At 45.0% G+C, this 72089-nt stretch overlaps 1 protein-coding gene, 1 long non-coding RNA gene and 5 pseudogenes across 4 annotated transcripts; 1 reads left to right on the forward strand and 6 right to left on the reverse strand.

Annotated features, from left to right (window-relative positions):
* Positions 1 to 30306: 30306 nt before the first annotated feature.
* LOC136459444 (cytochrome P450 81Q32-like) lies at positions 30307 to 32183 on the reverse strand (annotated as a pseudogene).
* A 2256-nt stretch (positions 32184 to 34439) lies between these two features.
* On the forward strand, positions 34440 to 38832 carry LOC136456856 (pentatricopeptide repeat-containing protein At3g09060-like). 3 transcript variants are annotated; one of them, XM_066456847.1, is made up of 3 exons: positions 34440 to 36814; positions 37409 to 37468; positions 38199 to 38331. In XM_066456847.1, the coding sequence occupies exon 1, from the start codon at positions 34596 to 34598 to the stop codon at positions 36702 to 36704; it is 2109 nt and encodes a 702-aa protein (XP_066312944.1). In that variant the 5' UTR covers positions 34440 to 34595; the 3' UTR covers positions 36705 to 36814; positions 37409 to 37468; positions 38199 to 38331. The 3 variants fall into 3 exon arrangements, with proteins under 3 accessions (XP_066312944.1, XP_066312945.1, XP_066312943.1); XM_066456848.1 differs by lacking the exons at positions 37409 to 37468; positions 38199 to 38331 and adding an exon at positions 38745 to 38832; XM_066456846.1 differs by lacking the exon at positions 37409 to 37468 and having other exon boundaries at positions 38199 to 38333.
* Positions 37961 to 39030, reverse strand: LOC136456861 (uncharacterized; annotated as a pseudogene).
* A 2198-nt stretch (positions 39031 to 41228) lies between these two features.
* LOC136456860 (uncharacterized) lies at positions 41229 to 42298 on the reverse strand (annotated as a pseudogene).
* Positions 42299 to 44496: 2198 nt separating this feature from the next.
* On the reverse strand, positions 44497 to 45566 carry LOC136456858 (uncharacterized; annotated as a pseudogene).
* A 1646-nt stretch (positions 45567 to 47212) lies between these two features.
* LOC136456857 (uncharacterized) lies at positions 47213 to 48837 on the reverse strand (annotated as a pseudogene).
* A 3714-nt stretch (positions 48838 to 52551) lies between these two features.
* Positions 52552 to 53246, reverse strand: LOC136459445 (uncharacterized). Its single transcript, XR_010760202.1, has 3 exons — positions 53109 to 53246; positions 52861 to 52949; positions 52552 to 52750 (listed from the first exon to the last, which is right to left on the reverse strand). It is a non-coding gene; the product is annotated as an uncharacterized lncRNA (long non-coding RNA).
* Positions 53247 to 72089: the final 18843 nt, after the last annotated feature.

Genomic DNA, 72089 nt, shown 5'->3' on the forward strand with positions numbered 1-72089 from the left:
GGGAAGTAGACGGAACTCTGTCGTCTTCAGGTGCTTATAGTGGTCCCTCATCACTCTACGAAGTGCCTTGTGCGAGATAACTCGCAGTCCCTCCTTGACGGTATCCTCTATAGTCAACTCGGTGGAAGCTGGGACAGAAGGTAAGGTAGTGCTAGCTGGGAACTCGACTGAGGTGACAATCGGTCCTTCGATTCCTCCTTCCTGAGCTGGCTTCTCGGTGTAGGTGACCTTGACAATCTCGTCGGGGACACCTAACATGACGAGAACTCGACAGAGGGTCTGTGCAAAACCCCCAAGCTCATGTAAGTCGAAGGTAAGCTTGGCGTGGTCTAGAGGTAGCGGTCCTAGAGGCGGCCAGTCGACATTAGTTGCCATCTGCATGTTTTAAGGAACAGGTGTTAGCAGGTCATTAATAGATAAGCCTTGCATAAAAGTAAATGCAAGGTCGGTATATAACTAAAAGAAGGGCTGTTCACGTCCTATTCTATCGTCCATTTCTAAGGGTTTCGTCCTATGGTCAAGTATGGCTCTAATACCAACTGAAACAACCCCAATTTCTGCGAAGGGAAATCCACAGAGTTGAAGTGTAATAAGACCATGGTAGATCATATTACCCAAATTCTAGTCGAATATCACATCCATACAACGATAATATCATAGTACAAATAGTGCAGAATTATATAAATTATTACAACGCCGCATTGGCGGAATCAAAAGTAGCATTCATTCAGAATAGCTTGAAGATAAGATCGCCAAACTCGAGCGCAGGCACGAACCCCTCAACTGTCAAACTCCTCAGAGTTATACTCCTTAGCAGAACCTATATGCCAAAATTTATCAGTACGATTTGTACTGGCCACTCCCAACCCTATGAGCATTGCTTTATGGAAATTGGATGCAAGTTGGATATAGTCAAAAGGAACCTATAAGGCTAGGGTTTCCTATGTATTTTAGCATATCAAGTATATAACAGTATAGTCAAGTTTTAACACCATTCCCACACATATTCCACCCATTCCCATTCCAGAGACAGGTTTCGATCCTAGGATTGATATACCACCATCTCCATCAACACCATACCATCGCTCGGTCGACAGGCCAACTCTCTCTCTCGGCACTGCCTCAAGGCCCGTAGCCCCTGGCTATGACCGACACTCTCTCACGTGGGAAGAAAGAGAAGGACTCATCTCTCTATCTAGTTTAAGCAAAACCTAGGAAAGGTCCATAGCCGACAAGTCGGCACATGTATCGATTGATCAACTATACACTCTGCAGAGGTTTTACATAACCACAAGATCTGCCTTCCTCGCTGTCCGTCGTCAACTAGGCTGATTCTGGCCGCTTGCTATTCTAGGATAATGCCACTCTACCATTCAGCCCTGGTACACCCTAAGTCTAGTCTGGGGTGGCTGAAACTGTGAGTCATGAGCCGGGTCCACAAGGTCTCCATGAAGTCTCGGAAGGGCGTGGGGGAAATCCTCCGCGCCCGTACCTCCTTACACTGTCTACTATCAACCTAGCAGTAGTGGCAATATCCTACCAAGTAGTCTGGCCGTCCCGCACCATATAGGGCGAGTGGTACGTAAGGCTTCCCAGTGAATCTGAGTACTAGTAAGTCCTTAAGGATGACCAAGCCAGAATGTCTTCATCAGGGTTTTCATTTACTGTGCCACCATAGCACCTCCATCCCGAGCTCCTCCCATCACAGGTTCACACCCAGGACCACCTCATATACCATTTACCCACCATAGTTATCCATTCCAGGGGTGCCCAGGTAGCACCACATGGCAAGACTTGCCCTAGGCTCATCGTATACTCCAACTTGGTCGACACAACCCTCACCCTCCACGCACCCAAGTCACATACACAGCACTCTCCCCATGGTCCAGAATACACCATGCATTAATGTAGTATAAGCGTAGTATAAGTACAAGCAAATAAAATATAGCAGTAAGCGTGTGTCTAACCTAATAGCAAGGTATGTAGGGGTAAGGTTGCGTCAAGGTAAAGGCCATCAAGAAAGCATACTACCATGCAAGTCCTATCATAGTATGATTATAACAGTAAAGTAAAACAATAGCAGTTCTACATTAGCCATGCGTAATAGGTGCTATGAGATTTGGGTGGGATGTGGCACCTTTAGTGTAGTCGTCTCCATTCTCCTCACGATACTCATGATCCTCGTCTGTCTGGTTCTCCTCCGAGTCTGCAAACGATCGCATTATAGTCACATTAGCGACGTCTATAGAATAGCACAAAGAAGCAATGAAATTTCAAAAGAGCCAAATGCACTCAAACATGGGTTCATTGCGTAGAGCTAGATTTTAGATGAATTTTGGTCCTGGTTTCATATTTTTCTGAGGTCATATGAATTAGTTATGAATTTCTGAAGTTTAAATCATTTCTGAAAATGGAAAAGGGCTGAATTAATCCTAGGCTGACACGTGTCACGTTGTGGCTGGTCCACGTGGCATGCTGACGTTAGCATGATGTCTTCGTCATGGTTCTGGTATTGACAGGTGGGGCCCAGCTGACGTCAGCATGACGTCATCAACGTCGTCAATTCTAACAGGTGGGGCTAGAGGCTATTAGGTCACTGACAGGTGGGTCCGGTCAAAGTCAATAGCGGGTCAATGGTCAATGGTCATCGGTCAGGGTCACTGACATGTGGGGCCTGGCTGCTGATGTCAGCAGATGATGTCATCGTGACGTCAGCATGACGTCACCCTGGCTGTGTGGGCTTCTGACATGTGGGTCCTGTGTGTCGTCAGCATGATGTCAGCGCCTGACGTGTGGGTCCAGAGTGTCCGTGTCACTGACATGTGGGGCCAGGTCTCAAATGGGCTTCGGGTTGGGCCGGGCTGGGCCAGACACGTGGCATGTTGTGACGCAGCCACGTCACGGCCATGGGCCTCCACTGGGCCATGGTCCACGGCTCACGGTCCACGATGGACAGATGCGCTGGTCTATGGTGGACCGTGTCTTCTTCCGGTGAGCCGCGTCCACCCCTCTCCTCTCTTTCTATGGTTCACGTGCACCGGGTTCATGCACGGGTGGCCAGCGAGGGGGTGTTCCCCTGTTTCTCCTGCGGCGGTGCTCCTGCCGGCGGCGAGCTTGCTAGTAAGCCTCCATGGTGGTGTTGGTGTCCAATTGGGGAGGGGAAAGGCTTCCCTAGGCTATGGTGACTACGATGGTGGGGTCTAAGTGGCGGCCGGGGCTCACTAAGGCGCTGGCCATGGCGAACGGTGGCTCGGCAGTGCTCGCCGGTGGCGAGGTCACATTTGCAAGCTCTTCGGTGGCTCGAGTGGGCAGATAGGGGCTTTAGCGGATTCGTGGGTGCACTGTGAAGGCGTCTAGGGCTCAAGGCGGGGCTTCGGCTTCAAGGTGGCCGTTAAGGGCTCCCCGGCGGCCACGGCGATCATGAAGACGACGGTGAGGCGTGTGGGTGCGCTATGGGGCTTTGGTGGGGTGGTCACGGGTGTGCGCGTGGGTGCATGTGTTCCCATGGACCGGAGACAGCCCTGGCCTTCGCGCTCCTGGGGTGGAGCGCCATGGCTGACAAGGTGATGTCCGGCGGTGGCAAGGGGGAGACCGGGAGGCTCACCGTTGGTGGTGTGGAAGATTGGATGGTGACGCGGTGGAGAGTTGCTGCCGTGCAGCTCTAGAAGCCATGCAGTGCCGCGTTGCCCACGTCAGTGATGAAGACGACGACATCGTCTTCGGCTCCGACGACCTCCTCCCCCGTAGCGGCTTCGGCGCTTCCCCCTCTCCTTCCCCTTTCTCCCTCCTCTCTTGGTTCGGGTGCGCAGTGGATGGCCAGCAAGTGGTGGTGGGCAATGGGACGAACGCTAGGGCAACCGAGGCCGTGGCTTTATAGCCAGAGCTCCGAGCTCCAAAGGCGGACGGCTGGGGATTGCGCTGAACGCATCGAGCGGCATTGCGGGCCGTGGGTGGTTGGCACAGAGTTTGTGTGGGCGCGGCACCAAGGGGGGGGGGCAAGGCCATGGCCCGGGCGTGACCCCCTGGCCCACCCTACCATCGCTGTCGGCCTCCGGTCGGCTGGCGGTTGAGCATGGCGTGGAGAAGATGAACAGGGGAAGGCTGATGGGTGGGGTCCGTTGGCAGCGACTGCGGGTGAAGAGAAAGGGGCGCGCGAGTGAGCAGCGCGCGGCTGACGTGCGGGGCCAAGTGGCAGCGACAGCTGGCGGGGCTGACGGGCGCGTGGGCGTGAGCGGCATCCTGGGCCGGTTTGCTGGGCTGGCCGTGTGAGCTAGGCTGGGCGGCTGCCGCGTGCGCAAGCTGGGCCGAGCAGGCCTGAGCCAGCCTGCGAGGCCTTCTTCTTCCTTTTCTTTTTCTGTTTTCTTTTTATTTTCCTTCTTATTCATTTGAATTCAAATTTGGTTTTTGGAATTTTTGAGTTCAAGGCTGGTGTAACTCATCCATTGGATTATTAGATGTGTGGTCCACAACACTTTTATTTATATATATATTAGGAACTTTATTTACTATTTTGTATACAATTATTCTTGGTCTTGACTAATAATTACTTTAAGGTTTATTTCTTTAAAGGTGTTGTTAGACATTACATAAAACAAATGAAAATCCAAATCTCTATTTAAGTTGACAATGTATGCTATGTTTCATTAGTCAGTATTTAAATAATCATGATAACAAATGGCATGCCATGCTCATGAAATTGTCTAGTTGGGTTACTTCTAATGCAACACTTAGGGTTGGCTCCTACAATGTCACTCATCATCACATGGGGTTTTTTAAGAAAATTTTTGTAGTTGTGATTTTTGGTGTGTGGATTTTTGGGTTGTTACAGATAGGGCGAGCGAACAAACTGGCCGAAGAGCTGAACGGTGAGTACTCCCTGATCGGGGTTACTGCTGAAGTAATTTCCTTGCTTGATGGAACTTTGTTATGCTTGCAGACTACCGTCGAAGGGTCAAGGCATAGTTCGATGTGCTGAAGCAGGATGCCCGAACCCAGAGGGACAAGTTTGATGTCATAGTTGCTAGCATCAAACCAGTGCTCGACTGTGTCGACCCAGAGGAGGTTTCTCAGCCCGACGGTAGGCCACCACGCCCGAACATCATCATCGAAAGGTGCAAGATGACGTGGGAGAGCTTCAACCGCGATACCGTTGTTTCCACCACTACCCACGCCCTTACTATGGTTCGGTGCCACTATCCAGCCACTGACCTTCAGGCAATAGGGGCTAGATTCGCCGAAGGGCTGGGCGAGGCAGAGATTCAGCAGCTAGAGGATGAGGTGGAGGATGCGGCGAAAGAGCTGGCCGGCGACATCGACCTGTTTGGTGAGATAGATGGCAATGGTGAAGCTCGGTGATCTGCTCAGAGGGTAACATCTGGTTGGTGTAGTTAGAACGCATGAAAAGCAAAAAACACCTATGTATATGATAAATGTTATAAGGTGCATGTGTATGTAGTTAGCTTATATTTCGACAAAAAATCTTCATAGTTTTAACCATAATGCAATTATACATAGTACAAGTATCATCCAATCAGTTGGTTCCCTACTGACCCCCATGGCCTCGGCTAGCCCATAGTCCAAAATGTCGAGTGCAGAGCCTGTGCACGTGTAAGAGGAATAGGCGTGACCAAGGAACCGTAGCCGACCACCCATAACACAGAGTGCAGAGCCCGTGGCATGTGTAGGGAGGGATCGGAGACTAGGTCTTCTCCATAGAGAACAGAGCGGAATGTGTGCTGCTCAGCGGTTATCAAAATAACTTGGAGATATAGATAGTATAAGTGGTGTTCGAGCAATTAGTTCTGTGCTGAGCTCTCGGCCTTGGCCAGCCCATAGTCCATAACATCGAGTGTGGAGCCGTGGATGTGTAGGAGGAATAGGTATGACCAAGGAACCATAGCTGACCACCCATAACTTAGAGCGCGGAGCCCGTGGCACGTGTAGGGAGAGATCGGAGACTAGGTCTTCTCCGAAGAGAACAGAAAAGAAAGTATGCTGCTCGCTAATCGGTGAAAAATCTTGGAGATTTGGAGCAAAGTGTTCAGCGATTTGGAGAAAACGTGTGGCAAAATACGTTGGCAATTTGGAGAAGACATGTTCGGCGATTTGGAGAAAACTTATTCGGCGATTTTTGGCGAAAATGTGCCAGCGATTTGGAGAAATCGTTCGGTGATTTGGAGAAAACCGTTCGGCGATAACGTTGGAGATTTGGAGAAATGTGGTCGTCGTAGTTATGGCGATTTCGTATCGGAGTTCGCTATGGAGCAGCATGGAGCTCGACGACCATAAGAGGAGATTAAACCATAATGGAGAAAAAGTGGAGAAAATTTATGGAGACCAAAACTTTGTTCATCATAAAGTGGAGAGTACATATCTGGGGCGTTTTAAGGATAGAAACGTATGAGGTGCTCGATGTGCCACGAGTTGGGAACATGGATTCCTTCTATGTCACATAGGTGATAAGACCCTGGTCGGGTGACCTCTTTGACAACGTAAGGCCCTTCCCAAGGGGAGGAGAGCTTGTGCATCCCTTTGGTTTTTTGTTTTCTGCGGAGAATGAGGTCGCCGACAACAAATGAACGACCTTTGACATTGTAGTTGTAGTACCTCCACAAGCCTTCTAGATATTTGGCTATGTGGATGCAGGTGATTAGGTGTTCTTCCTTGGCCCTATCGACATCCTCTGTCCGAACAGCTACGGCCTACCCTTCATCATAGTTTTCCACCCTAGGTGCTTGGAAGGCAATGTCCGCTGGTAGTATGGCTTCTGAGTCGTAGACCAAGAAGTATGGAGACACACTGGTGCTATGACTAGCTTGAGTATGCAGTCCCTAGACTATAGCTGGTAGCTCCTTGATCCATCTGTCCGAGTGTTTTTCTTCTTTCTGATATAGTCTCTTTTTGAGGGCATCAGGGATCATGATGTTCGCCCGTTCGACCTGACCATTGGCTCTAGGATGAGCAACAGAGACGTATTTGATGGAGATGCAATGGTCTTCATAGAAGTCCCAAAAGTGATGGCTAGTAAACGTAGTTCTGAGGTCGATGATGATGCTGTTCGGGAGACTGAATCTGTGGATGAAATCTTCGAAGAGCTCGACTGCTTTCTTTGTAGTATCCGAGACGAGCGGTTTATACTCAATCCACTTGGATAACTTATCAATGGTGATGTATATGTACTGGAAGCCACCTGGCGCTGGCTTAAAAGGGCCAATTATGTCTAGTCCCCAGCATGCAAAGGGCCAGAAAGCTGGAATGGTCTGCGGCTCTTATGCCGGCACGTGTATTTGCTTGGCAAAAAATTGGCATCCTTCACAACGTCAGACAAGGTCTTCTGCATTAGAGATGGCCATGGGCTAATAAAAACCAGCTCAGAAAGCTTTGTCAATCAGTGTTCTTGAAGCCGCGTGGTTGCTGCAGGAACCCGAGTGAATTTTGAGAAGTAACTTCACTCCATCTTCTTAGGTGATGCATTTTTGCAGAATCCCTTCCTTGACACTTTTCCTCATCAAGTTGCCGTCCACCAGCACGTAATGTTTGCTTCAATGGATTAGGCATTCGGTTTCAGTCTTTTCAGCATGTACATCAGTGCTAGTGAGGTACTTGATGAATTGTTCCCTCCAATCGGCGGCTGGCAAAGGTACCGCCAGTACTAGCTGCTCAGCGGGGGGAACTTCCTTATCTTCTTTAATGGATGGCTCCATGAGATCTTGAATGAAGACCCCCGGTGGGATCACGACGCGAGAAGAGCCCAACTTGGATAAATGGTCGGTGAGCTAATTCTGGTCACGTACCACGTGGTGGTACTTGATGTCATAGAATTATCCTTCAAGCTTCCTAATTTCGGCGCAATATGCATCCATCTTCTCGCTGGAGCGAGACTAGTCTTTGTTAAGCTAGTTGATGACTAGCGTGGAGTCCTCGTATACCATGAGGCATTTCATGCCAAGCTCAATGGCTATACGGAGTCCATGGAGACATGCTTCATATTTGGCAGTGTTGTTGGAGGCTAGAAAGTGTATGCGAAGAACGTATCGAAGCTTATCCTTGGTCAGCGTAATGAACAAAATGCCCGTACCAGCACCATTGATGTTAAGGACGCCGTCAAAGTACATCACCTAGTGCTTGGGGCAGGTGGCAGCGATGGGCTCTTGGATCTCGGTCCACTCAGCGACGAAATCAGCAAGTGCCTAAGACTTGATCATAGGCTTGCTTATAAATTCAATGGAGTAAGTGCCGAGCTCGATAGCCCACTTGATGACACGGCCATTGGCCTCTTTGTTACAGAGGATGTCCCCCAGAGGGAACTCGGTGACCACGACGATCCTATAATACTCGAAGTAGTGGCGGAGCTTACGTAATGTAATCAGGATGGCGTATAGCAACTTTTGGACCTAAGGATAATGAGTTTTGGGCTCGTTAAGGACCTTGTTGATGAAGTATACTGAACATTGCACCTTATAGGCATGCTCGGCCTCCTCGCGTTCGACCACGATGGCTGTGCTGACGACACAAGAAGTAGCGGCGATGTAGATCTGGAGAGTTTCGTCTGGCTATGGTGCCATCATGATCAGAGGCTTTGTTAGAAACAACTTGAGCTGCTCGAAAGCCCTATCTGCCTCCTTCGATCAGGAAAAATGCTCGGAGGCCTTGAGGAGTTTGAAGAACGGTAGCCCTTTTTCACCGAGGCGCGATATGAAGTGGCTTAAAGCAGCCATGCAGCCTATAAGCTTCTATATATCCTTGGTGCATGTTGGCCATTTCATGTTGGTGATGGCGGAGACCTTGTTAGGGTTGGGTTCAATGCCACGAGCGCTGACGATGTAGCCCAGCAGTATTCCGGATGGAACTCTAAAGATGCGCTTTGAAGGGTTCAACTTCCATTGGTACTTTTTTAGGTTGGCAAATGTTTCTTCGAGGTCGACAATAAGATTGTTGGTGGTCCTGGACTTGACGACCACATCGTTAATGTAAGCTTCGACGTTGCGGCCGATCTGTTGATCAAGGCACATCTGAATGATCCTTTGATAGGTCGCCCCGGTGTTCTCGAGTCCGAAGGACATGGTGTTGTAGCAGTATGCACCGAAGGGCGTGATGAACAACGTCTTGATCGGATCTACTTCCTTGAGAGATATCTGGTGATAGCCGAAGTAATAGTCAAGGAAAGAGAGCAGTTCACAACCGATGGTGGAGAATACAACCTCGTCTATTCGAGGCAAACCGAAGAGGTCTTTAGGGAAGTGTTTGTTAAGATCAGTATAATCAATGCACATTCTCCATTCTCTATTCTTTTTTCAAATGAGAATAGGGTTTGCCAACCACTTAGGATGATACACTTCTTTTATAAATCCAGCAGCTAAGAGCCATTTTATTTCTACCCTAATAGCCTCCTTCTTGTCTGGCGCGAATCGTTGGAGTTTCTACTTGATCGGTTTGGCGGTCGGTGAGACATTCAAGGAGTGCTCGATCATCTCGCGTGGTACCCTCAGCATGTCTATAGGTTTCCAAGCAAACACGTCGGCCTTGGCACATAGGAAGGAGACGAGTGCGCTTTCCTATTTGGGGTCAAGGTGAGCCCTAATCTTCATGTTCTTGGAGGGGTCATCGAGGCCGAGGCCAACCTCCTTTATTTCCTTGGACTTAGCGGAGGCACGGGTAGGCTCTAGCTCTAGGATCTTCATGTCATCGGTGGGCAACATCTTAGCTTCGGTGACCACACTGGCTAGCTAGATGGAGAGGTCAGTGGCTTTGGCGAGAGTGAGACTCTCTGTGTCGTAGGCATAGGCGATGGAGAGGTTGACCCATAGGGCTAGAACTCCTATAGGCAAAGGCATCTTCAGCACCAGATACATATAGTGTGGTACAACCATGAACTTGGCCAGAGCTGGCCGACCAAGTATGGCGTGATTGGCGGTGTTGAAGACGGCTTGGAGATATCACCCTACATAGAAGCCAACGCGGTAGTTGCTTGCCGTGCCGAACTGTACTGGTAGGGTGATATCTCCAAGCAGTTTGGAGGCCCTACCAGGTACCACCCCCAAAAGGAGGAGTCGGAGGGTGTGAGATCTGATAACCCGAGGCCTAGCTCCTTTAGGCCCTGTTTGGTTGAGCTGTGGCTGTGGGAAAAAGCTGCTGTGGGCTGTGAGCTGTGGAAAAGCTACTGTGGGCTGTAAGCTGTAGAAAAGCTGAAAGCTGTTTGGTTAAACAAGTATAAAATATACCTTTTATCTTTATCTCTCTTGAAACAACTATGAAAGAGCTTTTTATTCCACCAATTTCGAAAAGCAGAAAGCCAAAAGCCAAAAGCAGGGTCAAACCAGCTTTCAAAAATGAACTACGGAAAAGCAGCTGCTTCTGAAAAAGCACCCTCCAAAAACAGCCCCTTTGGTTGGGCTTTTGGCTTTTAGGACCAAAAGCCAAAGCCAAAAGCCCAACCAAACAGGGCCTTAGGGCTCCGGCGAAGAGGAGATTTAGAGCGCTCCCACCGTCAATGAGCACCTTTCTGAAAAGCACCTTCTGGATGGTTGCATCGAGGACGAGGGGGAAACGCCCTATGTAGGGGATGTCCGCCCACTGGTCAGCCCTGCTGAAGATGATGGGTACCACGGACCATGGGCGATCATTGGGGTTGGCGGTGGTAACTTCCATAGCGATAGAGAACACCCGCCGTGCGGCGAGCTTCTGTTCTCTTCTACTTTTGGTGGAGGTGAGGCCCTCAAAGATGGTGGAGACCACTTTGTTGTGGTCCTAGAAGGCATTGTTGTTGCCCCCAGGCGGTCGGCGGCCTCCGGCTCTGTCGTTTGCATCGTCTTCCAGCTTTTTATCCTAAAACTCCTTAGCCAAGCTGAGGCAGTTCTTCATCTTGTGCTTGGCATTCTTGTGAAGAGAACACGGGTCATCGAGGATCTTTTGGTACTGCTCATCGTAGTTGCACTTGGCATGAGGTTGACTGATGGCGGCGAGGATGTGGTCTGGCCGATGGCGGCGATTTTGGCCAGACTTGGGTCCTTCTACTCAATCGCGACCGCTGTCACAATGATAACTGCGATCGTCGAAGCGGCGGTCGTTGTGGCATTGGTCATCAGGGCAGTCATCGTAGCGATGAGGTGGGTAATGAGTGCCCGCAAATTCATTGAAGCACACCTTAGCTTCCTCAGTGTCGGTGTATTAGTTGGTAGTAGTGATCATCTCACCAATGCCTATGGGCGGCTTGCGGTTGAACTTGGAGCGAAGCTCGCGGTGGTAGAGTCCTTGGGTGAAGGCGGTGATGACCTTAGTTTCCGTGATGTTGGGAATATAATTCCTCATCTCAAAAAAGCATCGGATGTAGCTATGGAGGAGCTCGGACGGCTTCTAGTTGATGCGGTTGAGATCATGCTTGGTGTCCAGCCGAGTACACGTAGCCATTTAATTGTCGGTGAAGACTTTTTTAGCTCTTCCTAGGATCCGATGGAGTCCAGGGCAGGGCTAGTAAACCAGCTCATGGCGGGTGGCGTGAGCATGATGGGGAGATAGTTTGCCATGACACTAGTGTCTCCTCCAGCAGCGCGGACAACAGTGGCGTAATCCTATAGCCACTGTGTTGGATTCATCCTTCCCTCGTAGGGCTCGACCCCATTGATTTTGAAACCACGGGGCCACTGAAGTGTTCGGAACGCCCTCATAAATGCTGGGGGCCCTTCAGGGTTGTGGTCGGCGTCGGCAGCAGTGTTGTTGGCATTGATCGGCTCGAGAGCTAAGTCTGGGTTTCTGTACTCCTACTCATACTCCTGGAGGCGGCGTACTTCGTCTTCATGGCAACCGAAGCGATGTTGCTCGATATGCCGTTGTGCATCCTGGAGGTTGCTAAGGTGCACTCGAGCATCCTGTTCGACCTCCTGGTCATTTTGGTGATGGTGTTCGGCACGGTGGCCCTTAGCTCCCCCCTAGAGAGGCCGTGATTGGTTGGCGAAATGGCTTTGACTAGGGCAGCGATTGGATCTTGGCATAGCTGATCGATGAATCATGCTCGTAGAGCATGAAGGTCTTTGATCCTCGTGGATCTCATTAACCTAAAAGTGTGCCACTTTAAGCATGGTGACAACCTTGGCGAGCTTAGGCGTCTACGGGAGGAGGGCGATCTCGTTGGCGGCCACTGCCAGATTGGCGCTTGGGGTCTTGAAGATGTCGTGGCTGTCAACATGGAGAAATTCTTTGTCAAGGTCGCGGTGGAGTGGGAGTGGCCTTCCTTATGAGTCGAGCCGATTATTTCGAGCAGCCTAGGCCCTCACAATGGCTGCCTTGTTTTCTTGGTGCTACGCATGGTTGATGTTCTGGTTCCCACAAGCGACACGTACCTCAGTTTCACTGTTCCGAGGAGGGTTGTCGACGCTGATGTTGAAGATTGCGCCACCCTGGAAGGGTGGGACAAGGAGTTGCTCGGTGAAGGTTTCGGCGAGGGTCTCCGTAGAGCCCTAAGACTCAAAGCCTAGGTTTTCCTCTAGGATGGTCTGGAGGGACACCCCGAGGCACCGACCTATGTGTAACATGTTGACTACTAGTAGAGGCTAGACGATGAGCTGGTCGGCGAGTAGATGGGCGTCTTCCACCTGGTTGGTGAATTTTCCCCTTAGGGCATCTTGGTAAGTAGCGCCGACATTGATGAGCCCAAAGGGCATAGCCGCAACTCCTGGAGTTTTCTGAGCAGCCTCCGATAGATTTGGATCAGAGGGTGGTCGGCGCTGAACCAAAGTGTCTAGGGCCAATTCGGCGATGGAGAGGCAATCAGCAAGCTTCAGACCGACCTGATCGAGGGACTCAACTAGATCGTCGTTGTTGATCTGCCTCCTCTGGTAGCGAGGAAGTGGGCAGCAAGTTGCTAATGAAGGCAACCTCGAAGGTTGTTCTGAGATCGCAGGTGTAGGGATGATCGGTGCAGAAATGATCTGCGCTAGCTCGAGGAGCTCTCTAACTCCATCAGCGTTGATGATCTAGGAGATCAATCTGTCCATGAAGATCTAGCTGGGCTGTAGGAGGGACGAAGAGCCTATGGAAAAACCATCTTGTTCGATAAGGAAACAACATGTAGTCCCCTATCGACACACCAACTATCGACAGAATATCATCGGCAGTCCTCCGAGGGGTTTTCCATGAAGGTAGATTGATCGGCAGAGGAGCGTGAGATCAAGAACAAAAAGGCAACAGAGACACACGAGTTAGAGAGGTTCAAGTCATCAATATGACATAATATCCTACTCCTATGGTCTGTTGGTTTGTATTAGCTATCGTATGATATTGCATGCATTTGGAGGGGGTCCCTGCCCGCCTTATATAGTTCGGGGAGTAGGGTTACAAGTCGGTTAGATCTAAAAGATAACCAGAAAGTAATAACTGATTACAGAAATCTTGGGATCATACATATCCTAACAGATCTCGTAGTATCTTCAGGATATCGTCCAGATGTCTTGTGGAAGCCATAGACCAGAGTCATGCCCCACAGGTCATACCCCCACATCAATCTTACACATATATCCTCAATTACTTAGCCAAGATAGCCAACACTTCACTCTTACCCTTGCTGTCTTGCCTAGTACTGTTGTGACTTAAGTGACCATTGAGGCTAGGGGTACTTATACCATTCCCCTTCCTCTCCAACATCTCTTCTCTTTCCTACTCATTCAGCTCATCCAAGAACAAAAGAGTGTCCTCTCTCTCATTCATTGGTGACCTCGAGATCCCAAGCATTCTCCCTTGATTTCCCCATCAATCCTTGCAGGAAAAATGTCCCAAACACAATTAGAGAGCAGATCCTTTGACCCTCCAACTCAAAAGAGCACTTGATTCATGTTTTGGCCAATGGTTGTGTTTATTACTCATGGAGCTTTGCTCCTAGCCGGCTAGAGCATCATCCGTGGAGCTTGCCAACTTGTGTGGCAGCCCCGGGTGGTTTGTAACCACCTCTTGAAGCTAGTAAACTCACCCCTCATCTCAAGAGTTGAGTCTCTTAACTTGAGAACGAGGAAGGGTTGCAAAGCCCTAAGCCTTAGTGGCTAACCTCAATAGCATGGATGTAGGCAAGCCTTGGTGGCGAGCTGAACCACGGGTTAAATCATCGTATCACCTTGTGCTTGATTTAGATCATTTGCATTTCATATTATTGTTGAGGTGATTTCTAGGGTTTGTGGTCGATCTACTTATATATTGTGTTCCTACCACTTCTAGCTCTCGATCTATGAATCTCATACCTACACGAAGCTAAGAAATTTCTCCGATTCAAGTTTACATTCACTGATTTTGAACTATGACTCAAAGTTGTCTGCAGGTGCGGTAGTGCCGCTGCTTTGGGCCGACATTGCCGCAAGGTTAGAGCAGCAGTGCCACAGGTTGAATTTGATGAAAGTTTGAGTGTTTGTTTTGACAGGCCTATTCACCGCCCTCTAGGCTAACCAGAGCTCCTACAATTACTTCTCCCCCTTTGTCATTAATGAGCACAGAGGTTCAATTTTAGAAAGGTTAAGATTGTCAATGTCAATCAAGGGGTGAGGATCATTTTCCCAAATTTGATCCAATCTAGAACACTTGCCAAAGATATTTAACTCAGTTTGATCTAAGGACAAGCTTCTTCACACCTCATTTCAAGGGTTATCTTGACCATGTTGAGTTAAACACTTATAGCTCATTTTCTAGATCAAACACTAGGTTCACAAGCCCACAAACATATCATATGCTACCACTAGATCAAGTCAAGCATAGAAACAATAGTGGTACCATACAAGCATCAAATTCATTTGATTTTTATGAATGAGCCTATTGAATGTGAGGAATGACTAGATGCACTAGACATGCTCTTAGCAAAGTATGTATGTATGCCAATTAACTTTTACCTTGGTTGCTCGAAGGAGAGGCATGTCATATAAGTGGCGGTGCATCAACACATATTTGAGAAATCTAATATGTTCAACTCATTCCTTAGCTTACAAAACCTCTTCTCATATAGTGGCTTGGTGAATATGTCGGCAAGTTGATCTTTGGTGCCCACTCTTTCAATGCAAATATCCCCTTTTTGTTGATGATCTCTTATGAAATGGTGGCAGACATCAATGTGCTTTGTTCTTGCTTGTTGAACCAGATTGTTGGTTGGCTTGATTGCACTCTCATTGTCACATAGCAATGGCATTTTCTTGAACTTGATTTCAAAGTCATTCAATGTGGCCTTCATCCAAAGAATTTGTACACAACAACTATCGGCAAATATGTATTCGACTTCGGCGGTTGATAATACAATACTATTTTGCTTCTTTGATGACCATGAAACAAGTGATCTTCCCAACAATTGACAAGTGTCCGAAGTGCTTTTCCTTTCAACCTTGCATCCCGCCTAGTCAGAGTCCGAATATCCAACAATCTCAAACTTTGCTCCTTTGGGATACCACAAACCAACATTTTGTGTATGCTTCAAATACCTCCATCCCTTAAAAAAGTAAGTTATCAATGACTATTGTAGCAAATACGTACTCCATCCCTTAAAAAGTTTGTTTTGGACATGATTTAGGATACCGAGGAGTGATTAATTAGGAGGTATTTTCCCTGACTACCCTTATTAAACAGGGTTGCGGATTCTCCCAAACAACAAACATTTTGCATCTGGAGTGGTTAGCGTACCGTGGCCCAAGGCAGGAGGTGTAGTCGGGCGCTAGCGCGGCTCTGGTGTTAATGTCTGTGTTAATGACCGCGTTGTAACCGAAGAGGCCGAGGCAAACTCGTCTAATTCATCGATAAAGAGGCCAAAACAAACTTTTTTTAGGGATGGTGGGAGTACTTGACTACTCCCTTTGTCCCAAAATAGATGACGTTTTAGGTTTGGGCACATGAATTAAGGAGATGTAAAAAGATGTTGTGCACAGAGAATAAGATGGAGAGAGATAGAGAGATGTGGAGTATTGGGAAAAGAAAAAAAGGTGTATTGAGAGAAGAGAAATATGCATTGGGAAGTGAGAGTGTAAGTATTTTGAGACAAAGTTTGAATCATATAACGCCTTCTACTTTGGGACAAAGGGAGTATAAGTTATTATAGGCTATAAGTGTCGAGCGACATCTTTTACTCTGAATTCTTCGATCTCTCCGTTTAGATTTATAAGTCATTATGATTTTTAGATATTTTTTAATGCATCTAAATATAGGCTATGTCTAGCCACATAATAAAAGTTTTAGAAAAAATAGAGCGACTTATAATTAGGAATGAAGTGAGTATTTGTTAATAAAAGTTTTTTATTATATGATACTCTCTATTCTAAATTATAAGTTATTTATAGCTTTTCTAAATACATAGTTTTTATTAGTCAGGCTACGTTTTCTACTCTGATCCCTCTATTTAAGTTATAAGTCATTCTAATAACTTTTTCAACGTATTGTTTTTGTAATGCACCTAGATATAGGCTATGTCTAGATACTTAATAAAAGTTCTAGAAAAGCCAGAACGGCATATAATTTGAAATGGAGTGAATATTTGTCAGTAAAAGTTTTTTTATATGGTGCTCTCTCTGTTTTAAATTATAAGTTATTCTAACTTTTCTAAATACATAGCTTTTGCTATGTATCTAGACATACGCTATATCTACATACATAGCTTTTACTGTGTATCTAAAAAGGTCTAGGAACATATGAAGTACTACTTTTTACCAATGTCCCACATTATCTTTCATATTACTCCTCGCATCCACTTGCTATCTGGATCCATCAATGCATAGGCTCATGTGCCCAGCTTATTGCTTGCATGAGAGTTAAACTTTGCTCTCTCCCCACCTATTTTCACCTCCAAGTTAGTAAAAAATGATGACTAGCTTAGTTCTAAGATCATTATTGTACTTGCTTTAAGTGTTGATGCATAAGGGCTGTCCCAATGTTAAAAACTACGTATAGTTTCTATACTTATTAATTTCCATAGACACTACATATAGAAACCATGGTTCCAGTGGATAGTTTCTACAGAACAACTTTTTATCCAATCACACACACTCTCTCTCTCCATTCTCTACCAATCACATCCCTTCATGTCTTGGTTCTCATGTAGACATGGTTTCTAACTTAGATCTAGTTTCTATGATTTTTGCTCTCTCTCTTCAATAACTACCTTGCCACATCAGTAAAACGCTTAGATGGCAATACAATTAATGTCCATAGAAACTATAGTGGTTTCTGCATTAGGAGTACCCTACAACCGTAGCGAGCTAAATCGTGGGCTGGAGGTCATTCAATTCCCCTCTGATTCTCTTTTCTTGGACTACTGAGGCAACAAATTGGCCTTAGAGCATTGACCATATTTGGGTGTGCCATGTCAATTGATATCTTGCGTCATTTATCCTACATGTTTTGATGCTAAAATTTTCAGGGAGATTATATGTGGACCTAGGAACAGCTAGTAGGAGAGGCTCATTATCATCATTCTACTTTTATCCCCTTCTTTTAGCCTTCCATAGCTCCAAATTCGTAAGGGTGGTATAAGTGGGGGTTTCATCTCACAATTTCAAAGACTCCTTTGTGTTGGAAACAGTATAGAAAAGTTTCATCCTTATGAAACTCATTTTACTCAATGAAACTTTTATCACATCTCTATTCACACTACTATACTACACCATCTTATTTAATACTCATGAAACTCTCATTAAGAGGGTTTACAAGAGACCCCACACTTTAAACAGTGGTAGGTGAAGTTTAAGCCCCGACCTTACTGGTGTTGTAGATTCATCCACGAGGAACCTTCAATTTTAGTTAGCGCTCCAAACATGAAATATGGAATTTAATTTTGCTGTAGTTAGATTAAGACTTAAGATTCAATTTTAAAATATGACTAAAAACACTCTAGGCAAATACTCTTTTCTAGTTCCATATTTTTTAATCATTTTACACAAGTTAAGTCAAACTTTTAAATCTTTGATTACTGATAACTTTTAAGTTTGGAATGAAGAAATTAAGACATTATTATATTTTGGTGGAGTAATTTTAATAAAGTTACATTTTTACATTTTTATATATTGTAATTAAAATAGTCAAAAGTCAAAACCATGTGTTCAAGTCTTAGCCTCTTTTCATAACAACTAACAAACGTGCCCGTGCGTTGCAACAAAATCCAATCCATACATATAAGAATCGAACTCTGTATCATCGTTAGACATGACTTGTTCTATCTTGTATGAGCATAGGTCTTGAGCCTGGGTCATATACAAGATATGGAGGATGCGACCCAATACGTATAAGAATTGGACTCTGTATCCATCGTTGTAAAAAAGCAGATGGAAGAAACTCTCCACTGCCCATGTAGTTAGGGGGAGATGGACGAAAAAATAGGATAAAATTTAATGGTGCCAATTTAATATGACAAGTATTAATACTTTTATATAAATTTGGTCAAACTTAACATACTTTAATATAACACTATTCTATAATTGTATCCTGTATAAGTTGTCTCATGTAATCCTAAAATTTAGCTCATGACTCATGACGTAGTTACTTGCCAAACAACCATTTCTTTCTAGGGAAAATTGTCTGGTGGACATCCAAAGTGATGGTCGTTTGCTGGTGGACACCTAGTTTTGAGTAGTTTGCTAGAAGACACTCTAGTTCGTTGAAATTATGCCACATGACACCATGGCCCTGTTTCAGCCAGTTGAGGGGAGAGAAAATTTATTTTGGACATCCGGTGTCCCTGAGCCACACTTGGGTCCGCCCCCAACCTGGTCTGGTTGGACCCCAACGGAGGGGATGGTGACGTGGGAGGGGTAGGTAGCACGAGAGCCCACTGTTGGAGGGTAAGGCATGGGATTCGCCAGCCATGGCTCTGTCGGCCATGGGCGCGAGGGCAGCCTCAATGTCATCCTAGAGCAGGTCTCGCATCGGCCACCCATGATGCAGCTGCACGCTATTGGTGACCTTGCACTCATGATGCCCGTGGCTAGTTTGCCCTCTGCCTCCTCCATGACATGAGCTAGTCGACGTGACTCTAGGTGAGGGCGCCCCGCTGCCTCTAGCAGGCCGCACCTGTGCACCGGTGGGTGAGGCCCGGCTGCCTCCATGGTGCCTCACCGGAATGCCTATGAGTGAGGGTGCCCCATTGCCTTCATCACGCCCGGTCGGAGGAGCTATGGGCAAGGCTGTTGCGCCGCCTCCACTATGCCCGGTGGAGCTCACCACCGTGGCCGACGGAGCCACGGTTGGAGGAGCCGTAGCTAGCAGAGCCTGCGCGCGCAATAAGCTGGACAACATCATCTACTCCGGTGATGAGATCCACTTTGGCTCTGACTACACCTTCCCGGCTTCCACCCCCACCTCCTTTGCCTCCAAGTAGTTAGGCACCCCTACCTGCTCTCTGCCACCATCTTCCTCGTGCAGCACCATGACATCAAGCACACTGGCTTCATCCAGGCCACGTGCCTCTGCCGTATCCCACATGTCTCCCTCCCTGACCACAAGACCTTCCTCGACTTCCTCTGCTTCGGCCACAACTCGCTCCCCTCCACCGACCAGCTACTCCCCTTTGCCTTCTAGCCATAGGAGCCCTACCTCCACCTGCCCTCATCGCCACCTGAGGACCCCATGGTCGCTGAGGAGGCCACCATGGGGAAGCAAATCCACACGCTCAAGCGGCCCTTCAAGGACCTATTTACACCAAAATTTGGGAAGAAGAAGGTGGAAACTCAAAGCTTCCAAGATTGTGTCAGTCAAGGAATCGATTGTATAAGGATTGATATTAGCTGATTCAGATGCGACACTGGAATCGGCTCTCTTCGAATGATGTCAGCAGATAACAACAATAAGCTACGGTTGGCGTCGGGAAATACATATCAGACTCAACAAAAGGGAAAGATTAGGGTCCAAGTTATCTTAAGTTAGGAATATTTTCTTTTATACCAAAGATTGTAATGAGTCGTACTTGAGTAAGATTCATTTTTATGCTCCGGGTATAAATATTGGACCCCGACTATTGTAAAGGACATCTAATCAATCAATACAAGTTACTTTTTTTGGCTCCGTGCCAACCCTTAGGAGTAGGAGTAGAGTAGATTTTAGCGAGTTCTTCAACAAGTAGGGTTGTATCGGTCCTAACATCAATTAGATCAAAAGAAACTGGAATAGTTGATCTCAAGATGCAAATATCGGCTGATGAATATAGAGGTTAGAAGGCGTCGTGATCAATAAAAGAGCCGATATGAGTAGGGAGAGACGTTAAAGGACGGGGCGACAAGGCCACGTGTTACATCTCGAATTTTGTTGAATAAATGGCAGTGGCAGAGAGAAAAGGATTATCAGTGTTGGTTAGAAGAGCAAGAATACCAGCGTCAATAGGAAAAAGAGAGGCATGAAAGAAAGCAAGCTGAATCATATTAGAATTGTCCTTTCTTTAGACATTGCTGGAACGAAGGTTTGAAATTATCTACTAGAAATAATTGCCCAGAGTGCAGTGAGCAATATTGGGAGTTTAGGCAATCTCAAGCCAACCGTCAGTCTATCCATGCTCAAGATGGGTATCATCATAATATGGATCAGCGCTTAAAAAATCAAAGTGTTCATGAGCGGCTTGGGAAGCGAGTTGTTGATTAAAACTGGGCTGATTATAGAGAAGAAGATAATAAAGAAGAATATGTTTGGCAGAAAGGGCAATGGTGTCTAGGAGGTTTAACAAGAAGCTAGAAAAAGAAGGGTGCAACGCCTGAGGAACAAAGAGCTAGAACAGGCTCAGGCATCTGGTAGACCTCAAGTGTGGCGTGCTAAACAAACAGTCGATAGGGGTCAACCATCGTCTAATATTCAAATGGCTTTTCTATTGCCATTGAAATTTAGAGCTCCAGCAAACCAAGAAGTCTATTCAGATTTTGATGAATCAGAGTCTGAGGAAATAGTTGCCAAGTTAACCGTGATACAGTAGGCTATATTCGATAAGTCAATCAAACATTAGCACTTAAAGGCTTTATATGTAAAAGGTTTTGTTGATGGAAAGCCGATGAGCAAGATGTTGGTAGATGGAGGTGCTTCTATCAATCTTATGTCTTATACTACTTTTCACAAGCTTGGCAACGGACCAGGAGATTTGATTAAAACTGATATGATGCTTAAGGATTTTTGGGGTAATGCATCTAAGACCAGGGGGGCAATGAACGTTGAATTGTCAATCGGAAGTAAGACTTTGCTCACCACATTCTTCGTCATTGATATAAAAGGTTCATACAATCTACTCCTTGGTCATGACTAGATTCATGCAAATTATTGCGTGCCATCAACCATGCATTAATGTTTGATTTAGTGGCATGGAGATGATGTTGACCTGGTTCGCTCTGATGAATCTATGAGTATCGCAATAGTCGATCCAGTATAACAGGAGCTAGAAGAGTTTGAGTGTTTTTCTAGCAAGCTATGGGAAGGAGGCTTCATTAAAGTCAATGATGAAAGCTAATAGCCGATCCAAGCAATCAGCTCTGAGAGTTTATTTTAATGGATAATCCAATATATGGCACATGTGGTAAGTTGGGGCATGGCTTCCGGTGGACTATGGGAGATAAACATTACTCCTGGAGATAGGCTTAGGCCGATGTATGTGAGCGCTAAGTCCAATCCTGAGTACAAGCCAGAGTTGATAGATTTATTAAAGTAAATTTGAAGATTACTCTGCTTAATGAGATGCTTGGCCTGGATTGGTCGATTGTTTAATCTTTGGTCTAAAAAGTTATGGTGCAACCTGTCAATAAGCAATCGATGGAAAATGTTTGAAGGAATATTATCCTAGCATTTAGATCAACACTTGATAGTCGATTTGTTTAGTCATTGGCTCTAATAGCCGTTACCAGAAGGGTATTGCCTCTAGTTCAAAATCAACCCTAAAGGGGAGAAAAGTCGATACGAGATGTATTGCCTATAGAGCAAAAACAAATGCAAGAAAAAAATCAAGACACTATAGAAAGTACATAGATACGATCATAGGAAGACAGGATATTTCATTCATTGATTAGTTTGCCCTAAATACAAACTAATCGATGACATTGTTTACCACAGCCTGAGCGGATGTGATGTCCACGATGGCCTCCGCTGCATCAACGAACTCTGCGATCAAATCCTCATGCTCCTCGGGGCCATCACCCATCGGGAAGCCAGTCTTCATGGTGTGGAGCTTATGCTCGGTCAGGACCTGTGCCGTGGCCAGCGCCACCGATGCGCCATGACAGACGCCATGAAGGGTGATCTCCTAGATGTGGGCTAGGACGTCATGGAGGTGGGCATTGATGAGGGGACCCCGGGCTTTGACAGCATCCATAGCCACATTCGCCACTAGTTGGAGGGACTCCAACTGCACCGTCAGGGCTGGCGATCACAGAAATAGGAGAGCTATCAAGATAAAGATAGTGGAAATCAGAGTAAGGATGTTCTAGAATCCATCTTACTCGCCACCATGGCATCGGACTTGGCCAGCCACGCCCGAGCAGCGCTGGCCTCTTCCTTGGTGGCATGAAGAGTGGCTTGAGAGACCCCGAGGCGGATCTCAAGCTGATCGTTTTCCTGAGTTGCCTCGGAATAACGGTCCTAGGTTGCCCTCCACTCTCGAAGGAAGCATCGGGCGTCATCGCCATTGTAAGAATCAAAAGAGTTCGATGACGAGTTCGACGCAGAAGATGCAGCATCAGAGGGCTCACCGGCCCTGGGAAGAGGATGGAGGCTGTCATTCAAGGTGAACCTATGAGCAAGTTAGAAGATTTCATCGCCATGAGCCAAAAATATCAACCTCACCTCATACAACGAAGGCGCTAGCTCACCGACATGTCCTCCTCCGCCGCACGTTTGCCTCGGTTGTCCTCACCAGCCATGAAGTTTGGTTGGATCTACAAGAAGGGGAGGAAAACCGCTATAGAGTTTACAAGGGCGGAGAAGTGCAAAGGAATAGGAGCAGTTGTGAGTATAGATGTGTTCAAGGCCAAAGCCATTGGCTGGTATTTGCAGCCATGAAGCGAGGAGGTGGATGTCTCGGGACCAACAAAAGGCAATCATAATTAATAGGACGCAAAGCGCCACCGCACTAATGTCGAAGAGAATGCGGCTGAGGAACAGAAGGTTGAAGGGGTTTCTTGATAAAAGTTGTGTTTTTAGAGTTAATCGGATGAAGGTTAGAAGTTTAAAATCGGCTATTTTCAAATCGACTCTTTAGCTAAAACAAAAAGTACAATAAAACAACAGAAGATATGGTTATCATTGATTCTACACAAGATACATATTGACATACAGATTGCAAGTCTAGAATATCATGGATTGCTTTCAATGCTTCTAGCTGGATAGCATCGACTTCTATGATTAGTTGCTTGTCTTCTTTAGCTGATCTAGAAATATCTTCAAGGCTATTGCGGATGGCCCTGCCTTCTTTAACCTTGGCCAGCAGTTCTTGTTTCTTCAGCTTAATGGTATCAGGTATTTTAGCCAGATTGGACTTGTGGCGATCAATGGCAGCCTTCACATTCTCTAGTTTCTTCTCAAGTTCTGCACGCCTAACTTCTAGTTGAGTCAGCTCTAGATTGATCCTAAGAGAATAGTTCTTCAAATCATCGATCAACTATCTTAGCTCTTTGGCCTCTTGCCTGTTGGAGCTCTTCTTGGCCAGTAAGGCTTCACGGTTAGATAGTCTCCTCTGAGCCTTTTTCACCTTTGAGGCTTGATCTTCAATAATAGATAAAGGTGACAAGACATTGATAATATTTGGAGATGAACTATCTTTAATGGCCAAGAAAACTCTTTGCATTGAATCTGCATCTTGGACCAAATCGGCTATGTTTTTCTCAAGCATTGGCAATATATCCCTTAGCCGATTCCTGGTCTCTTCTGATAGAACTCCTTTAGAAGAGATGGCTGACGAGCTGATTTCATCTTCATCAAAGTACTCTTCAAGGTTGAAAGAATAGCTTGGGGCTGGAAGATTAAGTGCCTGTATATATAAGAAAATCTCGATTAGGAGGATTGAATCAATCTATAATAAAATAAATGATGAAGTAAGTATGGTACATTCTCTAAAATGGCTTCTATCTGAGAAGAAGGAATGACTGATGACGCACCAATCATATCTGGTTGAATCGGCTCTAAACTCTCAACATTGGTGTTTGCAAGCATCAAGGAAGATTTTTAGTTCATGAATGTTGTAGAGGGATAAAATAAATGATCTTTCTTACCATAAGTTGTGTGCTAGACTAGAGAATCGATAGTTTGAGTGTTAACAATAGCAGGATCATTTTCAATAGAGAGATTGTTAGACTCCTGCTCTTGCATGGGTGTTTCCTCAGAAAGTATCTGGCATGATAAGAAGTTAGATGAAGGATGAAAATTGAATAAAATTAAAAGTTTTGAGGAAAATACTTCGACAGCATCAGGGGGTAAAATGGAAAGACTCACATCTTCTGCTGTCTTGGAAACATCGGTTGTTTCAGCCAAAGTTGGCTCCTCTTGGGGAACGACTGATGAAGGTTTAGTTGATGCCAAATCAAATGCCTAGGACAACAGTCTCGCACCCAGAGTCGATTGGGATGCAATTATTGATAGCTGTGAAGAAAGAGGATTAGAAGTTGAATATCATTTTGAGGAAAAGATAAATAGTTTACTTGGGTAGCCAATGGTCTCGTTCTATGAAGTCTTTTCCTAGTAATAGTTTTCTAAGATGTCCCTTGAGCTGTCTTGCATTTTGAGGATTGATACATTATGATTGTAGGGGCAGCTTGAGTCTTCATCAGCTTCTTCAGTGGAGGTGTAGCTGATCCTATTCTTGAAACTGAGCATGGTGGTTGATAATCTATAGGATGCCCCTTCCTCTCCAAGCTTGGGGGATCGAATTCGGTGTCCTAAAAAGGTCTATTAGAACAGTTGGCATGGGAACTCATCAAGTAATTTTTCTGAAAAAGGAATCATAAGTTACCTCACTGTCAGAAGCAAACTCTCCATCTAGAGCTATGCATCTAGGATGGACTGGCCCACATAAGAGGTAGGAGCGCCATTCTTGCCACCAGGAGTCAAAAAGATTAGAAGAGAAGTTGACTTTTGTCCAGTCATGCAAATAAAGAGAAGGAAGATCTGATCCTAGTTGGAAAACTCTGGAGACTTTCATTACTTCACTAATACCCTCTCTTAGCCTCAGTATATCCTTGAGGAACAGTTGAGAAGGTAGTTGACCAAGATCAAACTAACGAGCTACAAAAGAAGGGTTGTAAAACTTATACATTGGAAGGTTGCCTGGAAGGAAGAAACTTGTAGACATCTTGCCACAGCCATGACAAAACTCGGCTGGAAGAACACAGGGCTTGATGAAAGAATTGAAGATTACAGCCACTGTTTCGTCTGAATAGCCTGATTCAAATCGAAATTTGAATGGGAAGATCAACTTATTGTTCTCATCCTCATCATTGGGTAGCTAAGTCAGGGTATCTGCATCAAACCCTTTATAAAACTTTTTGAAAAGATGGCCAACATCGACAACAATTATTATGGCCGATGTAGCTTCACCATAAACTCATGCACTGACGGGTTTTTCCTTCTTCGCCTCTATATTCCTCATCAAAGTTGGAGGAAGCAAAGCTCAGGTTTCTGAGATCAGGCCTTATAATCTTGTGCATATACAGGTTTAGCCACAATAGTTGACGAGGCAGTTGACCAAGATCAAACTAACGAGCTACAAAAGAAGGGTCATAAAACTCATAGGTTGGAAGGTTGCCTGAAGGAAGGAACCTATAGACATCTTGCCACGGCCATGACGAAACTCGGCTGGAAGAACACATGGCTTGATGAAAGAATTGAAGATTGCAGCAGCTGTTTCGTCTGAACAGCCTAATTCAAATCGAAATTTGAATGGAAAGATCAGCTCATTGTTCTCATCCTCATTATAGGGTAGCTAAGTCAGGGTATCTACATCAAACCCTCTATAAAACTTTTTGAAAAGATGGCCAACATCGACAATAATTATTATGGCCGATGTAGCTTCACTATAACTCATGCACTGATGGGTTCTTCCTTCTTTGCCTCTATATTCCTCATCAAAGTTGGAGGAAGGAAAGCTCAGATTTATGAGATCAGGCCTTACAATCTTGTGCATATACATGTTTAGTCATAACCGGATATAAATATTAGACCCCGGCTATTATAAAGGACATCTAATCAATCAATACAAGTTACTTTTTCTAGCTCCATGCCAACCCTTAGGAGTAGGAGTAGAGTAGATTCTAGAGAGTTCTTTAACAAGCAGGGCTGCATCGGTCTAGCTAACCTTTGGCTTCTCTGTAAGTACTATCGTGGCTTATACTTCTGTGTTATACGACTACATTGGTTAAGTTCGATCTCCACTGTGAGCTCTAGTATAAGCTAGTTATCAACTCTTATCTAGTTCAAATACGGCTGCATCGATCAGGTCGACCTCCGCTACTCGAATTAGATTAAGGTCAAGTTATCGGCTCTGTCTAAGGGTGGCATCCTTCGGATAGATTAATTAAGTTACCGATCTTGCTGATGTTCTTATTGCTATTAGTTTGCAGCAACATCAATCTGCCTGGTCGAGATCGATCTAGATTGGCCTCATATCCTTTTAACCCCTCGTTTATCTTGTTATATTGCAATGATCCTTACTTTAGGCGACGGGTTATGTTTTATCAGTTGTTCTATTTCGATCTTGATCCTGCATAGTATGTGGTTAGGGCATATCTGATCTTAAGGAGGTTTACTAGCTAGTTGAATCTGGTCTATAGCTCACTATCACGGCTGTATTGATCCGGTCAACCCCCACTGATGGCCCTGTAGATTAGAGGATGCTAGTTAGTAGATTTGTTCTCGATTAGATGTGACCTTAACTGTTTACTATGCCTACATCGGCTAGATAGCTGATCGCCTATGCTCTAACGCCTACAGTGTGTCTCCATGAGTCTGTTAAACATGAATAGATCTATTTACTTTAAAGGTTTGATTTGTTTTCTTTACCACGACTGCATCGATCCGGTCGAACCCTATTGTTAGAGATAGCATGTTAAGTCTAATGAGTTCATAGGTTTATCCGTGTTAAATAGTCGATTGTTCACATGCTATAGTCCCTTTTCGTCTGAATCGGCTATTTCAGCCGATTCGCTCGAGTTTTCACACATATAGCATGTCTTTTGGAAAGCCTGTCGATGTATAGATGGTCTTACGGATTTTAAGGTTTTAGTTTGTTATTATCATCATAGCTGCCATCGATCCGGTCGAACTTCACTGTTGATAATAATAGATTAGATTCAGAGCATTTGTAGATCCATTTGTATTAGATAGTCAATTTGTTTGCATGCTATATTCTTTCTCGTTAAGATTCATCGGTTCAATGATCCACACTAATAATATCCACCTAGCTGATGATTTTGCTTACATCCACGCACATTGTACCTGTCAACACAAAATCAATCGTGACCCACGAGCTTCACTGTCCGTAACAGCTGATTTCTTCGCTTATCGGCTATTTAGTTGAATTTTTCGTCTGGCTGCTACTGAAGCGGCACACTCGGAATTGTCTGGGCAAAGACCGGCATGTTCCACCTTAAATTACTGATAAATTTTCTCTCCTTGTCAATTGCATGTCAAAATAACTAGTACGCTTCAGGAGGAATTCGCAGGATCGGTTAACCCTACGTTGAAACTAAGCGGATCTCCAGGCTCATCCTAAGCAGATCCTTCCGGCTTGCTGTGTGTCCGGCGCAATGACATGTTTTTGCACTGATAGGACTGTAACGCGATCCTCGACGCCCGTGGCCGTGATTTCCTCGCCGTCTTCTAGGCCGCCGTGTGCCGCCAGGACGAGCAGCGCAAGGTTGACGACGCCTTCCCCTCCAGCAGCGGCCTCCCACGCTACCTTCCCCTCCCGCGCCGCCATCCCCTCCGTTGGGGTCCAACCAGACTAGGTTGGGGCAGACGCAAGTGTGGCTCAGGGCACCGGATGTCCAAAACAAAATTTTCTCTCTCCTCAACCAGCTAAAACCAGGCCACAGTGTCATGTGGCCTAATTTCAACGAACCAGAGTGTCTTCTGGTAACCTAATCAAAACTAGGTGTTCACCGACAAACGACCATCACTTTAGATGTCCGCTAGACAATTTTTCCGAAAATAGTAATACACTAGGTAGCGTGCCCGTGCGTTGCTACGAGACAACTAAATCTTTTATACTAAAAACACACGGATCACACGATAAGATAACAATACTGTTAAATTAAATACCGACATAAAGTGACTTTTAATTCAAAAAACAAAGTTCGTAAAATTAACATAGCCACGGAGAGCGTGACGTCGCAGGCTCACAAACTCTATTGTATAGACTTTTTCGTGATACGATTAAGATAATATTTTATATCGGCAGAAAGAATTCTACGATATCCATTTCTTTCATGCGCCAATAAATCCATAAATAAGTTCCACTGCATCTCCATATAATCATGTACACACAGGTTCGAGTATATATGTAAATAAGTTCGTGCCCGTGCGTTGCTACAGGACAGCTAAACTTTTGTACTAAAAACACATGGATCGCACAATAAGATAACAATACTATAAAAGTATATGACCGACGTTAAAGTGATATTTAATCCAAAAAGCTAAGTTCGTGAAATTTACACAGTCATAGAGAGCATGGCGTCGCAGGCTCATAAACTCTACTGTGTAGATCTTATCGTGATGCGACTAAGATCATTTTTTATACCGACAGGAAGAGATTTTCGATATCTATTTTTTTGTGCGCCAACAAATCCACGAATATATTCCACCATATCTCCATACCATCCTGTACACGGCGCTGGCAAGCGAAATAGACACAACTTATGTAATTAGTTTTATAATTAGCTCATGTTTAGTCCTTCTAATTGATATATAAAAATTCAATGTGACAGGAACTAAAGTTTAGTCCTGGGATCCAAACACCCCCTAACTCTCAACTCCTGCCGGCTGCTCACTTGCACCACTATGCCTATGTGTCTGCACATATACACTCTAATGCCAGAGCGTTTAAGATGATCTTTATTGTCCACCTTTGAAAATATCAAAACTTTAAGGTTGCCATTTGTATATGTTGTAGGATTGTGATGCTTTGCTCTGATACATGAGGGTGTCCATGAGAGTCGAAATTTTTGATGTCATTATGATGTCTAAGCTTACTAATCAGACAGAGACGAACTTGATTGTTAAAATATTTTCAACACTACTTTCATATACTCCCTCTGTCCCAAAATAGAATTCATTCTCGCTTCCCGAGAAGTTAACTTTTTTTTTAACTTCGACCAATTATATATAAAAGAATATTAATATTTATAACACATAATTAATATCATTACATGGATCATTGAATATATTTTTATAATAAACTTATTTGGAGATATAAATGTTGCACGTATTTTTTACAAACCTAATCAAAGTTGAGAAAGTTTGACCTGCACACATCCCATAACGGCTTATATTTTGGGGCAGAGGAAGTATATGCTAATGGGAGTAGTCAACTGGAAGTCGTGATGAACACAACAATACTTTCATATTATATGCTAATTGGAGCACGAAGAAATGCAGGAGAATGGACCTATATACGAATTGTGGGAATATTTGTTTAGGAAATTACAGAAGTTTTACCAGTCTCACTATGTATGATCTGCCCATCTTTTATTTGGCACCACTGATGTTCTCAAGGAGCAGCCACTTTTTTATTTTAGGTTTGCATGCTGGAAACACTAAAATTAAGGGCCAACCTCATTGAGTCGTCTTGCTTGATCTTTGCCAATTGTTTTATTCCATGCATGATTATTGTTTCCTTCCATGCATGTGGCCTCAGGTGATCGATTTGTTTTCTTCAAAGTAGACGGGGATCGCAGGGATGACAGTTTCTTTTTCTATCGCGCGGGGTATCGTATGGCCGGAAGGGAGGAGTCTTGTTTGATCTTTGCCAATTATTTCCTTCCATGCATGATTATTATTTTCTTCCATGCATGTGGCCTCAGGTGATCGATTTGTTCCCTTCAAAGCAGACAGGAATTGCAGGGATGACAGTTTCTTTTTCTATCGCGCGGGATATCGCATGACCAGGAGGGAGGAACGACTTAAAAAAAAGTCGTACCAAAAAATAATCTTACTTTTAGTTTTTTTAGTTGTAGTAGGAGATGAGACAACCTATGAAACTACTTGCATATACGGATATACTCATTTACAGTTAAATATCTAATATCTCTGCGGAGACAACTTTTGAATGAAGAAACTGCTATACACAGTATCTAAGCATTACATAGATTTGTACTACTCCGTACTATCGTTTATTGGTGCCAACAAATTTTCACAATTTGACTCTAGATTTTTAAAGAACACCGAAAAACCAGACTGAATGATACTGTTTGCTAATTTATTATAAGAGAAAACTCTACATTATTACTGCAGTCTAGTAATTCAAGCGAAAAGGGGTACGTTCGCTCGTGGCTTGCACAGAGCTTCCAGTGGGACAGCCTTAGACATGATGATGCCCGTGGCTGTTGCCATGTCAACTTCTGCATCCCCAATCCTGGCCCAATCGAAGCATTGGAGCAGCGCCCCCAGGACGAGCCCCATGGTTTGCATTGCGAGATTCTCACCGGTGCACCTGCGCCTCCCCATCCCAAATGGCATCATAAACTTCCCCTCTGCTCTGTCGTGCTCGAACCTCTCCGGCCTGAACTCCTCCGGGTCCTTCCATGTCGCCGGATCTCTGTGGATGGCGTACGCATTGACAAGGATCATCGACCCTGCCGGGACGTCGTACCCGTGGATCTTGCAGTCGGTGGACGCCTCGTGCGGCAGTAGCATGGGCGCGGCCGGGTAGAGGCGAAGCGTCTCGCTGATGATGCAGTGGAGGTACGGCAGACGGGGAAGGTCGTTCTTGTCGACAAGACGACCCCCTCCGACGTTGGAGTCGATTTCTTCCTGCGCCTTTTTCAGCACATCTGGGTGGTTAAGCAGGATCGACATTGCCCATTCCATGGTCGTTGAGGTCGTCTCCGTGCCGGCGCCGAGCAGATTCTTCAATCCAGATACGATACGAGGAAAAAAGTATTAGTGAAAGAAAGCATGATAATTAGCTGCACAGAAGCAGAATTAAGGACGTGGAAACATGCGTAGTAGTGCTACTCACTGGCACGAGAGCGTTGATAAAGGTGTCCGTGTAGACATCAGGCTCTGTTTTCTGCAGTGATAGCATGAGTCGTTGGCATCGGCCTCGCCTTTCTTGCGTTCCAGCTGCTTCAGCTTCTGCCTCTCTGCATCGATCATCTTGTCGAAGAACAGGTTCCTTCGCTTAACCACGTCCGCGAGCTTCCTCTTGGCGCCGTACACATCGAGCCACCGCAGCAGGGGCATGTAGTCCCACAGGTTGGCCACACCAACAAGCGGGATGATCTCCTTCATCTCCCGCGCCTCCTTGGACATGTCCTCGTCCGCGTCGTCGGAGTAGGTGTTCCTGGTCTGCGCCATGATCTCCATGAGGACGCTGTGGGAGAGGTCAAACAGCCTCCGCTTCAGCTCGACCCTGGCGGCGGCGCCCGGAGCGGAGGCGGAGGTGGAGGCGCGGGCAAGGCGGCGCACCATGGCGCGGAGCTCGCGGGCGATTATGGTGTCGGACATGATGTTGACGCGGTGCGCCGAGAGGCGGTGCACGGTGGAGACGCGGCTCATGGTGCGCCAGAGGGGTGTTTTGTAAAAATAGGACTTGAAATATCCATCGTTTACGGATTTGATATTAGACCCACATAGGTACAGATGGACTACTTGTCATCGAACGAGTGGCATCATGATCATATAGCGCGCAGTAGTTGGCGACGGTGAGCACCGAGTAGTCGAAGGTGACCTCACGGGCAGACGGGAAGTGCGGGCGGTTGGTGATCGCGACGTCGACCTCTCCGGAGAAGCACTCCTTCCCCAGCGCCGCCGAGCCGATGACGACGGCGTGGCGACGGCCGAGGAGCAGGTGGACAACCGGGCCGTGGCGCGACACGAGGCCGGCGAGCGAGGTATGGAGCGGCTTCTTGAGCAAGGGTAGGTGGCCGAGGATGGGGAACGAGAAACCGCGGGCCAGGTGGCAGCCGTTGCTGCTTCTTGCGCCTCATCAAGAGGTAGTGGAGCAAGACGAGGAGCACGGAGGTGACCACGGCGACGTAGTAGAATCTTTCCATGGTTCCTCTGTGGTGAAGCGGCGGTGATGGTAGAGCGTGCGATGAGCTGAAACTTAGGACCAGCTCTAGCTGTGGGAAGTGGAAAAAAATTTGTATGCAGCCTGGCTGCACTGCCCGGTGGTGCAGACCCTCCTTAATCTGTCGACATTATTATATGTTGTTCTTCTCTATTGACATTATTATGCCATGTTCGACTTATCTCATATTTAGCTTATTCGACTTCTTTTTTCAGCCGAAACAGTGTTTTTCTCTCAACAATTCAGCCGGAACAGTATTTTCCAGTCAGTTTCAGCCTAAGTTTCAGACCAGCGAACGGGGATAATATGGATGGGCGTGGTCATATTTATGAGGCCAGAAGGCGGACAGGCTTGGCTCTCAAAAGTAAAAATGGCGACGAACTTGTGGCTATGGCCCTGTTCGTTTGGAGGAATTTTGAAGGAATCTGGAAAATTTGTGAAAGGAAAATACTGTTTCGGATGAAAAAAGAAGCGGATCAAGCCAGATTTAAAGACAAGCGAACGGAACCTATGAGATGTTTCGCTGTTGATTGTCGCACGTTTGTCGATGGTTATCTTCTCCACGGATGTTTTGTGCCGTGAGCCGGAACCCGGAAGCTTTGACGCCTCCTCACAAAGGAAGCAACCGCAGAGCGGGAGAAAGCGAACTGGGATTCCAATTCGCTCTTGCCTCTTGGAAGGGTCAACAGTAGTCTGCAGAAACAGCCGTACTGGAATTCTTCGCAGGTCTTTACTTTCCGTGCGGGGACGTCGCAGCCGCAACCGCAAGGAAACTCCTGGGTGCCTTCTTGCTGTCCCGTTACCAACTTTCCTTCTTTTAAGCAAGAACAGACTGATTTATGTGAGAGAAAATACTATTTCGGCTGAAAATTTACGATCGTTTACGACCCGCCACAGCCAAACGAACAGGCCGAAGAAGTACAGACTCTATAAAAAAGCGATACTGTGTATAGCAGTTACCAATGTACTTGTCCTTAGAGATCCCATTTAAAGTTAAACATCATATCTCTTGACTGTTATGCTTTTTCTTAAAAAAAAGTGCTGTTATGCTTTTCGTATCGTAGCCTACTATACACGCCTAGTCGCCAGCACTTCGTTAGGCATTGGTCCACGGCGCCAGGTAGGGGAAGACTCGACAATGTCCTGGTCTTGGGACTGGGAGAAAACAAAGAAAATGCAGTACAGAGCAAGGAATGCTCCTACAGTTCTTCCTAGACATCCACGTCCTGTTTATTCAGGCTGGTTTGGCTTATAAGCCATGACTAAAAAAACTATCAGCTAGTTTGATGCGAGAGAAAAATATTGTTCATTGGTTGATAAGTCATGACTTATAAACTAGATACGAGTAAGCGAATTGGCTCCACGAATGAAGGATTAATGGAGAACCAAAACTAGCCGTGCTGAGCAGGACGGCAAATAGCAGCAGCAGCGGAGACGGCAAGAGTACGTTGTACGCGATGGCCTGGAATTTCACAATCTGACGAGACCATCCAACATTCTAACCCGTTAAGATCTGTTGTCACGATGGATTGATGGGACTTGCCTCGTTAGGCTTATCTTAAATTCGGTTTATTCGACTTCTTTTTTTTAGCCGGAACAGTGTTTTTCTCTTACAATATTTTTAGCCACCACAATGTTTTTCATCTAATTTCAGACAAGGCCTTGTTTAGATTGAAGAAAATTTCAACCCGATGAATAGTAGCACTTTCGTCTTATTTGGTAAATATTGTCCAATCGTGGACCAACTAAGCTCAAAAGATTCATCTCGTGATTTCCAACTAAACTGTGCAATTAGTTATTTTTTTTACCTATATTTAATGCTCCATGCAAGCGTCCAACAATTGATGTAATGGAGAGAGAGTGAAAAAACTTGGAACTTTAAAGGGAACTAAACAAGGCCCAAGTTGAGACCCACCCCATATTGACTGGTTTGACCTACGATAAGTAGGTCTCTAGGCTCTGGTAAGGGCGTTCTCAACGGGTAAAACCATATGGCAGGTGGAGATTGAAACAATAAAGAATAGGAAAAGTATATTACGTCTGTACCTAGAGCAGAAGAGGGGCTGAGAGAGGGAGACTTCTTGGTGGCCGTGCGAGATAGGCGAGATGAGAAGCGCTAGCTCGGTGCTCTCTTTCATCTGCAGCCAATGAAATCTCTCCGCTGCTGGCGATTTAGATGCCGTTGGGGACGCCCTAAAGGAGGATGCCAAGTCAAATCCTCAGCAAAACACAAGAGACCCGGATATTGAGGATTCACGTGGAAAATCCACCAGGTCCTGAAAACAAACAAGGCACGGCTGGCCAGGGACAGACAGGCAGCTCCCAACCCAAATGCTCTTCCCCGTTTCCACGACACCAGCCGCGCTCGATCGGAAGCCGCACGAGCACGAGGCGAGGGCCCCCTGACGGCGCGATGCCGCCGGTGCGGCCGGACCCTGAGCCGCCGCCCATCCACCGCCTGCTAGAGCTGATCAAGTCCGAGCCCGACCCAGCCAACGCGCTGTCCCACCTCGAGCTCCTTGTCTCCACCCGCCCTGCATTCCCTCCGCCGCAGCCGCTCATCTTCCACCTCCTCGGCCGCCTCGCCACCTCCTCCCCGTCGCACCTCCCGAGGCTGCTGGGTCTCCTCCCGCGCATGCGCCGTCGACCGCGCTTCTCCGAGTCCGCGGCGCTCGTTGTTCTGTCGGCCTTCTCCCGCGCCCTCATGCCCGACGCGGCCCTCGCCGCGTTCCGCGATCTCCCCTCCCTCCTCGGCTGCAACCCCGGCGTCCGCTCCCATAACGCCCTCCTTGACGCGTTTGTCCGCGCTCGTCGGTACTCCGACGCTGACGCGTTCTTCGCCTCCCTCTCCCACGGTGCCTTCGGCCGCCGCCTCGCCCCTAACCTCCAGACCTACAACATCATCCTCCGCTCTCTTTGTGCCCGCGGGGACGTCGATCGCGCAGTGTTGCTCTTCAGTTCTTTGCGTCGTCGTGGAGTGGCCCCCGACAGAGTAACCTACTCTACCCTCATGTCGGGGCTGGCGAAACATGACCAGTTGGACAACGCACTTGACCTGCTCGACGAAATGCCGAACTATGGAGTGCAGGCTGATGCCGTTTGTTACAATGCGTTGCTTAGTGGGTGTTTCAAAACTGCCATGTTCGAGAAAGCCATGAGGGTCTGGGAGCAACTGGTGAGGGATCCTGGTGCAAGTCCTAACCTTGCCACTTACAAAGTGATGCTTGATGGCCTGTCTAAGCTTGGGAGGTTTAAGGAGGCGGGGGAGGTATGGAGTAGGATGATGGCTAATAATCACCAACCAGATACTGTTACTTATGGGATCTTGATTCATGGGCTGTGCCGATCTGGGGATGTGGATTCTGCAGCACGGGTCTACTCAGACATGGTCAAGGCTGGGCTTGTTCTTGATGTTGCTGTGTATAATTCACTCATTAAGGGGTTATGTGAAGCGGGAAGAACAGGTGAGGCCTGGAAATTCTGGGATTCCACAGGTTTCTCTGGCATTCGTCAAATAACAACTTATAATATAATGATGAAGGGGCTGTTGGACAGTGGAATGGTCAGTGAAGCTACAGAGTTGTTGAAACAATTGGAGAATGATGCTTCATGCTCCCCTGACAAGGTGACTTTTGGCACACTGATCCATGGTCTGTGTGAGAATGGCTATGCTAACAGGGCATTTGAAATCTTGGAGGACGCACGGAATAGTGGGGAAGAATTAGATGTGTTCTCATACTCATCAATGATAAATAGATTTTGTAAGGATGGAAGAACACATGATGCAAATGAGGTACATAAGAATATGGTGAAGGATGGTTGCAAACCAAATTCTCATGTTTACAATGCACTAATAAATGGTTTCTGCCGAGCATGCAAGATTAATGATGCTGTTAAAATTTACATTGAAATGACCGGCAATGGTTGTTGCCCAACCATCATAACATATAACACACTAATAGATGGTTTGTGTAAGGCTGAAAAATATCAAGAAGCTTCAAGCTTAACAAAGGAAATGCTAGAGAGAGGTTTTAAACCAGATATCAGAACTTATGCCTCTTTGATTCGTGGCCTTTGTCGAGACAAGAGGGTTGATGCCGCCCTCCGTATTTGGGATGAAATTCTTGATGCGGGTCTTCAGGTTGATGTAATGGTGCACAACATCTTAATTCATGGTCTTTGTTCTGCTGGGAAAGTAGATGAAGCTTTTTGTATTTATTTGGAGATGAAAGAAAAGAACTGTTCCCCAAATCTAGTGACCTATAACACATTGATGGATGGATTTTATGAGACTGGTTCTATTGATAAAGCAGCATCTCTTTGGACTGCCATTTTAGATAATGGTTTGAAACCAGATATTGTTACATACAATACAAGAATTAAGGGTCTGTGCTCTTGTAATAGGACACCTGAAGGAGTCCTGTTATTGAATGAGGTGCTTGCAACAGGTATTATGCCAACTGTCATTACCTGGAGCATATTAGTCAGAGCTGTAATCAAATATGGTCCAATTCAGATATGACACCTTGTAATTCTTCATGGTTTGAAGACTTCTTATGGATCTAACTAACCAAGGATTAGCATCATCATACTGAAAACTTATGCTCTATATATATGGTTTTGTTTAACAAGGTATGAACTTACGTGCTTATTAAAATTGTTGATACTTGATGATTAGTTAACCTAGCAAACATACATGATAATTTTTTTTTTAATATTACGTGCATGTATTTTCTACTTGCACCCATGATTTTGTCTTCAGACGCAGGTGTCTTTTCTTAAAATAGTATTCAGTTTGGTTGAAATTAGGGTGACATTTCTTTAACGTGTTGAGAATATAACACTTTTACCATGTTTTGGCTGCTGAAACATTGCTGAAGCATATCTCTGATGCAAGATTAAACACAGCTTGAGTTTATCTGATCTTAGGATGGAGAAACCTGTGGTTTATTGGCCATACTACATGTTACTCTTGGATCCTAAAAATTGTATTGATATATTTCTTTAATGTATCAAGATTGTAACATATGTTTTGGCTGTCGAAACAATACACATCTGTGATGCAATATTATTAAAGACATCTTGAGTTTATCAAATCTCAGGTTGGAGAAACCTGTGGTTTATTGGCCAGGCTACATGTTAAACATTTTTTTGGATTATAAAAGTTGTATCAATATTTTTCTAACGCATCAAGAATGTAACACTGTTACTATGTTTTGGCTATAGCATTGCTGAAACATATCTCTGATGCAAGATTGAAGACAGCTTGAGTTTATCAGATCTCAGGTTAGAGAAACCTGTGGTTTATTGGCCAAGCTACATGTTAAACAATTTTTTCGATTATAAAAATTGTATCAATTTTTCTAATGCATCAAGAATTTAACACTGCTACCATGTTTTGGCTATAACATTGCTGAAAGATATCTCTGATGCAAGATTGAAGACAGCTTGTGTTTATCAGATCTCAGGTTAGAGAAACATGTGGTTTATTGGCCAAGCTACATGTTAAACATTTTTTTGGATTATAAAAATTGTATCAATATTTTTCTAACGCATCAAGAATTTAACACTGTTACCATGTTTTGGCTATAACATTGCTGAAACATATCTCTGATGCAAGATTGAAGACAGCTTGAGTTTATCAGATCTCAGGTTAGAGAAACCTGCGGTTTATTGGCCAAGCTACATGTTAAACATTTTTTTGGATTATAAAAATTGTATCAATATTTTTCTAATGCATCAAGAATTTAACACTGTTACCAAGTTTTGGCTATAACATTGCTGAAACATATCTCTGATGCAAGATTGAAGACAGCTTGAGTTTATCAGATCTCAGGTTAGAGAAACCTGTGGTTTATTGGCCAAGCTACATGTTAAACAATTTCTTGGATTATAAATGACTAAAACGTTGTATCCATTCATGCTACTTTATACAGTTTACATTGCCTGTGGCAGATTACATCCTACCGCTATGTCTGCAACTCCTTTATTCTTCTTATTTTTTCTGTCTTCTCAGCTTTCGGTGGTGAGATATCCTGCTCGTAGATGACCTGAGCAACCAGGCCAATGAAAATTAGACCCAGAGCAGCAACCTTCCTCCACTCCACCTCTGGTGTTGCAAAGATGTCATTGACAGTTGTAATCCCGAGTATTCCCATCAGTTCCAGGTAAATGTTCATACGAGTTTTTGATCATGCACTCTCTTTTGCAATCTCTTTGACCTTCTGTGCTTCCACCTTGGCTTTCACCTTTATTTCCTTCTTGTTCCGAGGCTTGACCTTGCCAAGGCTCTGGAAGAACATTCCTTCGTTTTTCTCCTTTTCAATCCAGTCTTCAAAGTCCTAACACCTTATCGTTCATTTCTATCTCTTGCCTCTGTGCCTCAGCCGTCTCCTCGAAGGCTTGCATCTTGCTGTCGAGCCTCTCCAATATCTGCCTCATCAGACACCTCAGTTCTTTGTCAAACAGTGAATAGCATTAGACTGTTCAACTTTTGATTGCAAGAGATGCTCACCTGGTCACCAACCGCATCAAGTTATTTCATAGCGTTCTATCCAATCAGGTCGAACTCGGAGTCGGGAGTCGGCGTCCTTGGCGAACTTGGTCAGGTACGCAGAGCGCTCGTCCAAGAAGCCCGTGATGCGCACCTTCTGCGCCTGAAGCATGGCGATCTGCGCAAGGACCTCCTGCTGACGTTTGTCGCCACCAAGCGGCGGGGGACTACCGGCTTCAGCATCTTCAGAACCGATGGCAGAAATGAAAGATCTCTTCCTGACTAGCAGAGCACGCCGGAACAGAGAGTATCTGCGCAGTGAGGGGCATGAATGAATGGTATGGAGAGTAAGCATCTCCTATTCTGTAGTCGCTTTGCTGTCGCTGGTGTTGATTTGGCAAAAGTATCTTGCAAAGGATTCTGCCTACCTCTCGTCGCTGGAGCCCGGGAACCATATCACAAATTGCCCTTGCGTGCTGGGTTTCCTCAGGTCCCCATGTCTTGCTTGCCCACTTTTTGCAGGAAGGGGACCCTTTGTTGTCCAGTTGGAGCCGCCGAAAATATCGAGCCCCACAAGGTGCCACGAAGTCACGAGTCGGGCCAAAATGGACGCAGTTGGGCATCATGGGCTCAATCAAGTACTGAAAGATATGTGGGCCATAATGATTGAAGGCGCGGAAGTCGTACTTCCATCCATGGCATCATTTTTTCTTTGATAATATGGCTTCATTCTTGGTTTGATGTCACCACTCACCAATGCTGGGCATGTTCGTTTGAACTTATCAGCCGGCTTATCAGCTACAATATTTTTCTCTCACAACAAAACAGCTTCAGCTGGCTTTAACACCAGCCGAACAGGCCCTCTATTATGGAATGAAATGGTAAGGTCGCGCTTATTGCCATCCGGGGCTGAGTTGTTCCACACGAATTAAAACCCGAATGATGAATTATTGCTGGTGGGTGTGGACTTTCTCTGTTTGTCGCTTTTGAGATACATGAAGATGAAAGAAAAGAACTGTTCCCCAAATCTAGTGACCTATAACACATTGATGGATGGATTTTATGAGACTGGTTCTATTGATAAAGCAGCATCTCTTTGGACTGCCATTTTAGATAATGGTTTGAAACCAGATATTGTTACATACAATACAAGAATTAAGGGTCTGTGCTCTTGTAATAGGACACCTGAAGGAGTCCTGTTATTGAATGAGGTGCTTGCAACAGGTATTATGCCAACTGTCATTACCTGGAGCATATTAGTCAGAGCTGTAATCAAATATGGTCCAATTCAGATATGACACCTTGTAATTCTTCATGGTTTGAAGACTTCTTATGGATCTAACTAACCAAGGATTAGCATCATCATACTGAAAACTTATGCTCTATATATATGGTTTTGTTTAACAAGGTATGAACTTACGTGCTTATTAAAATTGTTGATACTTGATGATTAGTTAACCTAGCAAACATACATGATAATTTTTTTTTAATATTACGTGCATGTATTTTCTACTTGCACCCATGATTTTGTCTTCAGACGCAGGTGTCTTTTCTTAAAATAGTATTCAGTTTGGTTGAAATTAGGGTGACATTTCTTTAACGTGTTGAGAATATAACACTTTTACCATGTTTTGGCTGCTGAAACATTGCTGAAGCATATCTCTGATGCAAGATTAAACACAGCTTGAGTTTATCTGATCTTAGGATGGAGAAACCTGTGGTTTATTGGCCATACTACATGTTACTCTTGGATCCTAAAAATTGTATTGATATATTTCTTTAATGTATCAAGATTGTAACATATGTTTTGGCTGTCGAAACAATACACATCTGTGATGCAATATTATTAAAGACATCTTGAGTTTATCAAATCTCAGGTTGGAGAAACCTGTGGCTTATTGGCCAGGCTACATGTTAAACATTTTTTTGGATTATAAAAGTTGTATCAATATTTTTCTAACGCATCAAGAATGTAACACTGTTACTATGTTTTGGCTATAGCATTGCTGAAACATATCTCTGATGCAAGATTGAAGACAGCTTGAGTTTATCAGATCTCAGGTTAGAGAAACCTGTGGTTTATTGGCCAAGCTACATGTTAAACAATTTTTTCGATTATAAAAATTGTATCGATTTTTCTAATGCATCAAGAATTTAACACTGCTACCATGTTTTGGCTATAACATTGCTGAAAGATATCTCTGATGCAAGATTGAAGACAGCTTGTGTTTATCAGATCTCAGGTTAGAGAAACATGTGGTTTATTGGCCAAGCTACATGTTAAACATTTTTTTGGATTATAAAAATTGTATCAATATTTTTCTAACGCATCAAGAATTTAACACTGTTACCATGTTTTGGCTATAACATTGCTGAAACATATCTCTGATGCAAGATTGAAGACAGCTTGAGTTTATCAGATCTCAGGTTAGAGAAACCTGCGGTTTATTGGCCAAGCTACATGTTAAACATTTTTTTGGATTATAAAAATTGTATCAATATTTTTCTAATGCATCAAGAATTTAACACTGTTACCAAGTTTTGGCTATAACATTGCTGAAACATATCTCTGATGCAAGATTGAAGACAGCTTGAGTTTATCAGATCTCAGGTTAGAGAAACCTGTGGTTTATTGGCCAAGCTACATGTTAAACAATTTCTTGGATTATAAATGACTAAAACGTTGTATCCATTCATGCTACTTTATACAGTTTACATTGCCTGTGGCAGATTACATCCTACCGCTATGTCTGCAACTCCTTTATTCTTCTTATTTTTTCTGTCTTCTCAACTTTCGGTGGTGAGATATCCTGCTCGTAGATGACCTGAGCAACCAGGCCAATGAAAATTAGACCCAGAGCAGCAACCTTCCTCCACTCCACCTCTGGTGTTGCAAAGATGTCATTGACAGTTGTAATCCCGAGTATTCCCATCAGTTCCAGGTAAATGTTCATACGAGTTTTTGATCATGCACTCTCTTTTGCAATCTCTTTGACCTTCTGTGCTTCCACCTTGGCTTTCACCTTTATTTCCTTCTTGTTCCGAGGCTTGACCTTGCCAAGGCTCTGGAAGAACATTCCTTCGTTTTTCTCCTTTTCAATCCAGTCTTCAAAGTCCTAACACCTTATCGTTCATTTCTATCTCTTGCCTCTGTGCCTCAGCCGTCTCCTCGAAGGCTTGCATCTTGCTGTCGAGCCTCTCCAATATCTGCCTCATCAGACACCTCAGTTCTTTGTCAAACAGTGAATAGCATTAGACTGTTCAACTTTTGATTGCAAGAGATGCTCACCTGGTCACCAACCGCATCAAGTTATTTCATAGCGTTCTATCCAATCAGGTCGAACTCGGAGTCGGGAGTCGGCGTCCTTGGCGAACTTGGTCAGGTACGCAGAGCGCTCGTCCAAGAAGCCCGTGATGCGCACCTTCTGCGCCTGAAGCATGGCGATCTGCGCAAGGACCTCCTGCTGACGTTTGTCGCCACCAAGCGGCGGGGGACTACCGGCTTCAGCATCTTCAGAACCGATGGCAGAAATGAAAGATCTCTTCCTGACTAGCAGAGCACGCCGGAACAGAGAGTATCTGCGCAGTGAGGGGCATGAATGAATGGTATGGAGAGTAAGCATCTCCTATTCTGTAGTCGCTTTGCTGTCGCTGGTGTTGATTTGGCAAAAGTATCTTGCAAAGGATTCTGCCTACCTCTCGTCGCTGGAGCCCGGGAACCATATCACAAATTGCCCTTGCGTGCTGGGTTTCCTCAGGTCCCCATGTCTTGCTTGCCCACTTTTTGCAGGAAGGGGACCCTTTGTTGTCCAGTTGGAGCCGCCGAAAATATCGAGCCCCACAAGGTGCCACGAAGTCACGAGTCGGGCCAAAATGGACGCAGTTGGGCATCATGGGCTCAATCAAGTACTGAAAGATATGTGGGCCATAATGATTGAAGGCGCGGAAGTCGTACTTCCATCCATGGCATCATTTTTTCTTTGATAATATGGCTTCATTCTTGGTTTGATGTCACCACTCACCAATGCTGGGCATGTTCGTTTGAACTTATCAGCCGGCTTATCAGCTACAATATTTTTCTCTCACAACAAAACAGCTTCAGCTGGCTTTAACACCAGCCGAACAGGCCCTCTATTATGGAATGAAATGGTAAGGTCGCGCTTATTGCCATCCGGGGCTGAGTTGTTCCACACGAATTAAAACCCGAATGATGAATTATTGCTGGTGGGTGTGGACTTTCTCTGTTTGTCGCTTTTGAGATACATGAAGATGAAAGAAAAGAACTGTTCCCCAAATCTAGTGACCTATAACACATTGATGGATGGATTTTATGAGACTGGTTCTATTGATAAAGCAGCATCTCTTTGGACTGCCATTTTAGATAATGGTTTGAAACCAGATATTGTTACATACAATACAAGAATTAAGGGTCTGTGCTCTTGTAATAGGACACCTGAAGGAGTCCTGTTATTGAATGAGGTGCTTGCAACAGGTATTATGCCAACTGTCATTACCTGGAGCATATTAGTCAGAGCTGTAATCAAATATGGTCCAATTCAGATATGACACCTTGTAATTCTTCATGGTTTGAAGACTTCTTATGGATCTAACTAACCAAGGATTAGCATCATCATACTGAAAACTTATGCTCTATATATATGGTTTTGTTTAACAAGGTATGAACTTACGTGCTTATTAAAATTGTTGATACTTGATGATTAGTTAACCTAGCAAACATACATGATAATTTTTTTTTAATATTACGTGCATGTATTTTCTACTTGCACCCATGATTTTGTCTTCAGACGCAGGTGTCTTTTCTTAAAATAGTATTCAGTTTGGTTGAAATTAGGGTGACATTTCTTTAACGTGTTGAGAATATAACACTTTTACCATGTTTTGGCTGCTGAAACATTGCTGAAGCATATCTCTGATGCAAGATTAAACACAGCTTGAGTTTATCTGATCTTAGGATGGAGAAACCTGTGGTTTATTGGCCATACTACATGTTACTCTTGGATCCTAAAAATTGTATTGATATATTTCTTTAATGTATCAAGATTGTAACATATGTTTTGGCTGTCGAAACAATACACATCTGTGATGCAATATTATTAAAGACATCTTGAGTTTATCAAATCTCAGGTTGGAGAAACCTGTGGCTTATTGGCCAGGCTACATGTTAAACATTTTTTTGGATTATAAAAGTTGTATCAATATTTTTCTAACGCATCAAGAATGTAACACTGTTACTATGTTTTGGCTATAGCATTGCTGAAACATATCTCTGATGCAAGATTGAAGACAGCTTGAGTTTATCAGATCTCAGGTTAGAGAAACCTGTGGTTTATTGGCCAAGCTACATGTTAAACAATTTTTTCGATTATAAAAATTGTATCGATTTTTCTAATGCATCAAGAATTTAACACTGCTACCATGTTTTGGCTATAACATTGCTGAAAGATATCTCTGATGCAAGATTGAAGACAGCTTGTGTTTATCAGATCTCAGGTTAGAGAAACATGTGGTTTATTGGCCAAGCTACATGTTAAACATTTTTTTGGATTATAAAAATTGTATCAATATTTTTCTAACGCATCAAGAATTTAACACTGTTACCATGTTTTGGCTATAACATTGCTGAAACATATCTCTGATGCAAGATTGAAGACAGCTTGAGTTTATCAGATCTCAGGTTAGAGAAACCTGCGGTTTATTGGCCAAGCTACATGTTAAACATTTTTTTGGATTATAAAAATTGTATCAATATTTTTCTAATGCATCAAGAATTTAACACTGTTACCAAGTTTTGGCTATAACATTGCTGAAACATATCTCTGATGCAAGATTGAAGACAGCTTGAGTTTATCAGATCTCAGGTTAGAGAAACCTGTGGTTTATTGGCCAAGCTACATGTTAAACAATTTCTTGGATTATAAATGACTAAAACGTTGTATCCATTCATGCTACTTTATACAGTTTACATTGCCTGTGGCAGATTACATCCTACCGCTATGTCTGCAACTCCTTTATTCTTCTTATTTTTTCTGTCTTCTCAGCTTTCGGTGGTGAGATATCCTGCTCGTAGATGACCTGAGCAACCAGGCCAATGAAAATTAGACCCAGAGCAGCAACCTTCCTCCACTCCACCTCTGGTGTTGCAAAGATGTCATTGACAGTTGTAATCCCGAGTATTCCCATCAGTTCCAGGTAAATGTTCATACGAGTTTTTGATCATGCACTCTCTTTTGCAATCTCTTTGACCTTCTGTGCTTCCACCTTGGCTTTCACCTTTATTTCCTTCTTGTTCCGAGGCTTGACCTTGCCAAGGCTCTGGAAGAACATTCATTCGTTTTTCTCCTTTTCAATCCAGTCTTCAAAGTCCTAACACCTTATCGTTCATTTCTATCTCTTGCCTCTGTGCCTCAGCCGTCTCCTCGAAGGCTTGCATCTTGCTGTCGAGCCTCTCCAATATCTGCCTCATCAGACACCTCAGTTCTTTGTCAAACAGTGAATAGCATTAGACTGTTCAACTTTTGATTGCAAGAGATGCTCACCTGGTCACCAACCGCATCAAGTTATTTCATAGCGTTCTATCCAATCAGGTCGAACTCGGAGTCGGGAGTCGGCGTCCTTGGCGAACTTGGTCAGGTACGCAGAGCGCTCGTCCAAGAAGCCCGTGATGCGCACCTTCTGCGCCTGAAGCATGGCGATCTGCGCAAGGACCTCCTGCTGACGTTTGTCGCCACCAAGCGGCGGGGGACTACCGGCTTCAGCATCTTCAGAACCGATGGCAGAAATGAAAGATCTCTTCCTGACTAGCAGAGCACGCCGGAACAGAGAGTATCTGCGCAGTGAGGGGCATGAATGAATGGTATGGAGAGTAAGCATCTCCTATTCTGTAGTCGCTTTGCTGTCGCTGGTGTTGATTTGGCAAAAGTATCTTGCAAAGGATTCTGCCTACCTCTCGTCGCTGGAGCCCGGGAACCATATCACAAATTGCCCTTGCGTGCTGGGTTTCCTCAGGTCCCCATGTCTTGCTTGCCCACTTTTTGCAGGAAGGGGACCCTTTGTTGTCCAGTTGGAGCCGCCGAAAATATCGAGCCCCACAAGGTGCCACGAAGTCACGAGTCGGGCCAAAATGGACGCAGTTGGGCATCATGGGCTCAATCAAGTACTGAAAGATATGTGGGCCATAATGATTGAAGGCGCGGAAGTCGTACTTCCATCCATGGCATCATTTTTTCTTTGATAATATGGCTTCATTCTTGGTTTGATGTCACCACTCACCAATGCTGGGCATGTTCGTTTGAACTTATCAGCCGGCTTATCAGCTACAATATTTTTCTCTCACAACAAAACAGCTTCAGCTGGCTTTAACACCAGCCGAACAGGCCCTCTATTATGGAATGAAATGGTAAGGTCGCGCTTATTGCCATCCGGGGCTGAGTTGTTCCACACGAATTAAAACCCGAATGATGAATTATTGCTGGTGGGTGTGGACTTTCTCTGTTTGTCGCTTTTGAGATACATGAAGATGAAAGAAAAGAACTGTTCCCCAAATCTAGTGACCTATAACACATTGATGGATGGATTTTATGAGACTGGTTCTATTGATAAAGCAGCATCTCTTTGGACTGCCATTTTAGATAATGGTTTGAAACCAGATATTGTTACATACAATACAAGAATTAAGGGTCTGTGCTCTTGTAATAGGACACCTGAAGGAGTCCTGTTATTGAATGAGGTGCTTGCAACAGGTATTATGCCAACTGTCATTACCTGGAGCATATTAGTCAGAGCTGTAATCAAATATGGTCCAATTCAGATATGACACCTTGTAATTCTTCATGGTTTGAAGACTTCTTATGGATCTAACTAACCAAGGATTAGCATCATCATACTGAAAACTTATGCTCTATATATATGGTTTTGTTTAACAAGGTATGAACTTACGTGCTTATTAAAATTGTTGATACTTGATGATTAGTTAACCTAGCAAACATACATGATAATTTTTTTTTAATATTACGTGCATGTATTTTCTACTTGCACCCATGATTTTGTCTTCAGACGCAGGTGTCTTTTCTTAAAATAGTATTCAGTTTGGTTGAAATTAGGGTGACATTTCTTTAACGTGTTGAGAATATAACACTTTTACCATGTTTTGGCTGCTGAAACATTGCTGAAGCATATCTCTGATGCAAGATTAAACACAGCTTGAGTTTATCTGATCTTAGGATGGAGAAACCTGTGGTTTATTGGCCATACTACATGTTACTCTTGGATCCTAAAAATTGTATTGATATATTTCTTTAATGTATCAAGATTGTAACATATGTTTTGGCTGTCGAAACAATACACATCTGTGATGCAATATTATTAAAGACATCTTGAGTTTATCAAATCTCAGGTTGGAGAAACCTGTGGTTTATTGGCCAGGCTACATGTTAAACATTTTTTTGGATTATAAAAGTTGTATCAATATTTTTCTAACGCATCAAGAATGTAACACTGTTACTATGTTTTGGCTATAGCATTGCTGAAACATATCTCTGATGCAAGATTGAAGACAGCTTGAGTTTATCAGATCTCAGGTTAGAGAAACCTGTGGTTTATTGGCCAAGCTACATGTTAAACAATTTTTTCGATTATAAAAATTGTATCGATTTTTCTAATGCATCAAGAATTTAACACTGCTACCATGTTTTGGCTATAACATTGCTGAAAGATATCTCTGATGCAAGATTGAAGACAGCTTGTGTTTATCAGATCTCAGGTTAGAGAAACATGTGGTTTATTGGCCAAGCTACATGTTAAACATTTTTTTGGATTATAAAAATTGTATCAATATTTTTCTAACGCATCAAGAATTTAACACTGTTACCATGTTTTGGCTATAACATTGCTGAAACATATCTCTGATGCAAGATTGAAGACAGCTTGAGTTTATCAGATCTCAGGTTAGAGAAACCTGCGGTTTATTGGCCAAGCTACATGTTAAACATTTTTTTGGATTATAAAAATTGTATCAATATTTTTCTAATGCATCAAGAATTTAACACTGTTACCAAGTTTTGGCTATAACATTGCTGAAACATATCTCTGATGCAAGATTGAAGACAGCTTGAGTTTATCAGATCTCAGGTTAGAGAAACCTGTGGTTTATTGGCCAAGCTACATGTTAAACAATTTCTTGGATTAGAAATGACTAAAACGTTGTATCCATTCATGCTACTTTATACAGTTTACATTGCCTGTGGCAGATTACATCCTACCGCTATATCTGCAACTCCTTTATTCTTCTTATTTTTTCTGTCTTCTCAGCTTTCGGTGGTGAGATATCCTGCTCGTAGATGACCTGAGCAACCAGGCCAATGAAAATTAGACCCAGAGCAGCAACCTTCCTCCACTCCACCTCTGGTGTTGCAAAGATGTCATTGACAGTTGTAATCCCGAGTATTCCCATCAGTTCCAGGTAAATGTTCATACGAGTTTTTGATCATGCACTCTCTTTTGCAATCTCTTTGACCTTCTGTGCTTCCACCTTGGCTTTCACCTTTATTTCCTTCTTGTTCCGAGGCTTGACCTTGCCAAGGCTCTGGAAGAACATTCCTTCGTTTTTCTCCTTTTCAATCCAGTCTTCAAAGTCCTAACACCTTATCGTTCATTTCTATCTCTTGCCTCTGTGCCTCAGCCGTCTCCTCGAAGGCTTGCATCTTGCTGTCGAGCCTCTCCAATATCTGCCTCATCAGACACCTCAGTTCTTTGTCAAACAGTGAATAGCATTAGACTGTTCAACTTTTGATTGCAAGAGATGCTCACCTGGTCACCAACCGCATCAAGTTATTTCATAGCGTTCTATCCAATCAGGTCGAACTCGGAGTCGGGAGTCGGCGTCCTTGGCGAACTTGGTCAGCTACGCAGAGCGCTCGTCCAAGAAGCCCGTGATGCGCACCTTCTGCGCCTGAAGCATGGCGATCTGCGCAAGGACCTCCTGCTGACGTTTGTCGCCACCAAGCGGCGGGGGACTACCGGCTTCAGCATCTTCAGAACCGATGGCAGAAATGAAAGATCTCTTCCTGACTAGCACAGCACGCGGCCGGAACAGAGAGTATCTGTGCAGTGAGGGGCATGAATGAATGGTATGGAGAGTAAGCATCTCCTATTCTGTAGTCGCTTTGCTGTCGCTGGTGTTGATTTGGCAGAAGTATCTTGCAAAGGATTCTGCCTACCTCTCGTCGCTGGAGCCCGGGAACCATATCACAAATTGCCCTTGCGTGCTGGGTTTCCTCCGGTCCCCATGTCTTGCTTGCCCACTTTTTGCAGGAAGGGGACCCTTTGTTGTCCAGTTGGAGCCGCCGAAAATATCGAGCCCCACAAGGTGCCACGAAGTCACTGAGTCGGGCCAAAATGGACGCAGTTGGGCATCATGGCTCAATCAAGTACTGAAAGATATGTGGGATGATTGAAGGCGCGGAAGTCGTACTTCCATCCATGGCATCATTTTTTCTTTGATAATATGGCTTCATTCTTGGTTTGATGTCACCACGCACCAATGCTGGGCATGTTCGTTTGAACTTATCAGTCGGCTTATCAGCTACAATATTTTTCTCTCACAACAAAACAGCTTCAGCTGGCTTTAACACCGGCCGAACAGGCCCGCTATTATGGAATGAAATGGTAAGGTCGCGCTTATTGCCATCCGGGGCTGAGTTTTTCCACACGAATTAAAACCCGAATGATGAATTATTGCTGGTGGGTGTGGACTTTCTCTGTTTGTCGCTTTTGAGATTCATGTTTGTGAAGTGGAAACGAGATGTGCCCTAGTACTGGCTTAGTGCTCCCTTTCCGTCTGCCAGGAGCTCCCTTGTTCAACGCAGTGATGATCTACTATAAAGATCTTGACCTAACGTAATTCTGCAAAAACAAACGGAGCCTATAATAATCGGAAATTCGGAATCACGAAACGATGTTCTCCCTCTGCAATGCAGTACTAGTACTGTAGTACTGCACAGCACAGCCCACATGATGCGAATCCTTTTCCTTCAGGCTTCAGCAGAATCGTCGGGATCACACGTCGCATCCATTCTAGGTGAATCCTCTGCTCCCCTCACATGCGACCCTGCTGCCTGTGCTCGGGACACCAGAAACGGCCTGCAGCCATGCACGGTCATGAGGCCCGGCGCGCTATGCCCCATTGCCCCATTCCCTCCGCTGTCTGTCAGGGGGGGGGGGGGGGGGGGGGGGGGGGGGGGGGGGGGGGGCTCAGCTGCTCAGTAGGAGTAACGCCGCAAGCAGACGAACATGGCAACATGCAGATGCCGAGCGAGCAACTTGGGCCCTGGACTGGAAGGAGGCGCGAGCTTATCGGCTCCGGGGGAATCAATGCCTTTGGTAACCCGGTGAGCGCAGTTAAAGACTGCCCATTTGGACCGCCCGACGAGTCGCTGTCGGCGCCACCGGAGCATCGGCTGCATGCAGATGCAGTGCTTGCTCTCCTGCTCAGCCCAGCAGGCAGCAGCCCAATGCACAGGCGCACAGCATCTTCTGCGGGTGAACGACTGAACGCAACGGGGCTTGGAAGTCTGGATCCATCACTCGGTTTGTTCGCTAGTTTCAGTCAGTCTCTCACAACAAACCAGCATCAGTCGGACTTATCAGCCCAGAAACCGACCAGCGAGCCGACTAACCGCAGTCTGGTTTCTGAACTCGCCGGCGATGGCGGTCCAGTGAACACGGGGCAGGGGGGCACGACACACAAGCTAGAAACAGGGTGTGCTTGAGGCACTGACGTGCTGTTCATACTCCGTATACTGTAGTGCAAGCGAATAGGCGATGCCGCTAGCTGTGTTCGATGTACTACAGCTACTTGCTGCGTTACGATTATGAAATGGCCAGCTGGATTTGTTCTCGGCGAAATGGTCAGTTGGGTTAGTTCCCCACGAAACGCGGTCACTTGGATTAATTTAGGCCTGGCCGTCATGTTCTTCCATGCTAATAATGGCTCAAATAAAAATGTCAACAAAAAAATAGTGTAAATACGTACGGGCAAAAACCCGGCGGTGCAGCAGCCGCGTATGATTCGCGATGGTATTTGGACTTCCCGGAACCGGAAAATTCGGGTAAACACTTCGTACCAGTACGTTGTACTTGTAGCCTTAGCTGTCCTTTCACGACCAAACCTTTGCATATTATAACTACGCAGACGTATTGCATGAAGTAATATCTATATCTATATACATGTATAATATTACGTATATTATTATTGTTACTTAATACTTCATCCATTTCAAATTACAAGCCGTTCTGATTTTTTTAATTACTAGATACATATTTTTTATTATATATATAAGATATACATTATATCTAGAGACATAATAAAAACTATGTATCTAAAAAAGACAGTTCGGAACAGATGGAGTATTAAAGAGCGAAGTTCCTTCTGTCCGTTTTTTCTACATTTTAAAGTGCACATGCATCTCTTGTGATCCGTATTTGATTTGAACTCATGACTTATACTCATACGCCGTGTGCTTGTACGTTCAACTATGTTGTGTAGTCTGATTTTGATACACATTGGAATAGATGACACCCTCCAAATATCAACTTGTTTTGTTAGTTACGCAACAAGGTGTATATTTCCATAGCGGACTTGATTGTTATGGACAATATGCGTTCTCTGCATTATTGTTATCTTTGTTTGCTTGCACAACCGAATGAAAAAGATATGTCATGATGGGCACGAGTACAAAGTCAGACCTCCTCGAAGCGGATAGCATTTCACTAAATTCTGTGACCGGTACTATAGATATATTCCTTTTTTTTTTCTGAATCATGACTCGCTTGGAATGAGAAACAATGAATTCTCAAAAGGTAATTCGCTTCCGGCAGAAAACTAGGGAACTTTTTTTCCCCATGTCTCAAACGGGCCTAATCGAACGCAATTGCCATGAAATAAGATGCCACCGTAGTAAAAAATGTAAAATACCCAGTATTCCGCTTGATCCGTAGAGATCTGAAACCTTGTTTCTAGGCTTTCACCTGAACTAAGCCTGCTCCACTTGTCAGCCTGCGTGAATGCTGACGACAAGCAGCCCCTTCGGCAGGGCTGAATGGCTGGTGCTGGGGCTGGACCAGCCAGCCCAGCCAGTCAATTCCAGCGCCTCCAGCCTCCGGCCAGCAGCCTCCAGTCAGCAGCCAGCAGCTGATTTGTAGAAGTTCAAAAATTGACGTCAACCAAGTGTAGCTCATGCTGATTTTAAATTTTCAAATTCAAACTACCATGCATTTCTAGATGATGCCGACTTACAGTTTCAACCAAGAATTTCAACCAATAATTTATAAGACAGAGAATTTTACAGTTTCAAACTACCATGAAATAGTGAAGCCTGAACTTTGGCAACCTCTTTCTCAACACTTCAGAGAAGTTAATTTACAGCATGAAGAGAAATATGGATAACCTAGTAGAATACAAGCAGTAGTAAGACCTTGGAGATCATATGCAATCTGTCACACTCACACAGGATTCTTGTAGCTATGGCCACTGCTCTGTCACACTGATGAATGATGAGTAATAAAAAGAATCACACTTTCTCCTGTTGTTCTACCTCGGCCACCTGAACTGGCTTCGCCGTCGCCTCAGCAGCAGCTTCCTCTTTCTTGCCCCACAGCACAAGGTAGAGTCCGAGAATAACCAGCACTGATCCTAGCACACTGCAAGATGAAGAACACAAAGCAACAGTTAGGTAGGGAGAATGTTCAGTGAGGAACGGCACCATGTTCAGTCTTCAGTGAAAATAATTAGGCTGCAGTTAGGAAGCAGATCGTCGATGAGATGAGCAGCATGGTGTTATGATTGTGACCTCACCTTCCAAGGTAGAGATGTTCATGGAGGATGAAGAGGTCGATGCCGGCAACGAAGATCTGAGTGAGCGGGCCGAAGGCAGCAGTGAACACAGGGCCTCTCTTCTCCACGCAGTATGTGAGCAGAAGGTACCCAATGCCAGAGGTCAGAATGCATGCTGAAGTCAAAAACAGTGTGGTAGGCACCCATGAAAACATCACCCAGTCTCCTGAATGTTTACAAGACAGAGGTCAGATTGTATGCTTCATTCTTGCTAAGGCAACCACAGACTTTAGAGTGTGAATTACTGCCACTTATGTACATATATGTTTAGCTTACCAGAGAAGACCACGAGGAGGTGGTACATGATATGCCTTAAACCCGCTGATGCAGATGGTTTGTCCTGCTTGCTCCAGCTTCACTATGTACTGCAGCACAAAGGCAATCAGTCATTCAAGAGAACTAGAACAAGTATGTTTGCACCAAAGAACATCCGATAAATGAACTGAACTTTGAAAATGAGATGATGGTTTCCCCCAGCTTCGCTACTAATTCAAACACTTAATAAAATATAACTAGGGAGTCACCTGCTCTGGTGTTAAGGTGAAAGTCTTGTTTGCTATGTTGAATGCAAGATTTGGCATATTTGAGATCTGATCGCAATCAACAGTTGATTCACCATTGGGGCTAGGGAGACGATCACAGAGCTGCAATGCACATTAGAATAAGAAATGCTGGCACATTCTGTACAATTCCAAATCATAAAAAACTGGCCAAACAAAACAAAGTATCCCAACCTAATTAGCATAATTCAGAATGAGCTCTTTTGTCTTGTTTTCTCTTAGTTGAATCTGTATCCAGACAACAGCCATCTCACAAGCATTACAAAAAAGATCAGAACCACGATTTTGTCTCTCAACAACAGATTCAATTTGGTTGCTGCATGATAGTTCAATAAAACATGTCATGGAAAATAAAATTCATAGATACTACGACATGACTTAGAATAATTTATAAACTGAGCTAACCTGATAGAATGGGCACCATCAGATACATAGAGACCAATCTGAGTGCACACTTTATGTGGGCTTGTCTGCTCAATTACACTATAGAACTTGGCAATTGTAGTTCTGTCACTACAATTCCCCATACACCAATGAACACAATAGGATAGTCCCATAAACCATTTTTTGAAAAGAACACAGTCCCACAAAACCTTACACATGCACACGACAAAACTGCCATGGAATTGTACCTACAGCTACTGATTTCTAAAACAATAGCCTTGACCTAAATCAGGCACCACTCCACAAAACCATAGATATTAACTCCCTAACTCTAGAGATAGGGGTTCCCTGATTTAGCTCAACCCACTCTGGCACCTCATACGAGGGTGGATCTGCGTCGTACTTACGCATCCACAAAAAATTATCTAAAGCAAAGCATGAAATGATTATCATAGCCTGCTTCATCCTACAGCAGTACGGCACCCCGTCCAGAATCTGCCACCATTCTTTCAACACCCCAAATCTCCTTTCAATTACATTTCGCAATTTCGCATGAATGTAGTTGAATTTCTCCTCCCTCTGCAACTGCTGGAAATCTATGCCCCTAAAATCGTTTATGTGATACCTTGTGTTTCGGTAAGGGGTCATGTAACCTGCCATCTCCGTGTAACCCACGTCCGCCAGGTAGTACCGGCCTACAAGCGATGAAAACAGCGAGAGATCAAATTGCAAATTGTGTAAGAAGACAATATACAACCATCAGCTGTCATAGCAAATGGTGGATGTATGCTTCAATATATCTACAAGCAAACAATTACGAAATGTGAACATCAAGGCATCACGAACCTGCTGGGGGGTGTGGGAACGAATCGTTGTCCTGATAGTCTTTCAACATCGCCATGTCATGGCATGCCCCCGCCTTCCCGGCCCCCACGTATGTGAAACGGCCATCCATATCCACGATGGCACAAACATTAATTGTTGTTTCCCCTTTTCTATTGTAGAAATCAGCCTTTGCTTCACGGTTAACGTCAACCTTTATGTGTGTGCCATCTATAGCACCTATGCATCCATCAAACCATGGTGCATATGCAGCAAGTTTGTGGCTCACGTGCGCGTAGTTCCTATCTGCTGGCACTAGGACAGTATTTGCCCACCTATACATGACCTCTGCAACTAGTGTCATCTTTCTGCTAACTGTATCTAAAGACATTTCAAACCTATCCTTACACTCTCTACTAGCCGATTGGTGGGCACAGGTCTAGATGTACATGCCTAGAGCTTTCAACCGAGGTGCACTTATCTATTTGTGGCAGGTCAAATGGCAGCAGGATTTCATGCAAATGCATGAAGTCATCACGCGTCATGCGCAAACTATCTAAACATTTGGTATGGTCGACAAGGGTAAGATGCATCCATTGGGCTCTAGTTAGCTTAGCAATGGGACAAGGAGGATTTACCTCGGGCCTTTGCTGTGACATAATACCTTTCAGCAGGATGAATGATGCCTTTGCCACGGTCACAGTGCTCGGTCCATCACTGGAAATGTCGCTGTACGACGACTTGTTAGTGTTGCTCATGCTGCTCATGATGCACCTGTAAATGGGCAGAAATCAGTCAGATTGTAATGCAGATATTATGAGCAAAACATGTGCAAATAAGTGAACAGATGAAGATACCTGAACTAGGTAGCACCTTGAAAATAGGTTGGGATGTACAAGAGAAAAGTGATACATGCATAATGTCTTACAACACTAACAGCAGTACACAATTTTTTTATTCAAAACACGAGACAACGACATGCACTCAACAAATAGGTGATACATGCATAATGTCTTTGCTAATACAAAAAACGAACATAATGAAACAACAAACAGACTGAACTCAACATGCACATGGTGGATATCCGCAAACAGTAGAAAAACAAGAAATGTGCTGATCACTTGGACTTGTTGGAGCACACAAAGTCCCACATCACATTGATCCAGTTCAGCCGACCCTCTTTAGATTTCATTTTAAGAAACCCTGACGACGGAGCCTGTCTCTGCAAAGGTTTAGGGCTTGCACGAATACTACATCAGCCTCGCTGATACCATCTTGAATCAGAAGTTCCTAGACTTGGGCCAACTCCTGAGCATCGGCGTTACGATAGGCCTTCTGGGACCTAGCCTCTCTGAGAAATTGGCCCAGGTCTTCAAGGCACTCTTCTACGAATGGAGTTTGGCTACTCTTCTTGCTGCGAGGACTGTTAATTGAATATTCTCTATGGACTCGCTTCGAGGGCTGATGACTACTAGGTGGAACGACCAGCTCGTCCGACAAGGATGGAGGAGTGTGAGGGCTTCCATTACTGGGTGACTTGTTAGGTTGATGGCCCCCCGTCGATACCAACTGGCCCCTATCACGTGGGGTGCGTCCCAAAATTGTGATCAGTTGCTCACAGCATTGGGGTCGTTTGAACTTGTTTCTAGCGGGTTGGCTACTTTCCTACACGTGTTCCAGTGATGGCGAAGTTAGTACTGAGTTAGTAGGAACCTAATTGCTAAAAAAATCAAAGAAATGCGTGTAGTTAGTACCCCAGGGCTGGCGCCGTACCACTCAGGGTCAGCTGTAACCTCTCCAGTTAGCGGGTCACGACCTAGCCCAGTATGGGTCTGTCCGTCGCGCCAATTGAAGTAACAATATTTCAGCTCGTTGTACTTGTTCTAGCACACTTTCTTGTTGTACCCGAGCTTCGTGACTTCATTGAAGTCATGAACGATATTGGTCCACCCTAGTGAGGTTGGACCATGGGCACCGGTCCAGTGATAGAGGTCTTTTCTGCTTGATGATTAGGTCAAGAAGCAGAGAAGCTGTTCTGTCATCCTAGCACGCACGGTCCTGGCTCATCTGATTCAAAGATCGACAAAGCTATTAGTAATGCACCAATACCAAAATGTAATCACCAGTTAGGACATTGTATTAGAATCTACTGGAAACTGAAAACTGAGCCAACACACACAAAAAAGAGAGAGAAATCACAGCCATGTGGCTTATGTCAACATAATGGTTGACTGTCGTACAGAAGACACACCAAGGCAACATAGAAGCACAAAGTCCTATTTTTTAATTAAAAATCACAAAGGTTTGATGTCTTAAGGACTGCCCCACAAGCAAGAATCTGCTGTATGTTGGAAACTGAAAATTGAGCAATGTATTAGAATCTGATAGAAGCAAGCAAGAATCTGATGGAAATTGAAAACTGAGCATACATACAAAATTTCATGGTGAAAAGCAAGAGATGAAGCAAGCAAATTAACCACAAGAATGACCATGGTGCGTAAGGACTACCATTCACTGTCACTGTAACATGACCAAAAGAGAACTAAACCCCAAATCCAAACAACAAATTAACAAATCATATCCCTAACTTGCCTTTTGTGGCCGTTTGCGGTGTTTTGAGCGGAGGTTGTAGTGGCTGCCAGCAGTTGGAGAGCAAGACGAAGCCGACGATGCTGCCAGTTTGGGCAGCGTTGATCACAACCGGACGAAACGTCCCTTCTATGTCTGCAGTGCAATCATAGAGCACACTTGTGAGATGACAAACATAATCTGAAAAACAGAACATTAAAAGGGGTGAAGAACATTACATGTGTACTGTCTAACATAATCTGAACAAGAATATCAACAGAGAATTCATTGTGTACGGAGTTAACACTAATGAAGCCTTAAGGTATATTGTTCACCACTTAGGCAAGAATGAGCTAAAACAATCAACTATATGTACACAAAGATTCAGAACCATTGTTTGGGTTTGCAGTCAATTTTTGCTTGCTGGGAAACTATGTGGCATCATTATGAGGCATAAATGCCAAAGCGCTAAAAAGCTATGTGACAAAACAAAATCGTTTAATTTCTTTGGGCACGGGGTTTATCTTCCCCATCTGGGACTTGGAAGATGCAGAGATAAGTGAAAACACCCGTACTTGACATCTAAGTGTGACATTTCCTTGCTTATTTGGCATACCCCCACGCATATTCTACATATAGCTATTTCAGACTCCAGTCCTGTTTAGTACGTATGAATATCAAAGCAATGATAAATCAGGCCAAGCTCAAAGACCAATTGCGTTGATACAACAATCAAATAAACAATGGTTAGCAAATGGTGATTCGAAGGTTAACTAAGCCATTAAGCATCATCTGCCAGATCTGTTCGGAAAGTATTCAGAAACATAGTCCTAAAATATGTACATAGAGCACTTCTGTAATATATAGAAACAAGATGTGGGGATTTCTATCAGACACATAGAGGAGCAGACATGAGTACATTTTGGATCTCAGATCCGCGCGGGGTCAAACTGCGCCGGCGTCGGGTTCCGGGGGGCTTACCGTTCTGGAAGGAGTCGCCGTTGATGGAGGCGGGGTCCGGGGAGGGAGGCCGAGACCACTGTCACCGAGGCCGGCGAGAGTGAGGGAAACCCTAGCCGCGCGGAGGTCAAACTATAAGACGACCAGCTACGGCGCTGAATACTAACTAACAACTATCTTACTAGTTGGGCAAAACCAATTAATAGTCAACTAGTTAATATTAGCTATGAGCTATTAGCTAACAAACTATTAGCAGCTAATGGATTCAAATAGGACCTAAGCTGTCTAGTTGGAATTTGACATTTCAAAACTTTTCAAAGTTTTAGGTAGGATGTGAGAGATAGAAGTTTGGAACGAGAAACGACGAATTCCCAAAAGTAAATTCGCTTCGGGCAGAAAACCAGGGAGCTTTTTTCCCATGTCTCAAACGGGCTTAATCGAGCGCAATTGCCATGAAATAAGATGCCACTGCGCTGTAGTAAAACTGTAAAATTCCCTGTATTCCACTTAATCCGTGGATCTATGCAAATCTTGTTTCTTGGCTTTCACCTGAACTAAAGCCTGGTCCACTTGTCAGCCTGTGTGAATATTGACGACAAGGCCGTTGTTCGTAGAAGAGGCCCTCACGCCTCGCGATGGCAGGCTTAAGCAGAGGGGAGGGACCACCAGGTTGTCGAGGTGGCCGAATTTTTTACTATTCGATCCTTTTTTCGAAAGTTTCTCTCAAATAGACTCCTGACGGAAAGAATTTCGGAAATGGACCATAGCTCGGCGCCAGCGTCCCTGGCGCCGAGCCCCTGGGCTAGGGCGAACTTACATGGAACGAAGCTCGACGCCAGTCACTCTGGCGCCGAGCTCGGCGCCGTAGATGCTGGCGCCGAGCTCGGCGCCGTTGACGCTGACGCCGAGCATGCAGTTTCAGGATATATAAAATTTGTGGATATATAAAATTTTGGCTTGTTTTACCGTGAGATGGGTATATAAAATTTTGGCTAAGTCTTTAAATTTACCATGAGATGGACATGCTGAAATTTGTGGGACAGACATATGCAAAAATGGCTAAGTCTGAATTTTTGCTCAGACTTAGCCATTTTTGCATATGTCTGTCCCACGATAAAAATTCAAATTTTATATATCTATCTCACGGTAAAACTAGGGTGTTTGATGTGCTTGCTAACCATCGGCCTCACCAAACATAGGCCTCCAAAGGGCAAGGTCAATCCTTCTGTTCTGCTCGCGCATCAATCGATCCATCGACAGACTGGTCTGGTATTCACGCGTGCGTCTGATGATCTGATCTGGTCTCACTCGTCTGGTGACTGGTGTTGTCCAGAGTCCAGAGCATATATTCCAAATAATGCTGCAGTGCCAGAGGACAGTTACAAGATCTGCACGCGGCCGGTAGAGTATCGACATCTAAAAATGGTACCTTTTAGCAAAGCCGGTACCGGCGCGCGGATTAGTTTATTTAGCCACACTTCACCAGCCCCGGCTCGTCCGTCGTCGTTTGACCAAGATTCTCCCCGGGCCGCCTCGAATTCGAATCGACCTGACGACGCACGCCGTTAACGGTGCCTGAAACTGCATGCTCGGCGCCAGCGTCAACGGCGCTGAGCTCGGCGCCGAGCTCGGCGCCAGAGTGACTGGCGCCGAGCTTCATTCCATGTAAGTTCGCCCCAGCCCAGGGGCTTGGCGCCGGGGACGCTGGCGCCGAGCTCGGCGCCAGCATCGATGGCGCCGAGTTAAGGTCCATTTCCAGAATTCTTTCTGTCAGGGGTCTATTTGAGAGAAACTTTTTAAAAAGAGCTACAAAGTAAAAAGTTCGATCGAGGTGGTTGGTGCACCTGAGAAGTGACGCCGTCTAGTGGATTGGATTCTCGCCCATCGAGGTCCGATTCCAACAAACCACGGACACTGCTTCTGCAACAAGATATTTTGTGTAAAGCTTTACAGCTTTCTATTGGTTATTTGGTTGCGATGATGCGATATAGTTGTTGTTGGAATTTTTCTTTAAAAAAAGGAATTCACTTACAGCCGCTTGGATCTTTCATTTTGAGGGAACTGAAACATACTCCCTCCACATTACGAAGTATAATACGTTTTGTTTTTTCTAAATATATTATTTTATTATGTATCTAAACGTAATAAATATCTAAGTGCATAACATAACCATATATCTAAAAAAAAAGGTCTTATATTTGGAATGGAGTGAGTAATTTATAGACTAAAGCCCTATTCGAACCCATAGACCTAATAGTTAGTTGCTAATATTTAACTTTTTCGGATCCAAACAGGTCCAACTAGCTAATGGTTAGGTGGATATTAACTAACAATTATCTCACTAGTTGGGCAAAACTAACTAATAGTTAGCTAGCTAATATTAGCTATAAGCTATTAACTAGACAACTATTAGCAGCTAATGGTTTTAAAATGGATCTAAGCTATCTGGCTTGGAATTTGACATTTCAAAACTTTTTCAAAGTTGGTGTATAGACCATGGAAAAATAGCGGGCTATAACGGTGCTAATAGCGACGCTATAGCGGCGGGAGAGACCTGACGCTAAGCTATTCATATTTTTGCCGCTATGCCAACTTTGACCGCTATTGCACGCTATAGCGCCACTAAGTTACATATCTTTAGCGTTCAAATAGCGACGCTATTTCATGTTCACTCAAAGAGAAGGAACATAATGCTTCATGGCATGATGAGTGACTACGTGTATGTAAAATTTAACTTCAGTCTAAAGCATGTTGGTATTTATTAACTTGTCACTTGTTTTAATAGCCATCTATTATAAACATATATCTCCTAATATTACTTTAGTAGGTTGTCACCCTTAGTGATGTTGCTAGAGATACTTGTTGGTACTACCTAACATTACTACTAGAATAATACTAAATAGTTCTTTATTAATTTATGTGACTAGGAGGAATATATAGATATGAATAAAAAGAAATCTGCAAGCGCACAGATAATTATACCATTGTAGCACTTCACCCGAGAGTATTCTAGGTATCGTTATTTGTATTTTACCACATGAAAGGTCTAGAATGGACAAGTATTGATAATTTATACTATTGATGGAGAAGTAAACAACAACCAATATTCTACTCATAACAGAGACAAGTCATAGGATAAGATATATATATATACACGATAAATATTGATCAATGATAATGATAAATCACTCAGAGTACTTCTTTCTATAGCATTAGCATGGTCAGGTAGAATATTAGAGGAATAATTCCTAAGTCATTCTTAATTATAAGTCAAAGTATACATTGATTAGTCCAATTACACCTAATAGTCATTGTTAAGATCATCTTCATATCTACACATAAGGAATATTACTAAGGAAAATTAAGAACATAGCTTGTCCCCCTTCGTAACCAGATCCTACGTGCTACCTACATCGGGGAGTGGACTATAAAGGACTCAGCAGGAGTGTCACGTCCGCGATCTACCACATGACCCAGAATATAGGGTGTATCCGTAGGTAAACAACGTATAAGCACCACACTTATATAATGTCGACCACCCACCCATGGATCCTTAGGGTGAGTGCTATACGAACATATGCATGAATATGATGATAATCCAAGTATACTAGGTATATAATCAAAGTAGACGATGAACATTATAATGAAGAACATGAACAAGACGAATACTAATATCGTCATAACAATTGTAGCAAACATATAAAAATAATGGAGATACAAAAGAGAGAGGGGGTAAAAAGATTATACCGAACCATGCTCTTGACACGATCTGGAATCCAAGCGAAGCCTGCTTGCCTCCCTCTAGACCTAGCCTAACTAGCTATACCCTAGAATATGATGGAGCTCTGAGGATGATTAGGGTTTCTGTCTTCTCAAATGACTTGATGCCTTTAGGGGGACATGGGCTGATATATATAGGCCAGAGCATCCAACGTGAGCACTTGGATCAAACCGACTTAAGGAACGACGTAAATGCAACCTAGGAGGCGGTGGAAAACCGACTTGATGACGCGAAGGCTGACAGGTGGCCCTAGGGGCCGGGCGGCCTGCAGGTGGGGCCGGGACCCACCTAGCAGCCCCTCACTCTCTGCCTCGGCGTGGTGTCCTCTAGAACCTTCTAGTGTCCGTTTTGCGATGGATAAGCGCAATTAAATCTGACATATAGGTCCACCTTGATAGTTTTCTAGATAAACCCTGCAGAAATCACAGATTCACCAAAACTCGTGGAATTTGTTAGTTTAAACCCCTAGACCTTTGTTGGTGATTATATTTATGCCCTTATGCATGTTATATTGACGTTTTAAAATGTTTGTTAACTACTTTCAACAAACTCACCTAAGCTTAACCTTTGCTAGTCCCTTAGCAAAATTAAACTCAGCAAAAATGGATCAGGAATTGCGTCAATGCTTTTATACCTCAAAAGTACACATGTGTTCAAACATGAATTCTCCTCTAGATTAAAATAAACCGATCTGACTTTCAAACTTACCCATATTACCTTCAACTATGGGGCTCCTTAGCCTTCACTTGGGTCTTGAGCAATTGAAAGACAGAGTAATCAAGTCAAGCACTATGTCTCAAGTTCTTTGCTCAACCATTATTCCAGAGTTTTTATAGGTTTTCAGAATAAAACTTAGAGTTTCCATTATATGACACTGTCTAGTCTATCAATATATGTAGTTTTGTGGATCCTCATCAAGGCAATAATAATGTTATGCCTTTCTCTTCCTACAACTAAAGCTTATGTGGAGCTCATAGGAGTGAAAAACATGAAAGGGCATACTTACAATACATATATTGTAAAGTCAAACCTCGGATCCAAAGGGAGTTAAGTCATACAATCAAATCAAGATGTGCATGTGTGTGGATGTATATAGCAGATATATATGGTGGCTGTATATGGTGGCTAACCTAATTCTACTTTGCTCCTTGAAAACATATCTCTCTTTTGAAACTTGGAAATAACTTTGCAAGAAAACATGGGCTATCTTATTCATCTCTTCTTTTCCAGGCGGGTATCGGAGTACCATTGTTTTTATCTATCTTGGACACTTGTCCATTTTTTTCAACACTTTTTTCTTTTTTTTCTTTTCATGAATAACTTTTGCATAGCCTCATGCTTCTTTTGACTGCAACGAAACTTTTGAGAGATAGTAACAAGAATTTGAAGCATTTATTTGGTGGATATTCTATAGGGCATATTTTTGGTGTCCACTCCTAGTGTAGGAGTAAAATATTTTTGGGTGGATCTAGATGGAATGACATATTTTTGCGCCTACCCCTAGTGTAGGAGTAGTGCATATGTGGGTGGTGTGTACGTGATCTTGATTTTAAACACATGAGAAACCTCTCATAAGGGTCAACAAAACTTGACTAAACTCAATGCAATGCAAGCAACATATAAGAGTGAAAGTTTTTCTAATCTAAATATCATATGTGGCTTTGGTAGGAATTCAAGCTTTGTCATACAAGGAACTCATCATGTAGAATTTTTATGTTTTTTTCAAAAGATAAATCTCTAGAACTCTAGTATCACTAGGAACAAGATAAACAACAGCTCAGACCTTCTCATATCATATCCATCAATTATCTAGACTTAGATCAAGCATATGCTACCAACGAGTTTCAAGTTCAAAGTAAATCCTTATATCAAAGCAGTCGTATCCAAAACTCGGGAGAATTCAAGGCTAAAAACTAGGTACTTGAAAGGAATTACAACAGAGCAACTATGGGGGGTATGACCCCGGATACCCATGGCAGACCACATGGGCTGTGCCCCCAGGGGCGGCCCAGCCCTCAAGACAAAGCCTTGCGAGGCACAGCTCTGCTCGGTGCCTCCCGCAAGACATCTGGAAGATATCCTGAAGATACTGTGAGATCTGTTAGGATATGTATGATCCCTAGATTCTTGTAATCAGTTATTACTTTCCGGTTATCTTCTAGATCTAATCGACTTGTAACCCTGCTCCCTGGACTATATAAGGCGGGCAGGGCCCCCCTCCAAACTCACGCAATATCAGACGATAGACAATACAAATCAACAGACCACATGAGTAGGGTATTACGTCATACTGACAGCCTGAACCTGTCTAACTCGTGTGTCTTTGTTGCCTTCTTGTTCTTGATGTCACGCTCCCCTGCCGATCAATCTACCTTCGTGGGATACCCCTCGGAGGACTGCCGATGATATTCTGTCGACAGTTGGCGTGCCAGGTAGGGGTTGTGCGTGCTGTTTTCCTTATCGAACAAGATGGTTTTTTCGTAGGCTCTTTGTCCCTCCTGCAGCCTAGCCAGATCTTCACGGTCGGATCGATCTCGTGGATCATCAATGCTGATGGAGTCAGAGAGCTCCTCGAGCCGGTATAGATCAATTCTACGCCGATCACCCCTGCACCTACGACTGCAGATCCGATCTCAGAACCACTTCCGAGGTCGCCTTCATCAACAACTCGCTACCTGCTTCCTCGCTACCAGAGGAGGCAGATCAACAGCAACGATCTGATCGCATCTATCGATCAGGTTGGTCTCAAGCTCGCCGATTGCCTCTCCATCGCCGAATCGGCTCTGGACACCCTTGTTAAGCGCCGACCACCCACCAATCTACACCTCCTGGAGGCTGCTCGGAAGATTCCAAGAGTTATGGCTCTGCCCTTCGGGCTCGCCAATGTCGCCGCCACTTTCCAAGATGCCCTAAGGGGTAAATTCACCGACCAGGTGGGAGACGCTCATCCTTCCGCTGACCAGTTCGCCGACCAGCCTCTGCCACCCGTTAACATGCTCCATGTCAGCCGGCACCCTGGGGCGTCCCTCCACACCATCCTAGAGGAGAGTCCAGGCTTCGAGTCCCAAGACTCCATAGAGACCCTCGCCGAAACCTCTACTAAACAATTTCTTCTCCCTCCTCTCCAGGGGGCATGATCTTCAACGTTAGTGTCGATAGCCCCCCTCGGAACGACAAGACCGAGGAGGAACGCGTCGCTCATGAGAACCAGAATGTCAACCGTGCACAACGCTAAGCAAACGAGCACGCCCTCGTGATGGCCGAGCAGTAGCTTGACTCGCAAGGGAGGCCACTCCAGCGTAACCTCGATGAAGAGTTTCTCCGCGTTGATGGCCACGACGTTTTTAGGACTCTGAGCACCAATCTAGCAGTAGCCGCCAATGAGCTCGCTCGCCTTTCACAGATGCTCGAGCTTACCAAGGTCGCTGCCATGCTTAAAGCAGCGCACTATCAGGTCAATGAGATCTACTAGGATCAAAGACCCTCTTACTCCACCACTTCAATTCGTCGATCAGTTGCCACAAGGACCGACCACCGCCAAAGTCGCTTCACCGACCAGCACCGCGACGACAGGCAGCCCTCCTAAGGTGGAGCTAGGGGCGATCGCGCCAAACATCACCGTCAACACGACCAGGATGTCCGGGTGTATCTCAACAATCGTCGAGATGCACGACGGCGCATCAACGAAAACCGATTTGGTCGCCATAAAGATGAAATCCACCGCTGTTAGGAGTACGAACAAGAGTACGATAACCCAGACTCAGCTGTCGAACCACTCATCGGTGGCAATACCGCTGACGACAGTGTCGACAACTCCGAGGGGCCTCTGGCATTTACAAGGACACTCCGAACGCTTCAGTGGCCCCATGGTTTCAAGATCACTGGGGTCGAGCCCTACGAAGGAAGAATGAACCTGACACAGTGGCTACAGGCTTATGCCACTGCTGTCCGCGCCACCGGAGGAGATTCTAATGTCATGGCAAACTATGTTCCTATCATGCTGCCGCCCGCCGCCATGAGCTGGTTTACCAGCCTTGCCCCGGACTCCATTGGATCCTAGGAGGATTTGAAAAAAAGTCTTCATCAATAACTACATGGCCACATGCACTCGATTGGGCACCAAGCACGACCTAAACCGCATCGACTAGAAGCCGTCTGAGCTCCTCTGCAGCTACATCTGACGCTTTTTCGAGATGAGGAACTCTATCCCCAACACCACGGAAGCTGAGGTCATCACCGCCTTCATTCGAGGACTCCACCACCGTGAGCTCCGCTCCAAGTTCAACCGCAAGCCACCTACAGGGATCGGCGAGATGATCACAACAGCCAACCAATACGCCGATGCTGAGGAGGCCGAGGTGCGCTTCAACGAGGATGCAGGCACCCAATGACCAACACGCCGGTATGACGACCGCCTCGCCAACCGATGACACAGCGACCACCGTTTCGACGACCGTAGTTATCCTTATAACAGTGGTCAAGATCGGCAAGAAGGGCCCAAGTCTGGCTAAAATCGCCGTCGCCGGCCAGACCACATCGTCGCTGCCATCAATGAACCTCACGCCAAGTGCAACTTTGATGAGCAGTACAAGAAGATCCTTGATGGCCCGTGCCCGCTCCACAAGAATGCTAAGCACAAAATGAAGGACTGCCTCGGTTTGGCTAAGGAACTCTAGAATAAAAAGCTGGACGACGACGCCAATGACAGAGCTGGAGGTTGCCGACCACCTGGGGGCAATGGCAATGCCTTCCAAGACCACGACAAGGTGGTCGCCACCATCTTCGGGGGCCTTGCCTCCACTAAAAGCAGAAGGGAACAGAAGCTCGCCGCACGGCGGGTGCTCAACGTCATCGTGGAAGACGCTGTCGCCAACCCCAGCTATTGCCCATGGTCTAAGGTTCCCATCACCTTCAGCAGGGATGACCAGTGGGTAGACATTCCCTACACAGGGCGCTTCCGACTTGTCCTCGACGCAACCGTCCAAAAGGTGTTGTTCAGAAAAGTGCTCGTCGACGGTGGGAGCGCTCTGAATCTTCTCTTCGTCGGAGCCCTAAAAGAGCTAGGCCTTGGTTTGTCAAATCTCACACCTTCTGACTCCTCCTTTTGGGGTGTGGTACCTGGTAGGGCCTCCAAACCGCTTGGAGAGATTACCCTACCAGTACAGTTCGGCACGACAAGCAACTACCGTGTCAAACACATCAACATCTACGTCGCTGACTTTGACACCGCCTACCATGCCATACTTGGTCAGCCAGCTCTGGCCAAGTTCATGGTCATGCCGCACTACGCCTATCTGGTGCTGAAGATGCCTTCGCCTGCTGGAGTCTTGGCCCTATGGGCCAACCTCACCATCGCATATGCCTGCGAGACAGAGAGTCTTGCCCTCGCTGAAGCTATCGACCTCTCCATCTAGATGGCTACCGTGGTCACCGAAGCCAAGATGGTGCATGCCAAAGACATGGAGATCCTAGAGCTAGAGCCTCCCCGTGCCTCCGCCAAGTCAAAGGAAGTCAAGGAGGTCGGCCTCGGCCTCGACGACCCCTCCAAGACCATGAAGATTGGGGCTGACCTTGACCCCAAATAGGAAAGCGCGCTCATCTCCTTCCTATGTGCCAATGCCGATGTGTTTGCTTGGAAACCTGCAGACATGCCGAGGGTACCACGGGAGAAGATCGAGCACTCCTTGAATGTCTCACCGATAGCCAAACCGATCAAGCAGAAACTTTGCTGATTCACGCCAGACAAGGAGGCTATTAGGGTAGAAATAAAATGGCTCTTAGCTGCCGGATTTATAAAAGAAGTGTATCATCCTGATTGGTTAGCGAACCCTGTTCTTGTTTAAAAAAAGAATAAAGAATGGAGAATTTGTGTTGATTATACTAATCTTAACAAACACTGCCCTAAAGACCCCTTCGGTTTGCCTCGGATAGATGAGGTTGTTGACTCCACCGCTGGCTACGAATTACTCTCTTTCCTTAACTGTTACTCTGGCTATCACTAGATCTCTCTCAAGAAAGAAGATCAGATCAAGACATCGTTCATCATGCCTTTCGGTGCGTATTGCTATACCACCATGTCCTTCGGACTCAAGAACGTCGGGGTGACTTATCAATGGGCTATCCAGATGTGCCTCGATCAATAGATCGGCCGCAACATAGAAGCTTACATCGATGATGTGGTCGTCAAGTCCAAGACCGCCAATAATCTTATCGTCGACCTCGAAGAAACATTCGCCAACCTAAAAAGATTCCGATGGAAGCTGAACCCTTCAAAGTGCATCTTTGGAGTTCCATCCAGTATACTCCTGGGCTACATTGTCAGCGCACGAGGAATAGAACCCAATCCCGACAAGGTCTCTGCCATCACCAAGATGAAATGACCAGCATGCGTCAAGGATATACAGAAGCTTACTGGCTGCATGGCTGCATTAAGCCGCTTCATATCGCGCCTCAGTGAAAAAGGTTTACCTTTCTTCAAACTCCTCAAGGCCACCGAGCGCTTTTCCTGGTCGGAAGAGGCAGACGCAGCTTTCAAGCAGCTTAAGTTGTTCCTTACAAAGCCTCCGATCATGATGGCGCCACGATCTGACGAGACTCTCCTGATCTACATCGCCGCTACCTCTCGCGTCGTCAGCACAACAATTGTGGTCGAACGCGAGGAGGCCAGACACACCTATAAGGTGCAGCGTCCGGTATACTTCATCAGCACAACAATTGTGGTCGAATGCGAGGAGGCCCAAGACTCATTATCCTCAGGTCCAGAAGTTGTTATACGCCGTCCTGATTACATCACGCAAACTCCGCCACTACTTTGAGTATTATAAGATCGTCGTGGTCACCGAGTTCCCTCTGGGGGACATCCTCCACAACAAAGAGGCCAATGGACGTATCATCAAGTGGGCTGTCGAGCTCTACACTTACTCCATTGAATTCAAAAGCAAGCCTACGATCAAGTCTCAGGCGTCACTGATTTCATCGCTGAGTGGACCAAGATCCAAGAGCCCATCGCCACTACCTGCCCTGAGCACTGGATGATGTACTTCGATGGCAGCCTCAACATCAACAGTGCTAGTGCGGGCATTCTATTCATCACGCCAACCAAGGATAAGCTCCGATACGTCCTCCGGATACACTTTGTGGCCTCCAACAACGCCGTCGAATACGAGGCATGTCTCCACGGACTCCGTATAGTCGTCGAGCTCGACGTCAAACGCCTTATGGTATATGGAGACTCCATGTTGGTCATCAACTAGCTTAACAAAGATTGGTCTTGTTCCAACGATAAGATGGATGCTTATTGCGCTGAAATCAGGAAGCTCGAAGGGAAGTTTTACGGTATTGAGTACCACCACGTGGTACGCGACCAAAATCAGATCGCCGATTACTTGTCCAAGTTGGGTTCCTCTCATGCCATGGTTCTGCCTGGGGTGTTCATCCAAGATCTTGTGGCGCCGTCCATCAAAGAAGAAAAAGAAATTCAGGAAGTTCCACTTGCCGAGCAGCTGGTACTTACGGTACCTTTGCTGGCATCCGATTGGAGGGAACAATTCATCAAGTACCTCTCTAGCGCCAAAGTACCAGCCGATAAAACTGAAACCGAATGCCTAACTCGTCGGAGCAAACATTATGTGTTGGTAAACGGCAACTTGATGAGGAAAAGTGCCAAGAAAGGGATTTTGCAAAAATGCATCACCAAAGAAGACGGAGTGAAGTTGCTCCTCGAAATTCACTCTAGTTCCTGCGGCAACCACGCGGCCTCGAGAACACTGGTTGGTAAGGCTTTCTGAGCTGGTGTCTATTGGCCCACAGCCATCTCTGATGCAGAAGACCTCGTCCGACGTTGTGAAGGATGCCAATTTTTCGCTAAGAAAATAGACGTGTCGGCGCAAGAACTGCAAACTATCCTAGCTTCCTGGCCCTTCGCATGCTGGGGACTAGATATGATCGGCCCTTTCAAACCAGCACTAGGTGGTTTCTGGTACATGTATGTTGCCATCGACAAGTTCTCCAAGTGGATTGAATATAAACCACTCGTCTCGGCTACTGCAAAGAAGGCAGTTGAGCTCTTCGAAGATATCGTCCATAGATTTGGTCTCCCGAACAGCATCATCACTGACCTCAGAATTACATTCACTAGCCATCACTTTTGGGATTTCTGCGAAGACCGTTGTATCTCTGTCAATTACGTCTCTGTTGCCCATCCTAGAGCCAACGATCAGGTTGAATGGGCGAACGGTATGATACTGGATGCCCTCAAAAAGAGATTATTTCAGAAAGATGATAAACATCTGGGCAGATGGCTCAAAGAGCTACCAGCTATAGTCTGGGGATTGCGTACTCAAGCTAGTCACAGCATTGGCATGTCTCCATACTTCTTGGTTTATGGCTCAGAAGCCATACTTCCGAGTACCTAGGGTGGAAAATTTTGATGAATAACAAGTCGTAGCTGTTCGGATAGAGGACATCGATAGGGCCAAGGAGGAACGCCTAATCACTTGTGTCCACACAACCAAGTATCTAGAAGGCTTGCGAAGGTACTACAACCGCAACATCAAAGGCCGTTCATTTTCTATCGGCGACCTTGTCCTTCGTAGAAAACAGAAAACTGAAGGGATGCACAAGTTCTCCTACCCCTAGGAAGGACCTTATGCCATCAAAGACGTTACCCGACCAGGGTCTTATTGCCTATGTGACTTAGATGGAATCGATGTTCCTAACTCCTGGCATATCGAGCACCTCATATGTTTCTATCCTTGAAACGCCTCAGATATGTACTCTCCACTTTATGATGAATAAAGTTTTGATTTCTGTAATTTTTCTCCACTTTTTCTCCACTATGGCTTAAATCTCCACTTACAATTGCCGGGTTTTTATGCCACTTCATGATGAGCTCCACCAACGTTGTCACCAACCATGTTTCTCCAAATCTCCAATTCACCGAACGTATTCTCCAATTCGCCGAACACGTAATCTTCAATTCGCCGAACACGTAATCTCCAATTCGCCAAACACATAATCTCCAATTCGCTGAACGTATTCTCCAATTCGCCGAACACATAATCTCCAATTCGCCAAACGCATTCTCCAATTCGCCGAACACATAATCTCCAATTCACCAAACACGTACTCTCCAATTCGCCGAACACGCTTTCTCCCATTCGCCGAATACGTTATCTCCGAACCGTCACAAAATGTTTCTCCAAAACGCCGAACATTTTGCTCCAAATTTTCAAGATATTTCACCGATCAGCGAGCAGCATACATTCTTTTTTGTTTTCTTCAGAGAAAACCTGGTTTCCGATCTCTCCCTACACATGCCATGGGCTCCGCGCTCTGCGTTATGGGTGGTCGGTTGTGGTTCCTCGGTCGCGCCTATCCCACCTACATGTGCACAGGATCTGCGCTCAACGTTACAGACTATGGGCTAGCCTAGGTCAAGATCTCAGCAAAGAACTAATTGCTCGGATACTATTAAGATTTTGTGTATCTCCAAGTTATTTCGACAACCGCCGAGCAGCCCACGTTTTGCTCTCTTCTCCATGGAGAAGACTCAGTTTCTGATCTCTCCCTACACGTGCCACGGGCTCCGTGCTCTGCGTTATCGGTGGTCGGTGTGGGGGTATTAACCCCTATACCCTTACGGCTAAGCTTGGGCTGGCCCGGATCGATAGGTTTGGCCCACCCGAAAGACGACGTGCGGCCCAGTTAACCTGATCGGAGTCCCGCACAAGGAATCAAGACGGATTTGGCGACCAAGCAGGATCCTAGTCGGTTAGAATAGGAATCCTTATCCGGCCACATATGGCAATTGTAACTGACTAGGATTAGTTTCCAGATCTGTAACCCTGCCCCCCGGACTATATAAGGTGGGCAGGGGACCCCTCTAAAAATCATCTCTCATTGATATACAGCAATACAAATCAGACGCAGGACGTAGGTATTACGCCTTCTGGGCGGCCGAACCTAGATAAAACCTCATGTCTGTCTTGCGTCACCGTCTTGTTTGGGGCTTGCGCATCTGTCTGCCGATAAACTACTACCTTGGGCATACCCCTAGGTAGACTGCCGACCATATTTCGTCGATAGTGGCCCGCCAGGTAGGGGGTGTGCGTACTGCTCTCCAGGCAAACAAGACGGTCATCATCTTCGGCTCCATGGCTACGCCCAACGGCCTCACGTTCATCGTCGGCCAGATCACCTGGACTACCGGCACCGACGACTCCATCGCCAAGGCCACGGAGGAGGTGTGGATCCAACCTGCGCCGATGACTACTTCACCTGCATCGGCTACGGCTCCGACCACGGTGAACATGGCTCCGACCACGGTGAACATGGCTCCGACCACGATGAATCTGGCTCCGACCACGGAACATCTGGCTCCGACCACGCCTACAGCCACGCCGACAACCCGTCATCCGCTTCCCCGCTAC

Source organism: Miscanthus floridulus, chromosome 6, assembly GCF_019320115.1.
Source record: "Miscanthus floridulus cultivar M001 chromosome 6, ASM1932011v1, whole genome shotgun sequence".
Taxonomy (NCBI): domain Eukaryota; kingdom Viridiplantae; phylum Streptophyta; class Magnoliopsida; order Poales; family Poaceae; genus Miscanthus; species Miscanthus floridulus.

What these genes read in the sequence shown, in the direction of transcription:
- LOC136456856 (XM_066456848.1), top strand. Translation starts at nt 34,596, where the DNA reads ATGCCGCCGGTGCGGCCGGACCCTGAGCCGCCGCCCATCCACCGCCTG.